At 35.5% G+C, this 72,089-nt stretch overlaps 1 protein-coding gene and 1 long non-coding RNA gene across 5 annotated transcripts; one reads left to right on the plus strand and one right to left on the minus strand.

Annotated features, from left to right (window-relative positions):
* Window positions 1-973: 973 nt before the first annotated feature.
* Window positions 974-17,797, minus strand: LOC140763742 (uncharacterized). Its single transcript, XR_012104879.1, has 3 exons — window positions 17,591-17,797; window positions 6,242-6,501; window positions 974-1,245 (listed from the first exon to the last, which is right to left on the minus strand). It is a non-coding gene; the product is annotated as an uncharacterized lncRNA (long non-coding RNA).
* Window positions 17,798-27,218: 9,421 nt separating this feature from the next.
* On the plus strand, window positions 27,219-54,117 carry LOC140762004 (ABC transporter G family member 3). 4 transcript variants are annotated; one of them, XM_073099592.1, is made up of 12 exons: window positions 27,219-27,350; window positions 28,232-28,887; window positions 29,277-29,356; window positions 36,445-36,731; window positions 36,833-37,004; window positions 44,825-44,938; window positions 45,058-45,186; window positions 49,305-49,496; window positions 50,096-50,182; window positions 53,068-53,340; window positions 53,490-53,597; window positions 53,680-54,117. In XM_073099592.1, the coding sequence occupies exons 2-12, from the start codon at window positions 28,401-28,403 to the stop codon at window positions 53,935-53,937; spliced, it is 2,187 nt and encodes a 728-aa protein (XP_072955693.1). In that variant the 5' UTR covers window positions 27,219-27,350; window positions 28,232-28,400; the 3' UTR covers window positions 53,938-54,117. The 4 variants fall into 4 exon arrangements, with proteins under 4 accessions (XP_072955693.1, XP_072955692.1, XP_072955694.1 ...); XM_073099591.1 differs by lacking the exon at window positions 27,219-27,350 and adding an exon at window positions 27,359-27,641; XM_073099593.1 differs by lacking the exon at window positions 27,219-27,350 and adding an exon at window positions 27,359-27,555.
* The last annotated feature ends 17,972 nt before the right edge of the window (window positions 54,118-72,089 follow it).

The raw sequence follows: 72,089 nt of genomic DNA on the forward strand, positions 1-72,089 counted from the left end.
TCACTCTCAAATAACTTCTTGCTAGAACTCACTCTCAAATAACTACTCCATAAATCTAGATTGTCTTTGTCTAATTCATATCTAAGCTATAGATCGCTCTCTTAAACAAGTGTCGTTGTCATAGATGTTCAATTCCTGGTTGTCCTCCATGTGCTTCGAGACATTAGTGTTTGATGAGCACTTGAAAAAAAAAAAATTTCTTTACACTTGATACAAAAATGAAAGTTTTAAATGATGGATCGTTAGATGGGATGGATGTCTTTAGTCTGCATCTGGATGAGTGTGGAGAATATCTGTAGTTCATACTAGGTGTATCCCAAAAGAAAATTTCTAAGTCTACAAGAGTATCTAAACTTTTCTTATCAGTTTTGTCCATTAATTTTCAAACCAATTTGAGCGTAGTTTGCACCTTACTTATTTTTCTTGAGCGTTCCATTGCTAAAATTATGTCACAGTTGGAGTTGTCTTTTTAGGAAGGTTAAATTTTGCTCTTTTATCTACGTTCTTTAGTATTTTTTTTTTTTTTGCATGCATAAGTCTTCCACAAATACTATATAAAACCTTAGATTGTACAATTAATAAAATTACTAGTCTTTTATGTCAACAAATTTTCCATTACGAAATATTACACTAATTTTTTGCTTTGGATATAGATTCAGATACATATATTAAATGGATAATAAAATTTAAAATCATATCTTAAATAAATGGATATGTATATAAATTGCAATGAATCATATTTTAAATATATATATAATATATATCAAAGACAAATCAGATTTTCAACAAATCACGTGTCCCTCATGCGAGGTTGCCTTTAAATAGGCTTAAAGAGCTCACAACATACATAAAATAATTAGATAAGATCAAAAAATAACAAAAATAATAATAAATTTCTTAAGCCACGATAAGTCCATTAACAGTACAGAAGTAAGTGGTGTCACGATCAGAAATCGGAATCATAACTGGCCATGCACCTCAATATACTTGAGAGTTAAGATACACGAAGTCTTATTAATACTTCCTAAGTGTACAATAGTAAGAATAAATAAACAGAGAGGATCTACTTTATTTAATTTAAACTAACCGGAATAAAACAATGTCATTACTACTATGTCTCCAAATGAAATTTAATTAACAATTAAATATAAAACATAAGATCAAAATAACTGAAAGGTAAATAAGAAGGCCTTAAGTGGAGGTAGGGTCCTGGTGCATCTCGCTAGTCGCCACATTGACAATTACCTGAGATAATAAAAGAGAGAGAAGAAGAAATCTATGAGCCAATAACTATAACTTAGTGAGTGGAATCCACTTGAAAATCAAATAAATTCTAAAATTTTATATTATTAAATAAAACCCAAGTTCAACAATATAAATAACAATTTTTCAACAGGCATGCTCTTAAAATAATGGCAATGATAACAATAGAAAGTCATAACTTGTAGCCTTACTCAGTTTTAACATATTAATATATTTTCAATGTTTATAATGTCATTTGTTTCAATGAGTCTATACCCTGTGAATCTACATCAACTAGAAGTCACCTTGGATGCTTGGGACTTTTTCTCATAGCTGATCCGGTCATCAGATGGTGTTACTATGTGATCAACACACCCTATTTTTTCCACTAACTGTTAAGAGATGTTAGAGTTACCCTTAGAAAATTTCTCATTCATCCTTAGACTATTCCCTAATCCCGCCAGAGTCACCTAAAAGAGTCATCGCACTAATTTGATATAGGACTTTTCCTTGGACTTCCTAATAGACTTGAGTCACCATGGAAAACTGCAAAGTGACCTATACTAGGACTGTCCTCTAAGTCATACTAATACTAGTTTTGTTTTTCTTTTCATGAAAATTTAAAATTTGCACATAAGAATGAAATAAATAAATTTGCACACAGCAAAATTACATGATCTAATAAAGAAATAAAGTAAAATATAAATAAATATGTGAGTGAACCCACTCACCTGAGTTTAGGCAAGACAACTGAAATCTCTAACCTCTAGCTTACGTGCTAAAAATCACCATCTTTAATAATAAATAATAATAAATTTTTAAATTGAATAATATCAAAATTTCTAAAATTTAAAACTAAAAAAACTAAAATAGGTTAAATTACCCATTGGATTGGACTAGGTTGCTGCTGGCCCGCATCCCACTCTAATAAATTAATCGGGCTAGGCTTTGAATGGATTGGGCTGTGAGCTAATTCGCAGCCCACCCTTCATTTAAGTGGTTCGGGTCGGGTTTTTGGATCTGAAATCAAGACACAAACCTGAACTCGCAATCATAAGAAAATGGATGGCTCGAGTTAAACCCGAGCCCAATCAAATTCCTCCCTCGCGATCAACGCGAGGAAGAGAAGATATAGGGAGAGAGGGACTGTCCGCCAGTGACCACTGCCAGTGACGGTTCAACGGCCACACCTCAAGCTCCTCGATGCTCTCACAGCGCCATCATCCTCATGAGGTGGAGGAGAAACCATAGAAGACGATCGACTCCATGACCAACGGTAAATGGAGCCACGAGGGCTCCAAAGGTAAACACTTACAGCACGAGGCCAACGGCAAGATGCTTCCAGTGGTGGAGCGACAGCAACCTGAAACGGCGTGATTCGCTAACAAAGCCAAAATCTCACGAATTAGGTATTTCTATTTTAACCTATTAAACTGAAATTAAACTTGAGGAGTCAGAGAGGAGTTACCAAGGAGTCACGTGGTGGTCTCCGATGGCTCCGGTGGCACTTCGACAGGCTGATTCCATGGTATGACTCCAACGGTGGGAAAGAAGAAAACGAACGAGAAGAAAAAGAAGAAAAGGGAAAGGAGGCTAGGGGGTTAAGGAAAGAGAGAACTAGGGTTTAATTTATAAAGTAAACATTGAAATCTAAATTAGATTTGGATTTGGCGAGATTTCTGGGGCTGCCTCGTTGCGTGCCGGAGAGGGAAAGGTGAGGGGGCAAACATGGAGCGCACATGCACCCTCTTCTCTTTTATTTATTTTTTTTCAGTTCTCACAACTATTCCCAATAAAAAGAAATTTCATCATCGAAATTAAAATTAGTGTAATAAAAGGATAAAGTAATACCTTAATTGTCTCTATGAAGACTAAGGAAAAAGCTCTAGATGCTTCTCTCTCATTTTATCTTCACGCTCCCAAATTGCTTCTTTTGGCTTATGGTTTTATCATAAAATCTTCACGAAAGATATTACCCTTTTATAAAGAGTTCTTTGCTGAGTCTCTCGAATTTCTATAAGTTGCTCCTCATAAGATAGATTTTCTCAGATCTCCAAAGGTTCAAAATCAATCACATGGTCTGCACTAGGCATATACTTTCTCAACATAGACACGTAGAATACATTGTGTACCTTAGCTAACCTAGGTGGCAATGCTATTCATAATGCTACCTCTCCAATGCTCTCTAACACTTCAAAAGGCCCAATAAAGTGAGGACTCAATTTACCTTTCTTACCAAACCTGTCATTTCTAAGGTGACACCTTTAGAAAAACCATGTCACCCACTTAAAACTCAAGGTTTCCTTTTCGATTATCAGCATAACTCTTTTGATGGCTTTGAGCTGTAAGAAGCTTTTTCCTTTATTTTAAAAATTTCCTGTGTGGCATCTTGTATAATATCTGGTCCCAATAACTGTCTTTCACCAACCTCAAACCAACAAAGCGGAGATCTGCATTTTCTACCATAGCTTTGTAAGGTGCTAGTCCCAAATTTGAATGGTAGCTATTATTGTAAGAGAACTCCATGAGTGGAAAATGATCATCCCAATTTCCTTTCCACTCTAAAGAACACGCTCGCAACATATCCTCAAGGGTTTGGATAGTCCTCTCGGATTGTCCATTAGTTTTTGGGTGATAAACTGAGCTGAATCTCAATTGTGTCCCCGTAGCTGAATAAAGACTCTGCCAGAATTTAGAAATAAAATGAAGATTTTGATTAGACATGATAGGCAAAGGTGCGCCATGGAGTCGAACAATCTCCATAATATAAAGTTGTGTAAGACGATCAAGCGAGTAAGTCATAAGAATAGTCAAAAAGTCAATCTGTCCACGATCACCCAAATTACATCATGATTTGATCTGGTGTGAGGAAGTCCCTAAAACAAAGTCCATAGTCACGTCCTCCTACTTCCATTTCAATAAAGGCAAAGGCTATAACATTTCTGCAGGTTTTTGGTGCTCAACCTTGATTTGTTGATAGATAAGACATCTGACCACAAAGTTAGCTATGTCCTTCTTCATACCATTCCACCATAAATTTTCTCACAAATCTTTATATATTTTCGTGCTGCCTGGGTGGATACCGAATCTTGAACTATGAACCTCTAACATAATTTCATTCTTTAACACTTCATTGGCTGGGATGCAAACTCGATTCTGGTACTTGACTAGTCCTTCATCTGATCTCATATAACCGGGAGCTTCTTCTTTCTCTAATCCTTCCAAGAATAATTGAGTAGTCTGGATGCAATCTAAAAGTGTAGGTTTGACCACTAGCCGGCTGCAAATGGCTGCTCTCTCTGGATTTAATGTTACTTCAACCGTCAAGCGTTTGAATTCTTCAATAAGTGCCCCTTTGATGATTTCCTGCTCAAGGCATCAGCTACGATATTTGCCTTCCTAGGATGGTAATTGATGCTAACATCATAATCCTTAATTAATTCTAGCCACCGGTGCTGCCTCAAGTTAAGTTCTTTCTAAGTGAAGATATACTTGAGGCTCTTGTGATTAGTGAAAATTTCACAAGATTCTCCATAAAGGTAGTGACGCCAAATTTTTAGTGCAAAATCCACCGCAACTTAAGGTCGTGAGTAGGATAGTTCTTTTCATGAATCTTAAGCTGTCTTGATGCATAAGCTTTGACCTTTCCTTACTACATCAAAACGCAACCAAGACCTTGTCAGGTTGCATCACTATAAATTACAAAGTTACTGCCTTCTATCGGAAGTGAAAGGATAGGAGCTGAGATCAATCTCTGCTTGAGCTCTTGGAAGCTATTTTCACAATCATCTAACCACTCAAATCCCACCCCTTTCTTAGTGAGATGAGTAAGTGGCAAGGCAATTCATGAAAATCCATCCACAGACCTTTTATAGTAGCCTACGAATCCAACAAAACTACGTACCTTAGATACTGAAGTAGGCCTTGGCCATTTGCTAACAACCTCGATCTTATTTTGATCTACCTTGACTCCATCTTTGTTGATTATATGTCCTAAAAAGCTACCTCATCTAACCAAAACTCACACTTCTTAAACTTTGCATAAAACTTTTCCTCACGAAGAGTTTGAAGTATTGTCCTCAGATGTTCCTCATGCTTTTCTCTGCTCTTGGAATAGATTAATATATCATCAATGAATATCACAACAAACTGGTCCAAGAAGGTTTTGAAGACCCGGTTCATTAAGTCCATAAAAGCTGCAGGTGTATTTGTGAGGCTAAAAGGCATCACTAAGAACTCATAATAGCTATAGCGAGTCCTAAATACTGTCTTTGCAATTTTTTTTCATTTTTTATCTTCAATTACTGATAACCAGATCTCAAATTGATCTTAGAAAAAACCTAAGAGCCTTGCAGTTGATCAAAAAGATCATCTATCTAGGGTAATGGATACCTGTTCTTCATTGTGACTTTATTTAACTCCCAATAATCAATACAAAGACGCATCGATCCATCTGTCTTCTTTACAAATAAAGCTGGTACTCCCTAAGGTGATACACTTGAATGAATAAAACCCAAATCCAGTAACTCTTAAAGTTGGGTCTGCAACTCTCTAAGTTCTGTTGGTGCCATCCTGTAGGGTGCCTTCAATATTGGTTTAGTGCTAGGTAGCAGGTCTATGGTGAAGTCTATCTCTCTATCAAGTAGAAGACTAAGTAAATCTTCAGGAAAAACATCTGAAAATTCATTCACTAACCGGTTTGCTTGAAGTGCTGAGATAATACAAGTTGTAGGAATCTTTTGCTCACCCTAGAAGAAAAATTATGCATGTCTAGACAAATAAGATCTATTAGGAGTTTTTGATCATCTATCTCTACTGAACAAGATCTACAAATAAGATTTAAAATTATGGTCCTCCCTATGAGTGTGGTCACTACTAAATATGATTCCATGGTCTCAAGTGCGATAGGTAATAAGGATATAAAATCATGAACCAAAAGAGTGTGAGGCTCCAGAGACTATAAAGACTTTAGTTGGTATAGAAGAAATAGGTAACGTACCTTGCACCACAGATGGTGAGTGCTTAGCCTATTTCTGTGTCAAAGTATAAAGTCTTCCTTTATTCTCTGGCCTCGTTCCTTGACTTCCTCTACTTGTTGGAGGTCTATTATTAGCTGCTCCAGACTGGGACGGTCGATGCTGCCAATCCTGTTGAGAGGCTGGATGCCATCTCCCACAAGATGCTCTACTAAAACACCCACCTTCAAATACACGTGTATACTACTTGGGTAAATTCTCCCCATGCAGTGCATCACATGACCTGTCAATAATAGGTTTCCATAAGACACATAAAAATATAGGTTTATATTATAAATAATCTCAAGCAAATATGAGTCCGGATACAAGTTCCACAAGCCACAACAAGCCTTCAAAGATACATATGCAAAATACAACTCTAATATCCAAAATTCAACGCTAATCATAATACCCTCGTAGGGGCTCAATACAACTAATAGATATAGTCATAACTGAAATAAAGGCAGCTATTCCTTGCTACCTGCACCTGCTCCCCCTAGCTCTGAAATGATGCCACCAAGAGATGATCCTAACAATGTTGATCCTAACAATTCACGTAAGTAAAGCCATACGTAAGATTAGCGAATTAATATAATTAATTACCTTATTAGAGAATTTAGGGTTAGGCATATACATGAGTCAAGGGTCCCCTAGGGTGAGTTCCATGTCATCCTAAAATTCACACCATTTAGATGATAATAATTTATTTTTAGGAGAGTGGTTAAGCTAATTAATCAGGTGGAATAGAGAAATGGGCTATAGGGTCCAAATGACCTCAAATGGGTCTACGTTGGCATGTTGGATTAGGCTCGAGCCTAACCCAATAGGCAAGGGAGGACTTAGTGGGCTGTAGTCCAACTACAACCCACAAGGTTAGCTGTAGGCTGCAGTCCAACCCGCAGCCCACCAAGGGCCTTGGAAGTTGGGTGGGGGGGGGGGAGGGGTTTTCTTAACCCCGCTCCTCCACCATCTCCCTCCAAGCAAGGGAGGAGACAGAGGAGGGAGACGCGAACACCACGAGGCTGCGGTGCCAGCAGCGCAGCCACGAGGCCGAGTAAGTGTATGGCGATCAGGGGTAGTAAGAGAAAAAGGAAATAAAAGATGGGAGAAAACCCGACGTTGTCGGTGGCTCGCCCTCGAAGTCGTCGACCGCCAAGGACTCCGGTGATGGCGAAGGGAGGGATAAATTATTGAAATTAACAGCGAGGTAGAGACTTACCAAGGGGGGGTCGTATGATTGGCTTCGTTGACTCCAAGGCTTCGTCGGCTCTATTGTTGGCAATCTAAGAGAGAGGAGAAGGAGAGAGAGATGGTGCGATGGGGAGGAAAATAAAGGAGGGCAGGGTGCATGGCAAGAGAAGAAGAAGAAGAAGGAGAGGAGGATGGGCTAGACGGGGTGGCAGGGGGACTGGGACACACGTGCTCAACGCATGTGTTAGGTTTTTTTTTTAATTTCAGGGTGTTACATTGCAATCTCTCGCCAAATGGCCGGGTCTTCCACAGTTGTAGCAGCTTTTGTGGTACTCCAGTGAACCCCACACTACACAAATGGGAGCGTCTACACCTCGTACAATTTCTGAGCTGACTCTATTTGGGACCTCTCCCAGAAGGGTTTGGTCTGCTCCCAGCCCTCAAAGGCTGTTCAAACGATTGACCACATCCTCTGTTTTGCTCTTGGTATCTCCTCTACTTCTTCTATGGATGCTGCTGTTCTCATTCTTGGTGATGCTCCTCAATGTTTCTCTCAATAAGGACTGCCTTAGAAGTCATTTTTGGAAGTGTCTGGCACTGAAAAAGTGATATCCTATCTTTGATGGCTGGCCACAACTTACCCTCGATGAAGCTAACGTTCTCATCTTCGCTCGCTACTATATGTGTAACAAATCATAACAACTCAGTGAACCTCGCCTCAAATGATATGATCCAAGTGAGCTGGGTCGGTCTAGAAGATGGGCCTTAGGCCAAGTTGGTCCACTCAAAGGGTATTGCGCTGGACTCAATATAGTTATCCACTCTATTTGCTTATTTATTTATTGCATTTGCTTTAGTTTAGCCCCGGGTAATGAGCTAAGCTCACTTGTATCTCTCCCCTATAAATAGAAGGGTTGGTCTTCACTTGAGGATTATGGATAAATTATTATGAAACTTCACGCTTGAACCCACTTCTCCCCTTTCTATCAGTTTAGGACTTAAATCATCATGGTTATATCCCTTTTCCTCATATTCAACTAGTCGTTCCCTCTCGACCTTGAGAGCCTCTTCCCTCCTCCCTCATCTTCTCTACCTTACACAGCGCCCCAATCTAGCCCACACCATCTCATTCACCTCCTCCACCTCCTAAGGTCTTCCCCACACCCATAAGCATTCCACTATCCGTCAATATCCACCTCTAGATCTATTCCAATCCAGCACCAATATTTGGTAAGACTTTAATATCTGGAAATTCACATATCGTCCTAGATCACACAACCCCATTCCCGAAAGCTGACTCAGAGATCTATCTTCCATCCAAATCTGATAAGTATCCAATGGTCGGATCATCGGTAAATTAGCCCAGAAGGTAAGACTATATTTAGATCCAAATCAGATCTTAATCATCATCTATTTTGAATTCTTTCATAGATTTCCTTAATTATCCTTCCATATCTTCCCTATTCCCTTCCATCAGATTTCATCTACCACCCATAGCTATTCCATCTCCACCATTCATCCCTAATTATCCATAATCATCCTCCATCTAACCACTCATCCATAATATCCAAGATCTGACGGTTGGATTCGATATGTTTTACAAACACCTTAAATCGTGATCATAACATCAAAGTCCACCACAGACATACCTCCCTATCTCAGCTCAAAGAACTCATCATGTTTCTTCTTCTTTAAGGCCCAAGGATAGTACTTCTCGAAGAAAATCCTCTTAAAGTTTTTCCAAGTCAGCTCCTTCTTCCGTCCAATGTACTGGCACTCAATCATTTGCCACCAATGCTCTACCCGATCCTCAAACATATAAGTTGTCAAAGCAACCCTATGATCCTCTGAACAGTCCAATACTCACAATATCTTCTCAATTCGTAGCAACCATGCCTCTACTTCGATCATATCAATAGTCCACCTTAAGGCGGGTGTAGATGCCTTCAAAAATTTCTCAAACACTGTAGCCCTATCTAGACTAAGGGGCCTTGACTCTGATGTAGCCGGAGTCTGTAGTGACTGTTCTCGAATAGCCTGAAGAAGGGTCTATAGCACTGATATCACTATATTAGTAATAGGAACTAGGGCAGGAGTGGGAATCTAAGTAGGGGTAGGAGTGAGGATCTAGGCAGAGGTAGGATTCTGGGTAAGAGTAGAATTCTGCGTAGGAGCAGGAGTCTAGGTAGAAGTAGGATTCTAGGTAGGAGCACTTTCTGATCCCAACCCGGCAATAGCAGTTGGTGCAAAAGCTAGCACTTGAGCAGGAGTCGGCTCTTGCTCCCTACTCTTGTTAGGAGATAAACTCTGGGCCATAGCTCCTCGTCGACGACGATGCGTATACATATTGCCCCTTCAAAATTTATAAACGAGATAAAAATAATTTTACTAAATATAACAAATAATTTTGTAACGAACCTAAGCTTATGCAACCGGACCTCCATATAACTCTAAGGGTGATTTAGGATGACTAAAATTTAGGCTTTGATACCTACATTGCCACGAGCCGAAATCAAAATCATGATCGGCCATGCATCTCAATATGCTTGAGATATACGAAGTCTTACTAATACTTTTTAAGTGTACAATGATAAGAATAAATAAATGGAGAGGATCTATTTTATTTAATTTAAACTAATTGCAATAAAATAATGTCATTATTACTATGTCTCCAAATGAAATTTAATTAACAATTAAATCTAAAACATAAGACCAAAATAACTGAAAGATAAATAGGAAAGTCTTAAGTAAAGGTAGGGTCCTAGTGTATCTCGCTAAGTCGCCACGCTGATCATTACCTGAGATAATAAAAGAGAGAGATAAAGAAATCCATGAGCTAAACTATAGCTCATTGAGTGGAATCTACTCAAAAACCAAATAAATTCTAAAATTTTATAGTATTAAATAAAACCAAAGTTTAATAATATAAATAACAATTTTCCAATAGGCATGCTCTTAAAATAGTGATAATGATAACAATAGAGAGTCATAACTTGTAGCCTTGCTCAGTTTCAACATATTAATATCTTTCCAATGTTTATAATGTCATTTGTCTCAATGGGTCGATACTCTGTGAATCCATATCAATTAAAAGTCATCTCAAGATGACGTTCGAGACTTTTCATTATAGTTGATCTAGTTAGGTCCATCAGATGGTATCACTATATGATTAAAACAATCTTTTTTTTTTACTAACCGTTGAGAGAGGTTAGAGTCACCTTAGGAAATTTATTATTCATCCTAGGAATATTTTATAATCCCGCTAGAGTCACTTAAGAAAGTCACCGTAGTGATTTGATATAGGACTTTTTCTTGGACTTCCTAATAGATTTGACTCACCACAGAAAGCCGTAAAGTGACCTATACCAAGACTATTCTCTAAGTCATACCAATACTAGTTTCATTTTGGATTCGATGAGATTTTTGTGACCGCCTCATCACGTGCCAGAGAGGAAGAGGGGAGGGGGTTGCACGTGCACCCTCTTCTCTCTCAATTTTTTTTTTCAGTTCTCACAAGTGTAGTCCTCGTATAAAAAAGTATATGCTAAATTTAAGCTACAATAAGGAGAACATATATCCTTTATAATGCTACAATAAAAATAAATGATAAAGGAGGCCTCACAAAATGGATTGGTACAAAAGCTTCTACCACGACTACGATCAATATGCATTATATATCAAATATGGATAAGCTTGATTGTAATAACCTAGTATACCAAAAAGAAACATGTATTATTGGGCACGACGTCGCCTTGTGCCTCACCTGCATGGGCAGAGACGATTGGGGTGCCATGCACCCCCTCCCCTCCAATGCTACTAGCAATGATCAATTGGTCGTGACCAACTGGAGGTGGGACCTAGACCACCTCCTACTCCATCGCTGCCATGTTGCCTTCTCCACTACCTCTCTCTCTCTTATTTCTCTCATTTTTTTCTCTCTCTCAGCTTTTCTCTCGATTTGTCTCTTTCTCTCCCTCAATTTCTCTCTTTCTCTTTTTAGCTATTCCAACGATAACCCACCTTGGATCCCCGTTGAGAAGCACAATCACTAATCCTCACTCGCTAGTTAGCTCTCCCTCTTTCTTTCTTCCCCATCTATTTTCTCCTCTCCTCTCTCTCTCTCTCTCTCTCTCTCTCTCTCTCTCTCTCTCTTGTGCTCAAGTTTGCCTGAGAATCGAATCACCTATAAGAGGCCAACCGCTAAGCGGCTATAGTGATAGGACTCCTCCTTTATGGCCAAGCTCCCATCCTTGTCTTCTTCTTCCATTATTCTTCTTCTCTTTTCTTCTTCTTCTTTCCTTCTTCTTCTTCCTCTCTCTTCCTTGGCTAAAGTGCTAGGCCAGAGACAAGAGAGAGAGGTATCAAGTATTATAGTATAATTCTTTCGCTCTTTACCTTGGCGTTGGGAAGGTGTCGATAGCGTTAAGACAAATAAATCATACCCATCAAGGTAATGCACATGTGCTAGTGACAATTTATCATGTAAATCGAATATCAACATGATAGTTGAGAAGCATAATCAAGAAAGAATGCCTCCCTTGGCTTAGTTTCATTCTATAATATAAATATTGAAAATCAATTAAAAAACACTTGTAAAATAAGGCTCAAGTTAGAACAATATCATTAAAATGTCCAAATATTTCTTATGACTTAATAATTAAAGTAGTAAAAGTAGTATTCTAAAGTGCACTTATCAATACTAAGCTTCATGCATTTCTTGTATCTCTTCGTACAAATTATGAGCTCAATTTTCATTAGGAGGTTGCAACCTGAATAGTAGCATGTTATGGCTAAGGAGTTTCAGGATTTAATATTTTTCGCTCTCTAGTGGCATTCAACCTATTAGTTGCAAATGGGTATATAAATTAAGAGACAAGCTGATGGATTCATTGATAGATATGAAGATCACCTTTTTGCTAGAGCTTTTACATTAGGAGCATGGATTATAAGGAGACTATTGCTGTAGTGATTCTAATAATAACTAATATTCATATTCTTCTTGTGGGCCCTCCAATGACACTTGTTTCTAATATGATTCGGACTTCACCGATAACGTCTAAAGCATGGATATACTTTAGGGGTATCTTTTATTCTTATTTTAATATTTATTTTATAGAAAATAAGTTTTATGTATGTCGCGTTTGAACGCGGAACGCGCTTGTGAATGACTGCATCAAGTTCGCAAAAACAGAAAACGCAAAATGTGCGTTCGAATACGATCTAGCACGTTCGAACACCAATAGAGTGCGTTCGAACGTGCTTGTGAACACCTGCATCAGGTTCGCAAATACAGATAACGCAAAATATGTGTTCGAACACAATTGATGAAAATTTACTGTTTTAAGGTTAATAATTATCATTTTTGAATTATTTGGTTAGCCTCTAAAGGTGTGGATGGCAACCATGGAATTATTATTGAATGAATTGAGTTTTTGCCTTGTCTTCTTCGTCTTTTTCTCTCTCGTTCTCTCATTCCCAGCGTCGCCACTTCTAGCCTCCCTCGACCAGCCAATCATCGTAGTCCCATAGGGGCGGTCCACTCCTCCCCTTTCTTCCAATCTCTCTATCACTTTGCTCTAATCCTACCATCACCCATAACCCTTCCATCTCCACGTGCTCACCAGTGCCACCCACCCCATTAATGCTGGTCCACCAACCTTCACCATCACCAAGGATCTTGTGCCTCCATCCATGGATCCTAAGATAGACTCCATGACGTTTGTCCACTAATTTGGACCATATCTCGAGATCTCACCGCTCGATTCGTCTGAAACTTGATTTCTTGGAAAGCACTTTTCTGGGGCTACAACATATCAAAATATCACATCGATCCAACGGCAGTATATTTCGAGATCTATTTTTAAAGTTCCGTGTTGAATCCTGTTCAAATCTGAAAATCGGAATAAATCAAGCTTTAGCCAAAAGGGGAGATCGTATCAGTTTCAGATGGATGTGATAAATGCTTTTATTCATGATAATTTGACTAAAGCAATTTATATATAGTCTCAGCCTAAACTTTCTATTTCTTCATCTCATGTTTGCTGATTTTGTCATGCCATTTATGGGCTCAAACAAGCATCTCATGCTTGGTTCGAGTGGTTTCATTGCACTGTGATAGAGGCTAGTTATGTTAAAAGTGCTCATACTAGTTATGTTAAAAGTGCTCATACTACTCTACGTAGATGATTACTATCTATGATAATTTAGATGTAACCAAGTTTCTAAAAGCACTTGTTATTAAATGTAAGATTTGGGTCTTCTACACTATTTTCTCGGTCTTGAGATTACCAATAGTGAGAGAGACATCCTTGTAACTCAACAGAAGAATGCTCCTGAGCTAATTAATCGAGCTGCAATATTTGATAATAGGACTATTGATACAACCCCTTGAGGTCCATGTAAAGTTTCATCTTACAGATGGTGTTCCACTAGCAGATTTGACTATATATAAATGACTTGTTGGTCTGCTTGTGTATTTATATATCACTAGACAAGATATTTCTCATGTCGTGAGTATTGTTAATCAATTTGTAGCGGCCCCTCAATCTATTCATTATGCAGTGCTTCTTCGGATTCTTAGTTATGTGTAGGGAGGTTATTACTCGCTCTCATTCGATGTTCACACTTCACATATTCATCTCTTGTACTTCACGTTTATTTTGATGTTAATTGGATTGGAGATACTATCACTTCTTATTTCACTATTGAATTTTGTTTACTTATCAGTGACTCTTATCTCTCAACGAAGCACAAAAAAATAAAAAGATGCTCTCTCTCTCTCTCTCTCTCTCTCTCTCTCTCTCTCTCTCTCTCTCTCTCTCTCTCTCTCTCTCTCTCTCTCTCTCTCTCTCTCTCTCTCTCACTAAAGCAAAATCTAGAGCATGTTCACTATCGGTAAAGAGATCATTCTCTCCATCTTCTATTGGATAACATGGATGTGTCAATTTTTATGCCCACTGCTTTTTATTGTGATAATATAACTGTTATACAAATTACAAAAAGTTATGTATTTCATAAGTGAATAACTTTATTAAGGTATTATCATTTTATTCAATATCAGTTTTTAACTTGTATTATCTGAAACACCCACCCAAATATACGTGCCCCTCACATAGGTAGTTTCTATGTGGTTTCCACCTTACCTGTTAGTCAATCTTTGTACATAATATATAGAATAAAACTTAGTATATTCACAAATAAAATAAGCTAAATAGAGTCTAAATTACCACAAACCGCAACAAGCCCTAAAATACATATTCATATACCTCATCAAGACATATTCGCATAAGGGCTACAATTCATATAACTTGTTTTATAATACTAAGACAAATAAATCAGATTTTCACCGGCTCCTCCATAGACTTGGGGTCATCTATTAATCTGAAAAATATTTTTATCAAAAGGTGATGACCATAAAGCTCAGTGAGTATATATTTCTATAGTTTAAAAATAGGATAACGAAAGATATTACATAGTACATATGTATGCCAATATGATTATAATAATGTGTCCATGCAATATATTCATATCAATAGCTCACATATATTTATAAAAGAACACATGATATATATCATTTAAACTACCAAATTATTTATATAAAGCTCACACTAAACCATAGCCATAATTATTATAAAATTCTCAAAGAGCTATCCACCATATTATAAACATAGGCTCACACATTATCTCAAACATTGATGAGAGATAGACATCTAGCGGCATTGTATATGACCGATTGCTAGGGGTGAAAACGGATCGGATACGGATCGGATAGTGCTCAACCCATATCCGGATCCGTATTTTTAGTTCGGATACGGATTCGGATACGGATATTAGACGGATAGAAAAATTTAAAACCATATCCTAACTAAACGGATACGGATAATTTTCGGATAAAGGATCGGATCTTAAACGGATATTAATTAAATTTAAAATAATTATAATATTTTATTTAAATATAATTAATACAAAATTATTAAGAGTTTTACAACAAAATTTTTTTTTGTATGTCAAATATATAAAATTAGAGAAATTAATCTATATAAATAATATATAACGTATTATTAGTAATAATATTAATACTTACTATTTAAATAAGCAAACTAAAAACTGTAAATCATTTAAAAAAATATGCGGGTAAACGGATATCCGATATCCGTATCCGAATCCGAAAAATTTATCCGACCCGTATCCGAATCCGTATCCGAATTTTTTTCAAAAATTCTATCCGTATTTGAATCCGAATCCGAGTCGGATAGAATTTTTTTATCCGAATCCGATCCGAGTTGGGTCGGATAGCGGGTCGGGTCGGAGTTAATCCGACCCGTTTTCACCCCTACCGATTGCCTATAACCACTAGACTAAGGACTCTAATCGTAACCTCATATCATTCCACGTAACAAAATCATCGCAATAGTAGAATCGTCGCTCATAGCAGAATCGTCGCTCATAGCAAAAATAAGAGCACACTGCTCATAGATGCCCTAACCCTAAGTCATCGAGTACCGTTAGGTCTACAATCCCCTACTTCTTAATCATAATGTCATATCATCTAGTGTCTAGTCTTCATACTCAGCAGTATTATGCCTACTCAAATCGGCACATACAGTTCTTGATAGTCCCTTCCTGACCTCACGACTTCAAGCATTAGCCAATATAAATATAGGTAATAAATATACACATTACCCCCTAACCCTAGATTGAACGAATAAATAGGCACTATCAAGATGAAACTTAACTATATGGTGATACTTGCAAGTGGTGCAATAGTTAAAATCATCAATCATAAGATATGCACATCGAAGGTATCATAATCAGAAATGCTTCGATAATCTATAAATTACTATGAAGTAGTAAATTAAATATAATTATGCCGAATAGTGAATAAATATCTACCTATGTATAATATGAATGTGATAAACTCATAAAGTAAAACATCATTTCAATATTATACTACTCATAGACTATAGAGAATTCACTTGCCTAATATCATTTTCTAGTTAATCAACTCCAACTCCGTCACGAACCATCCTTGCATAATAAGGAATCTACTTCAATAATAAAAATAATATAGATAAGCACAAGCCTACCTAAATTAACTAATTAATTAATCAACGATTAGCTATTATTATTATGGGTTTGGGTACGTCTACCTAAGAATCCTTAAATTTATTAACCAGATAGAGTTGGTAAATTAATTATGACGGTCTGATGCACTATTAAGAATTATTAATGCAATTATCGTTATGATCACTATTCCCCTAATAATTGTTGATTGAAAGTAAATTTAAATATAACATATTACTTAACTTACTTATTGAATATTAAAGCACATTTAATATGATTATCAAAACTTAATATTTATTTATAAAATTATTAAAACTAACCAAATACCATCGAAAGATGATTAATAATTGAGGCTCAAGTTGACAAGAATAAATAAATTAAATGATTAAGGTAAACTGAAATATATTAGAGGGTAATTAATCTACTTGAGCTAGTTTAAAGTCCAAAGACCCCAATGCAATTAAGCCTAAAAGCCACTTGGACTCAGCCGATGGGCGTGGGTAAGTTCAATTATTTGTCTAATCAAAATAACTATTAAGAATACTAAACCTAATACTTATTATAAATAATTAATTTCAATAAAACAGTATTCACAATTACTATAGTTCATAGCCTCTGATATTCTAAACAAATGAATTACCATTGCTTGAACATTAAATTTATATGACTCAATATAATAAAGTCAAGTTTAACAAATAAGTAAGAAAATTGAAAACTAAACTCGGCTAATTGGGTTGGCCCAAAGCCCAAATAAAGGAATAGATTATGGGCTGCGCACAACCCACCACCAACTTCGGGTTGGGCTATGCTCAAAAGGAGAGGGTTTGGCCCAGCCCAAACCCCACCTCCTTTACCTTCTTTCCAACTTATCCAAATGAATCATAGAGAAAAGACAAACCTTCCCAATCCTCCACTCATGGCTAAGTAAATGCGACTCAAAAACCCCACAATAAGATAGAAGATGGCAAGGAAGATAATTTGGAACTAGTGCGGAGAGGCACATGGCCGCCGACCGATTAAATTTTTGGCGTAACTGAGAGATAATATTAAATACTTTATTAAACCCAAATTATTCATGCCTGGTTGAAGAGGACGCTCTGACGAGTCATTCCACAAGATCAGCATCCACAGTTCCCACACCAAATCAAGTTGCGCTTTAGCATGATGGGAATCAAAAGGGGTAGTTGGTAGTCATAGGAGAGAAAGGGAAGAAAAAAAATAAAAAATAAAAGAGAGAAGAAGAGAGAGAGGGAGAAGGTCCAGGAGTGGGGAAGTGGGGGCTCCTCAGATGCACAACTTTTTTTTTTTTAATTTTGGTACCGGATGCTACATTATCAGTCTTCCTTGTATATTTTTCTACGAAGCAAATAAGAGGTCTTTTCACCAAGTCATATCCTACTTTCCATGTCACTACTTTTTAATTTGCAAACTATGTGTATTTGATCCGTTACATACACATATACGTGAGTATAGATATGTCTTCTTAATGAGAAATTAATAGATCAAATTTTGTTCTGTCACTAAGTCTCAACAGTGCCAATTGAAATATCCTTTCTAAGGAGGACACTTAGAAAAGATGTCATACAATAGTACTTAGTTGCTTTTGCAGATATCACAATTATAACTTCAAAAGTAAAGTAAGATGAAAAAGGGTTTAAATTGGTTGTGAAAGGAGGGGTATTCAAAAGTAATCACAGCAAGCAGTACCACAACTGTATTAAACTCTTTAACGAGTGGTTGCAAGTAATAACCTAAGCAAGTGCAATCATTCCTCCAACTCAAGGATGCTTTTAATATTTGATTGTTAAACTAATAATCCCTAGCCCATGGCTGCTAATAAAAATGAAGAGGAATCACGAGCTGACCCAAAAAATAAGGCCACTATCAACTTTGCGTGCACCAAAATGTGCTATTTATTATGCCCAATTGTATCATTACCTTTTGTTCATATTGCAAATAAATCCTTCCACACTTCCCAAAAGTTGATCTATTTTGGTTTCTTAAGTGCTCCTTTACCAACATGATTAGATTCCAAGAGCAAGGAATCATTACTTTAATGCATCTTAGAGGGCTTTGTTTTATTTATTCAAGAAGCTTGTTAGATGTGAAAATTAACCCCAATTTTCTTTTTTCTTTTTTTTTATTGAGTCGGGGGGTTTAATAAGATTGAAATTAGATTATAATACATATTGTATTGATTTCATATTCCTCGCAAGGATTAAAAACATATTACTTTACCCTTAAAAGATTAATGGGTAATCTATGGTACTTCATGTCAGAATAATCGGTACTTCTAGTAACGTTTAAAGAGTCTTACACAATCTTAAATGGAGAAAAATTTGAGGTAGGTATTGAATTGTATGTCTATTAGCTTACTTTTCTAGTGAAAATTGTAAGCTCATAAAGTAGAAGATTCTGACTTCATATATCTAATAATTAGAATATAAGATCCCTATCCATTTATAATAAGCATTCACTTCGACGTCACAAGAAATACCGAGATAACTTTGTGAATTAACTGTCTATTATTTCTAAATTATAGTTAAACACATATTTTATATGTTTCTCTCTCTATAATGGAGATGACAGTCAATTAATGCACATGATTCACAAAAGGAAGCTATGGTAACAGATGCATGTTGGTATAGCTGGGTTACGGGGTGTATTGAATCACCCAAGTTTTTTCTTTTAATTAATGGAACTATAGAAGCCCTCAGAATGGTTCTCGCGCACTTGTGGCATTTGTTAGGGAGACCCTCTGTCTCTTTACCTTTTTATTATCCGCTCCTAGTTCCTTACCACTCTTCTTAATAATAAAATGGATAGGGGCGCTCTTAGAGGTTTCAAGATTGGAAATGACACCCTCATTTGTCGATAACATCCTCATTTTGGCTGAAGCCACTTTGCTTCTGCTTAGGGTGTTAAGTCTGTTCTTAACACTTATTATAGCTTAACCAACCAAAAGGTTAATGTGGACAAGTCTAGTATCTATTTTGTCTCTGCTTTGGCTAATAGTACTATGAACACCATGAGTAACTCCCTTAACGTCAAGGTGAGTCAATCCTCTCTTGTTTATCTAGTCCCCAAGATCTTCCCTAGACGGATTCTTATAGCTAATCAGTAGGAGCTGGTTAGTCGTGTGGCTAGCAAGTTAGCTGAGTGGAAGAGAGACACTGTCTTTCCCGAGTAGGCTGGTCCTAATCAATTTGGCCCCTAACTCTATTCCTAACTATTACCTCGAGTCTACTTGGGTGCTTGACAATACCCTTGATCGGATTACTAAGCTTGCCACAGGTTTTTTAATAGAAGAGGGCTTCATCTTATCAACTAGGCCACCATCACTAAACATAAAACTGAGGATGGTCTAGATGTGAGGGAATTTTAGTTAGCTAAATCTGCTCTTTTTGGTAAAAATATTTTTAAATTCTTACACAATGGCCCTTCTTTCTGTGTTGCTTATAAAGAGTAAGTATGGTATGCTTGATTTCTCAACCCACATGCCTGGGATTGACTCCTCCTAGGCCTAGAAGACTTTGTGGTCTATTGTTAATAAAATCAAAGAGGGGATTAGACATCTTGAGGGAATGGTAATTTCACTAACATCTTCCTCGACCCATGGATCATGATGTCTCTTTGGCTTATGTGTCAAACTTGGTTAACTATACTAATATTCCTCCTGAGATTATGGTTAGAGATTTGTTGGAAAATAGGCACCGAACAAACCTTATCTCGAGGAGAATTTTAGCTCATATATCAGTAACTCCATTGCTACTATGAGGATAGGGTCCTTGGATGATTAGTGGATTTGGTGGCTTGACAGTAAGGGCAAATTTATTATTAAAGCTATCTATTCCTTCTTGTGTAAAAGCACTAACTAGCTAGGGCCTAAGTGGATGACCTTGTGGAAATTTAGGGTTAATCCTTAAGTCAAGGCTCTTTTCTAAGGTGTTTCTCCATAGCCTTCACATTAGGTTGGCTTACATGTACCCAATGTGTGGTCTATGAGAGGAAAATATTGATCGCCTCTTCTTTCATTATCGATATGCCCTTGAGGTATGTGGTCATTGTCCACAATCTCAAAGTCCCGTTCACCCTTAGTTGTAACTAGTTATACTATGATTGGACTCACCTAGGGGGTGAACTAGAGAAATTCAAAGCTATTGTGGCCTCTACTATTTGGATGATCTAGAAAGCCTGTAATAAGCAATGTTTTGATGCTACAATAACTAAGGCAGATCATACTGCTCAGATGGCCCCTTACATGGCTATGGAGTCGGGGTTGAGGAACTAGCTATCAGACCAATGGAAAGGATGGAAAGCTGGACTCCTCCAACATTTGGTTACACCAAGATCAATTTAGACGGGTCCTGGGACCAAGAGAAGGTGACTTATTGGGTGTCCAGTCCGATTACTATAGGCTCTACTTTTGAAGCTGAGGCCCAAGCTCTCCTCGCTGCCATCTCTGTTGTTATTCAACTCAGCCTCAACAATATTATTTTTGAATGGGACTCTACTGTTGTAATAAATACTGCCAAAAATGATGATGTTGTTCCTAGTGCATCCACCAAATAATATGCTATGTCTTTCTCTGCATTCCTTCTCTTTAGTGCATGCTTATAGGCTTTATAACAAGGTAACCAATTGAGCTGCCCATTTCAGTAGGCATCACTCTTTTGAAGTCCAAGAAAGTGTCCATAACACTCTTCACTTGGAGCTGTCTGTTATCATCTTTATTGACACCCCATGTCACTTGACCCCTAGGATCCCGTTATTTTCTAATACATAGTTGATCTCACAGTTCTCTTTTAATAATAAAAACATGTAAATGCATGTTCCTTATCACACCTCTCCCTTGCTTGGTATTATGTGTAATTCTTTAAATATGTCTTTTATGCTTATAATACAATAAAATATTTGCAATATTGAACAGATGTATGTACACATTGCTCATATTATATAATTAGCAAATGTATATAAAATAATTTAAATGTGTTCATGTATCTAAATTTTGTAAAATGAGTATATATATATATATATATATATATATATATATATATATATATATACAAGTTGGATGAAGATTTGAAGCGAAAATTTGGATGACACTTTAAATGTTCAAAATTACAAAGAAGAACATTTCTATAATTATGGTCATTCGAATATCACTTTGAACGTTCGCATTTATAGAGAAGATATTTTCCGAAGCCATAGTCATTCGAACATCACTTCGAACATTCAAATATATAGCAAGAATTTTAGAGCATTCGAACACCCAAATCAGTGCGTTTTAGATTGGAATATTTTGTGGAATCATTTTAGAGAATGCTTTACCTTATTTGAAAGGATATTTGAAAATTATTAAAATCTAACCCTACTAGTCGTCTTTGATCATCTTTGAGGAGTGCAATTTAAAATCTTTCAAACGGAACGTGCTTCAATCTTCAATCTACACAATTTCAATTCTTTAGATTGTAGATGACAACATCTCAAGGGTTACTAGGGCAGCTATCTCAATCTTGAGAGTCACATAGATTGAGAATCAATCACGATAAGTAGTGAGTCATGAGATCTAACGAGCAAGATAGTTTTCTAATAGAGTCCTAAGGATTGACGAGTGTCCTGTAAATACATCTTGTAAATTGCTACATTTAATTAATAATTGATTTTAATCCGAGTTTGAATTAGTAATTTTTTTCTTTACTTTGATTTGGAGTTTTTTCATGTCAAAACCTTAGTGTTCACTTCTACTTATTTATCTATTATTTATTCAACATAAATATTTTTAATAAGCAAGATATTAGGAAATCATACCTGGGGTTTTTATATTTTTCATAAACTTTATGCATAAAGAGTCAGTGTTGCACACATTTTTCCAAGTACAATATCTCCTCATAATAAGACTAACAAAAGACCTAAGTAATTAATAATTAGAGTTAATTTTATTTTACCCTCTTATGATTTGGCTCAATTTCACAAAATCCTAATGTATTTTCAACTTAAGTACTTAATTCTTATATAGTCTTAAAGAAAGTGCAATCATTATTATTTTTTTTTGAATTTGACTATACTAAAGGTCAAATTTAAAGATTCTTATTAGAGGAAAGTTGTAGAAGATTAGATAGGTTGTCCAACGGATTTAAAAGAATATTGATAGGATTTTAGATGATAAAAATATAATGAAAATATACATATCTTTATTATACCTTTATCATTTAAAATCTAATATGTATTATTTTAGATATGTTGAAAACTTATCTATCTATAATTTTAGAGTCGTCACTCCTGTGGCTGAAGCCATTAACCCTTCCTTTTTGTCGATGACTTTTCTTCTTTCCTCCCACTCGTTTTGGTGTTTCGAGTAGTCGTCATCAACGGAAGAGTGGAGGGCTGCTTGGACAGCCGTCTTTGGCTAGTTTGTCAACCTTTGTCGCTGGTAAGCTCGACACCTCACCTCTTGGTAAGACTTAGAGGTACCCTGTGGTTGTTGCCCTACTTGGCATTTGCTGAACTACCTGAAATTTCACCATAGGTCGTAGCTCTGCTAGCCGCGGTAACTGATCACACGTCTTCCCTGACCTCCATTGCACCTGCTCGGCACCTCACCATGGCAAACAACACCTCCCCAATGTCAAAGCTATCTCAGTCATGCTTGTCTTTTTACTCGAGTCATTATTCGTTAGCCAATGCCCGTGAGTGGTCATCAGGGTTGAGGACCATTCGTAGTGACCCCCTCAGCCGTCTTTGCCCCCTAAGACGAGTTGACGTTAGCTGGCCACCGATGAGGTGTTTCCCTAGCGGGGTGCTCGCGAAAAGGAAAGGGATGAACCCCTCTCCTAGGTCTAAGCTGAGCCTAATCAATCTAGTTAGGCTCCAACCCAATCAAATTGGCTTAGCCCAACTCAATCAGGTTGGGTTGGAAGCTTTTTGGGTCGGGCAAGGTTGGCCCAACCCGAGCCCATTTGGGCCGCTAGTTGGAAGCCTTTTGGGTCGGGCTAGGTTGGCCCAACCTGACCCCACTTGGGCTAGCCAGCTGGGCCTAATCCCAAGCCTCTCGTAAACCTTTTCTTTTAGTTTATTTCTTTTATATATGAAAATATAGACTTTTGACTTAGCTTTTTTTTTTTTTTTCTTACAGCTCTCTGAAACTAGTGCCCTTCTTAGAGTGGACCAGGATTAGTGTATTTAGGCAAGCAGACTATTAATCTGATGTGATCTAGGTCTAATAGGGTCACTTCATAGGAGGCATTGGGTTTGCTAGGATGATCTAGGTTTTCATCGAGATTTTTATTTAGTAGTATCTCAGGCTATGGTGCTTGAACGACACTAGATGATGTTCGAATGCTAAAGCCCCATCAAAGAATAAGGCTCTTAAATTCTAGTATTCGAACAGCCACAACCCAATGTTTGAATGCCACAGCCCTGTCGAAGAATAAGTACTCTCGGGTTTTGGCGTTTGAATGGCCATAGCCCAACATTCAAACATCTCAACCCAAAAGAAGTCTTTATTCAATGGTGTTTGAACGCCGTCCAAATGGCATTCCAACGCTCAAAGTTGAGGTCATCTTGTATTAGAGTTATTTTAAAATTTAGTTAGTCTCAAATATGTGGAAGGCAACTATTTGGGATTGTGAAAGAATATTTACATTTCTATCTTCTCCTACCTTATCTCTCTCAACCTTCTCTTTCGATTCAAGGCCAACGTAGTCAAGTCGTCATCATTCTTTCCTTCTCAATCGTTGATCCCCTAATCTAGTAAGGCCGAGCATCTTCTCATTCCTTCCTCAAACCATAGTCATCGGCTAGCTCCTTTCTCCTCATCCGTCGATTCCCCTTCCTTTTTAAGGCTATCTTCTCTCCCTTCTTTCTTTTTACATCACTGATCTAACCTACGCCATCATCATCTTTATTATCCCTTCTCACCAACTCCATTAATTTCACCACCAAATTGCCCCCACCATTATATCAAATAAACCACCTTAGCCTGCTACACAACATAACCCTGGCTTTTACTACTTGATGTGATGTGTTACGTTATAGTATAAAATAACTGCCTATGACATAATAGCCTAAATATTATAGTAATACATATTAATTTAACTTGTTGTTAGACATAATTACTCTTAGGATTAAATGCATTTTACCTTTCTGTATTTATGCTCAAAATTACTTTGCCCCCTTATACTTTAAAAAGTCTTAAATCAGTCCCTATACTTATAACTAAAGTGAAATCGTTAGTTTTTTCGTTAAACTTAACTGAATGACATCAAAATAACCAAAATACCCCAATTATTAGAGAAGACATACAAATTTTGATATAATGTAGCAAAATTACTACAATAGTTATGGTACTTAGTTAAATTTAATAGAAAAACTAACGGTCTCACTTTAGTTATAAATACAAGGACTAGTTTGAAACTTTTTGAAGTACATGGGGTAAAATAATTTTAGGCGTAAGTACATAGAAGTAAAATCTTTTTAACTCTTACTTTTATTATGATTGCTATGCATATCCATTAACATGCTTAGGTATGATATCACATACTATTCCATGTTAATGGTGCTTATTTTATTTTGGTTATTTGTGATGATTAATATCACATTACTAGCATATGTGCACTATTATAAATGTAATACCTCTACATCTCAACAATAATCAACACTTTTGCAATCAAGGTAAGAAAAGGAGAATTATATTATTACATAGTAGGGCCCATATTTGAGGTCTTAGTCTTATAGATCTCAAACAATCAAGCATGTTGTTTTGTTGGGCAATGGAAGATTTACTATCGATTGACGAAAGTCAAACTTTTTCGGGTATCTAAGTTAAAGAGCAAAGTATATGATAACGTAAACCTAACGATACCTAATGATGCTCTTAAACAATGATTCATGAGTTCGGCATAGTGGTGTGATGATGTTGAGTCAAGGGCTTGAATGAGTAGTATTGACGTGTGATATTAACACATAATGATGAGTTTATAACTAAGGTTCTTAGTCTATGGTGGCAAACTATGTCATACTATTCGCCGGGCGAGAGACCATCAAATTTACTACTAGGGTCTATCCTTCCTTGAGGGTATTTGCATTGTTTGGTATTATGTATGGCTAGTGAGCCTAGTGGTAGATGTATTAAGTAGTCATAATAAGAGTGGATAGAGTTAGCCTATGTTGGGTCAGACCATAGTAACCAAATGCATGTGTATACTTGATTATATTGCTTATCATGATATTTAGCTATTTATATGTTCATACACTTTTCTATGATGACATGCTTATACTTATGTTATTTTGCTAGTATTAGTACCACTTGCTAAGCGTTAGGCTCATCCATATTTGATATGTGATGCAAATTGATTGCTATTGTGGCAGGAGCTCGGTAATAACTTCACATAGTAGGGCATTGGGCTATCTTTTCCTTTTGCTTATGTTCTACTTTTTACGAGCGTATATGCTACTACTCGTATCTAATTTTTTTTAACATAAACTCTTATATTTAAGAACCCTATCATTATTATTTCAATCTCATTAGATTTGCTTCCATTATCTTAGTACTATTTTAGTATTGTTGGTATATTATTAGACCCCTTAGACTCTACATGAACCTTACAAGAAATCTTACGTGAGAGGCACACGATAGTTTAAGTTGTTTTAATTTTCTAGCCAAGAATTTATAAAAATAATTATTAGAAGATAAGATAATAATTATATTAAATTAGAAAGAGGGCAATAATATCTTAGACTATCATCCATTCTTATATTTTTATTTCCGCACTTATAAATCTGGTTATAACCAAACACCAAGTTATCCATTTTTTTAAAATATTTCTGGATAAATTTTTATCTTAGTTTTTTCATATTCCGCAAACAAACTGTCCTTAGTTATTCTTATCCAAGATAATAATTGTACGTATACATTATTCGAACATAAAAAAAGTACAAGTAGCGTTATTCTTGAGTATCTTGTGCACCAACCAAAGGACATCTAGAATTGTACAATTGTTCTCTTATTATTGCCTTAAAAGGTTTGCAGACGATGTCATAATTTTCCTAGTGAAATTTGAAGAAGGACCAATTAATCATCCCCACATTAATTTCCAGGCATAATGATCTCCCAAGTTAAAAATACACCAACCCTCACCAACATCCAACTGCACTAAGTAATCCCATCTACGACCATAATCAATCTATTTAATTTTTTATTTATAATCTAATATATACCATATATATATATATATAAATTATATACACTCAATTATAACAAAATATATATCAACTATAAAAAAATTACATGTTATATCACCAATTACTACCTAGAGTAATCGGTGATGTGAAGTGACCTAAAGCCATGCACTGTTCATTCACATGCCAAAGAGGGTACAAGGGTCATTTGGGTCATTGCAGACCCCTCCTCCCCTGTGAAGCTTCCATTCCCTACCCTCATCCTTTACCCTCCTCCCCCTTACCCCCACTTGCTACTAGAAACAAAAGAACACACCTCCTCATAAAGAAGTGTTGCAGTGTAATTTTCAAACAGCTAAAGCTAGTCAAAAGCTTTAAAAAGGCTCCACTTTTAAGTACTTCCTTCAAGCTCTCCTTATTAAAATGGTCTGACCACTGCTCAGATGTAGTATTCTTTTCTTGCTTCTCTTGATCTACTGTCCTTTTCGCAGGTGCCCTTTAAGTTACAATGTGCCTAAGGAACACATAGAGGTGAGAGAAATAATAGAAAAAAGGAAAGAAATAAGAGAAAGAAGTGTACTCTTGCGCGCTCTCTCTCTCTCTCTAGCTGGACACTGGTCTGTGTTGAAGTCGCTCCATTTTTTACCCACTGGATTCGAGGTGAGTTTGGAATTTGCGAAATGGGTTCCTCTGCATTCTTCTTTTGTTACTTTGTAGCTTTGGAAAAGAGGGGGCTTTTGCTCGGCAGCTCATGTGACGCTGAGATCTCGCTTCCCTGGTAGCTTTAGCGTGATTCTTAGTTCTTTCCCCCAAATTGGAGTTCCGGATTTGGTTCTTTGAAGGCCGAGAAGAAATGTTGATGGGTGTGAGTTTCTAGTTGTGATCTTTTTTTTGGTTGTTGTTGTTGTGGTGGTTGGTTGTTGCCTGATGTCGGTGGAATGTCTAAAGTTGGTAAGTTTGTTTTGCTATTGCCAATTTTGCTTTTTAGATGTAAGAGTTTAAGGATTTGCCTAGTTGGTGCCGTCAGATAGATGCTACTTGCACAATTGACATGCGACCCAGTCTATAAGTAGATACTTTTCCTGTAGTTCCGCTTTCTTTGTCTTGTTCTTGAAGTGGGGTCCTGGAGCAGGGGGTTATTTATATGGATCAGCTTGCTTTAGTGATCTTAAAGGATATAGATCTTAGTAAATAGTTATCAATTATATACTTTCTTTAAATATATTAGGCTCTATATATATAAAGAAGAAGTGTTGGTTGGCTTATGCAAATTATAGTGACATTTTCTTCTCCCTGACCGGTCTGTTAATATGAAATTTTATTGTACTGTATGGCAGAAATCTTCTTTATTTTTCTTTTATTGAATCACATTTTCTTTCCACCAGAATGCACTAGTTTGCCGCAAGTTGTCCTTTTACTGCATAAGTTGTTTTTAACATTTAATTTGCATATCTTATAACAATGGTACTGGCCTCTGACATTAAGGACAAATATATGCTTGTTCCTTTTAGCTAGATTGGTAAAAATCTAAATTTTTGCAGGTTAGATAATTCTTCATGTTCTAGTGCAAATCTGAGATCCACAAGGCAGTCAGGAATTCTCTGCTGATCAGTGCATCAATTATGCCCACAAGAGCATCATTTTAGTTGAAAAATGAGCGATTTCTTTCTGTGCGCAGCAATGTGACTGTATAATTGTTTTGAGATCTGAATGAACGATACAATGGATGAGATACAGGCATATTCAGAAAATTATAGATCTTCATCTTCTTCAGCAAGTAGTCCTACAGGCAGAGCACCTGGTGGTGCTTTCTTCTACCTGAGAAAACCGGGTATGCTGAGGCAGACCATTTCGTTTGAGGATTCACCTGAATGGGATGACACAGAGATTGATGCACAACTAGATGTTGGGGGTGACTCAATTCATGTTGCTACTACGACGGTGTCACCATCCTTGTCAAAGGTTAACAGTGGTTCGTTGCCATCTCCATCATTTGCAGATGTTTCCTCAGTTCCTGCAAGGAAGGTTGCTGGGGCTTCAATTGTGTGGAAGGACCTTACTGTTACAGTTAAAGAGAAGGGGAAGTATGCTGACAAGGTTGTGAAGAGTTCAAATGGGTATGCATTGCCAGGCACGCTTACAGTTATCATGGGTCCTGCACGATCTGGAAAATCAACATTGCTTAGGGCAATTGCAGGTTTGTGTCCAAACTAAGACTGGAAGTTGTATCTGTATATGCTCCTAAAAGTGGGTTTAATCTTTCTGTGGTAGTATTCTCCTCAATTTATTATATAATCCCAAAAACTTGAAAAGCAACTTTGCAAACATAAATATGAACTGCTATATATTAGAAAGGAAACTTTTAACTTGTTGAAAAATAAAAATTTAGAGGCAGATTAGTTTTGATAAAAACAGTGATATGGATTATTATTAGTTCAGTTTCCGCTGGGGCCTGATTTTCTAACTCTAAATGTGGAAAACAAATAAGCACATCCTCGCCAGACATTCTTGCATTGGAGATTTTTAACTCAGCCTTTGTGCTTGTGAGAGTTTACAAATGCTAATCTTAGTTGTATTGTATCATAGGAAGACTGCATGGCCCTGCAAGAATGTATGGTGAAGTTTTTGTAAATGGTGTGAAAACCCTCATGCCATATGGTTCCTATGTAAGTGCACTACTTTTTTTTATTTAATTTTCTTTCCTCAGATTCATTCTCAGGTTATATCTCAAACTGCTGTATAAATATGCATGTTTCCTTTCTGCCTCATTGGGGATTAACAATTTCAGAAGTCTTTTGATGTTGGATCTTGCTAAAGAATCATGGACATTTCCTGTTTCGTTATGTAACTCTTTGTGCCTTGAATAGTTGAATACTGTTTGACGCAAAAAAGTTCATCTGTGACTGAAGGAAATGGATATATTTTCAGTGAATGGTTGGTTCTGCAATAATGATGGCCCATAGAACATGGTGCTCTAAAGAAATGGATCAAAATAAAGTCCTTTATTTTAGATGTCACTTAGCATTTGTGTATAATGTTACATAGATAGTATTCACTTTATATTACAAATAGAAGACATGCTACTCTAATAACTTTAATTGCCCATCTATGAAGCATGGATATAGATAGGAGATACAAGGATATGACAAATTCATAAAAATAGGATATGGATACGGTATGGATACACCAATAAATAAAAATAATATATATTCAATATGTTGTCAACCAATATAACATATGGTAAAAAATTATTATCCCATAAATGATAAGATAAAAGGAAAGAAAGCTACAAATTTAGTAACTACATGTCTAAAACTTTAGAATAATATTGTAATAGAAATTGATATGAAACTCAAAATGGCAGTGAAACATTAAAGCATTATTCAACTATTAATGTATAATTAATTTGAATTTTTACCTTCAAGTTATATGTTTAATTTTATCATCAATTAAACAGAGCTTAAAGTATCATAAAGGATTAGATAATAGTATACATATAAAGTATATATTTTATATCATCTTTTAGCCAGGAAAAAAAATGATTGGATGATCAAGAAATATATTGGAGTTGTATCCCGTTGTATCGAGGCCGTATTAGAGCTGTATATTGAAAAATTAAAATTAATATTTTTCATTAGGATACTCCTCCAGTTGTATCGGTATCTGATATGAAGAGGCAAACAAAGTATCCATGCTTTTGCCCATTTGCCTTGAGAGAGAACTTTATTTAGATGTACATATGTCATTGGTATGTAATTTTAGACTAGTAACTTAGATGACACATAGAAGCATGAGTTCTTATAACTTTCATTGCCCTTAAATAACTAGTTAGCATTTTGGTTGCTGCTTAAGGGGGCTTACTTGTGAATTAGCCTTCCCTCATGCAAGGTTTATGACTAAAACCACTTTATACAAATTCTAGTCAAATTTTGCAGTAGTGATATGGCGTGAGCACTTATGAACAAAACTATTTTGCAAGTTGGAGGTGTGATAAGTGATGATGAACAAGGATGAATGGATCTAGTTATTAATTACCCTTTTATACGTTCAAAATATATAGTATCCTTATAAATATATACCACATCGTAATGAATCCTGCTAGAAGGAATATACAATTAAATGCTATTATAAAATATGAAATAAAAATTAAGGAAATCTATTAAAACACCAACCAAATAAATATTAACTATCAATTACCATATAGATGAGTTTTAGGTGCAAAATGACTATAATGCCCTTGAATAAATTTTTTTCAAGTTAAGATAAAAATAAATAGAGAACTAGATTTTAAAGTTATATGAAGGGTATTTTAATTTTTTATTTTCAAAAATAAAAAATATCCTTTAATCTGTTAACTACTGTTAGAATAAATTAACGTAGGGTGTTTTTGAGGCATTAACATTTACATTTGAAAATAGAGTTATTTTAATGTTTAATTATTATTTTAGAATAAGCAGTTCACAAAATAAGAAAAAACTTATGCATGAAGTGAATGGAGGCTTAGAGTTGACTGTAGAACAATAAATTTGTACAATTGAAAACAAACTATTTTCTTTGGTTAAAAGTTTTCAGAAGAAATAGCTCTTTACATTGCTATTATCCTGTACACTACCAATTAATTTAAATCCCCTTGGTCAATTTCCCATGTTTTATGAAGTATATATGTGGATAATAAGAATAAGGTATTGAGATAGCTAGTAACTATATCCAAGGTACCAGATTAATAGTAAATCAAGGCTAATAATGTAGGGCAGTCTATTGGTAGGCTATTGAATTGCTTTGGGCAATTTGAAGTTTTGAAGTTTAACCTGGTTAGGGAGAGGTATTGATACATTTAATTAGGATATTTTCTTATTGCATTAGTTGATTATTTTTATTAAAATAGAATTTCTGTAGGTCGCATTCGAATGCATGTGGGATTGCGTTCGAATGCCCTTGCGAATACCTGCATCAAGTTCGCAAATACAGAGGACGTGAAAAGTACGTTTGAATGCGGTCGGGCGAGTTCGAACGCTTGTATCGTGTTCGCATATATAGAGAACGTCTTTTGTGCGTTCGAATACGATCGGGCATGTTCGAACGCGATCGACGGGATTGCACTAGGATTAGGGTTACTTATTGTTATTAGGGCTTTTGGCTAGCCTCTATAAATGTGTGGATGACAGCCAAATTCATAATGCTATTGGATTATTGATTTCTTGCCTTCTATATTCTCTTTAATCTCTCTCTCCTCCCTCTTCACCATCTTTCCACCTCTATCGTTGGCAAGATCTCTCCTAACTTCTAATCTTCTTCGTCTATCGAGTCCTCCATCTTTTTTGGGATCTTGACCACTTTTTCCCCTTCGTCTACATTCTTTACCCATATCCACCATCCACCTTTATCTCCATACTCATCTATAATCCTAACATCCACTCCACTTGTCACCACCACCATCACCCACGATATTTTGTGTTTTCATCCCAATTGCCGTTCAACTCTGCGAAGGGTTTAAATACGAAAATTGTAGATCAAGGAGTTATGAATCTAATCCACTTGGTTTCGTAATTTTCTGATTACAGGAGAATATTTGACGAATATTTTTCCCCGGTTGCGTGGATTGCTTTCTGCAATAAATTTAGATATTAAAGGAATTGTTTCATAACCTATCTTGTGGTACTGTAACCCATCAGGTATCTACGGATTTTTCAGAACCAAATGTTTACTATTATCTTATCCTAATAGATTGACTCAAGTTGGCTATACATGAATATCTGGGCTAAAAGTAATTGAGTACCAAATCTATTAACTTATCAGTAAGTGAAAATAATTAGGGGAAATTTGTACTATGATTTCTTGTAAGAGTAAGAACTTGATCCTAGCGAATTATGCTTTGGTTCTTGATATATATGATTTCAAACAATGCGAGAAACCTATAACTGTTAAGCTACAAGCCTATTAATCCAAGCTAAACTGTTATTTGTTTGAGCCAATCAAATCTAGGTATCAATTACAAACTCCATCTCAAAGAACAATAGAGAAGTAGTAGATGGATACATTAAAAGCATGATATGCATTGTTGGTCCGTTATCTAACAACTTAAGCTTTTAGATCAATTTATCCTTTAACAAGGTATCAGATCTAATTTTCTTAGAGGTCATGAATTCAAATCTCGTCAACCTATTTTTATTCCTTATTATCGAATAGTATGATACGGTGGATCATACATCTGGTCATCTATTATCTGTCCACGTGTAGTTATGTTAGAGGCATGATATATATTGTTGGTCCGCTATTTAACGACTTAAATTTTTGAGTCAACTAGGTTATCTAACATAATTAACACTCGCACTTACATATATATATATTTGTTTTTTCTTTGCCTATATTAACTCTATAGCTTGTTTATGATGTTGAAATTATGCTTTTGTGGTTTCTTGAGCAACTTTATTCCATTTCCTTTAAAATTCTTGCCATTCTTTTATTAGAAAGGAGATATTTCTCCTGTTCATGATAGGCTCTGATACCAAATTGATAAGATCTGGAACCCAAAGATCGGCTACGGAACAATTCCTTAATATCTGAATTTATTATTGGAAGCAGTCCGCGTAACCGTGGAAAAATATTTGTCAGATATTCTACGGTAGTTAGAAAATACGAAACCAATTGGGTTGGATCCGTAACTTCCTGATCTACAACTTTCGTATTTACGCCCTTCGCAGATTCAAACTATAGCAGGGATGAAAACACGGAATAACGTGGGTGAGGGTGGTGGTGACGGGTGAAGTGGATGTTAGGGTTATGGATGAGTATAGAGATGAGGGTGGATTGTGGAAGTGATTAAGGGAAGTAGACGAAAGGAACGAAGTGGTCAAGATCCCAAAGAAGAGGGTGGCTCGACAATTGAGAGAGATCAGAAGCGAGGATAAACCTTGCCAACGGTAGATGTGGAAGGATGGTGAAGAGGGAGGAGGGAGGAGTCTAGAGAGAAGATAGGAGGAAAAAAAATCAAGAATCTAATAGCATAATGAAGTTAGCTGCTTTCCACATATTTATAGAGGCTAGTCAACAAGTCCTAAAACAATATGAAACCCTAATTCTAGAGGAACGCGTTCGAATATACTCAAAAAGCCCCTTCTCTGGATGTACGAATGCGATACAGGCGTTCGAACTCGCTCGACCGCGTTCGAATGTACAATATGCGTTTTCTGTATTTGTGAATCTGATGCAAGCGTTCATAAGGCATTCACAAGGGCGTTCGAATGTGACTCCACCTGTTCAAACGCGATCTACAGGAATTTTATTTTAATGAAAATAAACACCTAATGCAATAAGAAAAGATCCTAACTAAGTGTATCAGTTCATCCCTGTCTTAGTCCCTTATTACTTTTTTGCTAGTCTATTTTCTAGTAGACTAGTACTTTTCTTTTTATGGATGCTTAAAGTATATCCTTATACCATGTGGAGAAAGTTTTGTATATCAGAACTGAGTTTTGATTTACATAATCAGCTTTTGACCAAATGCTTCTTGAAATATTGGACAAAGATTTATTCTATTAGGCTTTGTTTGGTCTGAGGCTAAGGTTTGAACTTGATTAACTAGCCTAATTTCTTAGTCTTGATTTAAGTATCTTGAATCAGGCTAAGAAAATACGATGTTTGATTGTGAACTAAGCTAAAGTATAATTATTACTTTTGATGTGATGTGAAAAAGTTAAAAAGTATTACTTTTGGATGGAAATAAATGATATATAAAATTAATGAACCCAAATGCCCTTCTACTTTGATGATAAAGTTTAAAATTATTATTTTATTAAGAAAAATGTTTTAAATTATTAATTTGCGGGGTTGTGCATGTAAGCTCGCAAATAGGCTTCATACATGCATATAAGCTTGCAAACTAGCTTAGCATGTAAGTCTACAACCGTCGCTACATACATGCATGTAAACCTGCAAATAGGTTTACAAGCATGCATATATCTAAATATATTATTATTTTTTTAAATATATATTTTTTCGAATATAATATAAGGTTAATATTGTTTTAAAATAATTACATAATGTTACTGTTTCTTGTTTTTCTTATAAGTTCACGTGTAAGGCTATATTATTTTTTAATATTTTTAAAAGTTTTTCATATTGCAAACTTTATTAAAAAAGAAAGTGAGCAACTACATGTTTAAAAGTTCAAAAGCTCGCAACCACTATAATTCTCTCCAAAATTTTATTTTGGAGGGAAATTAGAGATAAATGATAGAAGATTTGAAATAGGGATGTAATTATTACTTTGATGTGACATAAAAAAGTGAAAAATATTTACTTATTTAGGAAAATTGAGTACGTATCATGCAAATAATACCAAAATATTATTATTAAATTTATAAAATATAAATGTGATCAGCTATTTTAAATTCATATTTAACCTATCAGTAAATTATATTAAATTATAAAATTTTTAAAATTTTCACTAGTGTGTATGAATATATATATATATTTTTGAGTTATTTTTTTGTGAGTCATAGTGAAAGATGAGCTCTTTTAAAATAAAAAAATGCTTTTCTTAGAAGAGAGGAAAAAAGAGGAGAGAGGAAAAAAGAGAAGAGAGGAGAGAACATTGGCAAGACATGAAATTGATAGATTTAAGTAGGGCTGTCAAAAAAGCCCATGGGCTTGGCTCATTAAGAGCTTGGCTTGAATTCTAAATGAGCCGAGCTGAGTCAGGATTTCAGGCTCGAAAGTATTATTGAGCCGAGTCGAGCCAGCACTAGTTTGCTAAGGCTTGGCTCGAATAGGCTCGATTAGGCTCGAATATATATATATAAATACCAACTGTTCGATCTAGATCTAATTGTTGGTATGATCTCTATAAATAAAAGAAAAAACCTCAATAACTCTTATCTCCCCAAACCCATTGGTGCTATCTCATGACACCCCAAACTCTCTCCATCGAAACCCAAAAACCCCAAACCCTCTTCATCGCCTCACCTGTCACCACTCACCATGGAATCCCATCTCCATTGCTCAAGCATCCTCATCAGTGCCGCACTGAGCATCCTCATCGGAGTTGCGGTAGGGCGTGATCAGTGCGCTCGAAGATGGTGGTGTGAGAGCTCTACTCTGGCCATCGCGGAAGCCTTTGCGGGGCTGCGACGCAATCTCTCCCGGCCACCGGTGAGGGCTTCTTTCATTGAGGCCGCGGTGATGACGTTGAGTCCCTCTCCCTACTCCACCGCCTTATCGATGCCCAGCCCCAAATCCTCCCTGGTGAGTCGAGCTGTCAAGCCGAGCTTGAGCCTCATCGAGCTCGAGCTCGAGTCGAGTTGAGATTTTCCACCTCTTGGTTTGAGCCGAGCTAGGCCCAACTAGCTCAAGCTCGGCTTGTTTACACCCGTAGATTAAAGTAGTGTCAAGATTAAAAATGGAATCAATTTGATTTTATATATTATTTATTTATTTAGGATTGAATTTTGTTAGGAAAAAAAGATTAAAAATGTATTTGGTTACTGAACTAGGCTAAGGGTCTATTACCAAGTTTAGGGACCCCTCTTGAACTCAAAACAAAGAGGGGCTTAGCATTTAGAAACAAGAAATATCATTGTAGTGTGATGTATTGACAATTTATAATGCATAATGCCTTCTACCAATTTGTTAAGTGCTCTCTGTGTATTTTTGCTACCACATTTAATCATGTAATCATAAATTTTTTAAAATATGTTGGCCTATGCTCCTGATATACACTTTCTAGCAGTTGCACTACTTAATTAAAAACTTGCAGGGATTTGTTGATCGGCATGATGTGCTCATTGAATCACTCACAGTTCGAGAGATGCTATACTACTCAGCACTTTTGCAGCTTCCTGGTTTCTTCTCTCAAAAGAAGTCTGTTGTGGAAGATGCTATAGTAGCTATGTCTTTAGGTGATTATGCAGACAAGCTCATTGGTGGCCACTGTTGTATGAAGAGTCTTCCTAATGGAGAGAGAAGGCGTGTCAGCATTGCTAGGGAGCTTGTGACAAGGCCACATGTTCTATTTATAGATGAGCCGCTCTACCATCTTGACAGGTTCCCTCTAGTTCTCTTCAAAGAGAGATACTTTATGTTGTTCGGAATAAAAATAAGATGTTAGTTGCCTCCATTGATTTAGTGGCTAACTTTCCTTCCAGTGTATCTGCCCTTCTATTGATGGTGACACTGAAGAAACTTGCAAGCACAGGCTGCACACTCATTTTCACGATGTACCAAAGCAGCACAGAGGTTTTTGGTCTCTTTGATAGAATCTGTTTACTTTCAAATGGGAATACACTATTTTTTGGAGAAACATTGGCTTGTTTGCAGGTAATTAATTATGCTTGATGCATTTAACCATTTATCTTTTCAAAAATATTGGTTTGTTTATGCTTGAATTTTTGTTTGAGAAAATCATAATTTTTTTATTAATCCAACAAGCCAATTAGAGGAGTAAGATTTAGTATAAATGCAGCGCTTGAAGAAGATTGCCTAATTGCGTAATCATATTCTGCAACCAATTTATTTATATATTGAAAGGTGAATAATGGGTGAGCTTGGGAAACTTGACTACTAGAAGACAGGTCGCTTGCTAGTATTTGATACAAATCGGACATGGCAATTTCCATATAAAAAAAAGTAAAATTATAATCGGCCACAGTTTGGATATGCCAAGTTATAAGAAGGATATGTTGAGGATACACTAGGATATGGGAAGGATATGTCAAGGGAGACACTAGGATACATTGAAGATAAGAGGCTAGGCAACAACAAGAATATGATTGGATATTGGAGGAGAGATTTTTAAGTTTAATAGTTTATAAGAAACCGGGTCTCTGGTTGGATTTCTACTGACCTAGCCCACAAGACTTTTTCATTTATCTCTACACTATCCCAGTATGTGCCCTATGAATATCTTTTCGGATTGTTCCCCAGTAATCATTGATTGCAGGTACTTAACTCTTTGCTAGAGAATATTTCTCTCTTTCTCTATCTATATCTTCCAAATAATGATCATTGATTGCCACTACTTGACCTTCTATTTAGTTAAGACTCACAACTAAAGCTTCTCGTATTGAGTCTCGTCTTTTTGTCTAATCACAACTCTTAATGATGTCATCAACTTGTGAAGCTAGTATAACCTTAGTTTGGACGTATATTTTTATCCATATTTATGTAGAGCAAGAACAAAGAACAAAGAACAAAGTAAATGATTAACATTTTCTTTCCCTTATGGACATCAAGCATATTGATTTCCTTTTCCGCAGCCTCATTTTTGTAAATTGTCTCTAGTTAAGGCTAAATTGTGCCACTATGTCAATAATTTTATCTCTTCCTCTACTCCAGTTCTTGGTGACAATGATGGTCGTGCCGATAGTGGCATGGTTTGCATAGGGGTGTGTCAATGTGTGCTGACCTAGTAGGGGTTAGTGCCGACTTGTGCCGGACTAGCACAGGTCACGTGAGGTCGGAAATGAATTTTAATTGATCTGAAATGGATCTATTAGTAGTAAACCCAAAATATTCTATGAGGTCTTTTTTTATCATGCGACAAACATGGTATGTCATGTGAAGCCCATTTTCTTTTTGAAAACATTTTCCTATTATAATCATATTATAGAGTATTTAATTATATTATGGAGTGTTCAATTATTAATATTAGTTTTAATAAATATATTCAGTTGTATTATGTGTTGATTAATGTTTCTATTTGATTATTATTTTATCTTTAATAAAATATGTCATTTATAAATATAATGTAAAGATAAATGACTAATGCAGTCTTCAATACATATATTCAAATAAAAAACCAATAATTGATATGCCGAATATCCAAAAATATTTTTCAATATCTTAAAAATTATATTAAAAATGTACCACAGGCGTGCCTGTGGCATGCAGGGGAGTGTCGTCTGACACAATCATCGTTGCTCCATGACTTGTGTTAAATCACTTTCTCGTATGAAGTTTCTCTGGATTGTAACTATCCAATATTTAAGAAAGTTGATGTTAGTTGCAAGTGATTGTGAAGACTTAAAAGGCTTGATATTTATTGATGGCCTTTTATCAAACAATTTAAGCTTTTGCATTGATTAGTCATCTAACATGATATCAGAAAAGGAGGTCTTGGGTTCAGTCCCACTAGATGTACTTGTAAATTAAATTAAAAGAAAGACCCTTCAACCATTTAAGTCAACTCCACTTCTTGGGCTTACAAAAAGTGTCTCAAATCTGAAAGTGAAGGAAGTGCTAGACTATAAAAGAAAAATCATTGTTCTCTAATAGCTTTAGCTTTTGGAAGCATTTTTCAGAACATATTTTGCTGGACATATTGTCGTGGAGAAAATTTTAAGTTGGATGTGCATTGTGAACATTGCAGTTACAATTATGATGTTATGTCACATTTTTGTTGCTGTACCTATTTCCTCTTTATTTGTTGTATATCAATCTCCCACCCCATATCTCCAAATTAAGCTAACACCGGACAAAGTAGAATGTACTTAGTAACAATCAAATTGATTAAGTTTTGTTAATTTGATTGCATAGACTAGTATTTAGATTTTAGATAATAATTATTGGGAAGCCTTGACGTTGATGGTAAGGGATCGTTGAACGATTTGCTTCATGAGTAAGATAAGATAAATAGATGCCATCTCACTGATCCAAGAGTTTGGCATTTTACCAAAACTCACTCTTAGAATAACTCCAAGCAAGGCGTTTCACCTTTAATCTCATACAATATGTGGAAGAAAGCAACTTCATTGAAAATACATAGCATTGTTACTAACACAAGATCCTAATACATATTCATAGACTCTCCAACATGCTAAGAGTTAGAGTTAGTGAAATCAAACCCCTATTCTACGACAAACTCTGAAAAATAAAACTCTTGTTCTATAACAAACTTTAAAATTTGAAAAAAAAACAAACTTATGTGAATCCTTAGGCAAGGATGACCGTGCCAGTAGTGACATGGCACTTGGCATGGGGTGTATCAGTGGTACACTCCTGTGCTTAGCCATGTTGGTCCGGCACGGCCGCGTGTCGTCCATTATGCTGATGTGGAGCCCTTTTTAAAGTTTTTTTTTCTATTTCTATCAAATCATCATCAAATCAATTTTAGTTATTTTCTTAATAATCATGATATGACATGTGAAGCCAATTTTTTTAAAACTTTTTCTTATTTTCATCAATCATCATCAATTAACTACTATCAAACTGGATCTTCATGATCGATTACTAATCAAGTTAGATCATCTTAATGATCAATTGGTCCCTTAGAATGCTTAGATAAAATTGATGATGATGGTGATCGATACTGATGGTAATGGTGATGGTGATAATAACGAGACTCAGTTTGGTGACAGTGATGATAGAGATGAGATATGTATCTTTGCTACACAACCTTCTTAGAGGTATTTTTTTATAGAGGAAGAAACTTTATACATGCCACCTAAGATTAATACCACGAGGCCAAATTTAAACAACCACAAGGTAGAATTTATTAGAGACAAAAAGAAAGAAAATGGACCATTTCAAGCTCAACATGATTATAACCATATGAGGAATGGACTTGAGTCTATATGTAGTAGGATATTAAGAGAGGTATGGTCACATGATGATATGAGTTCATCATTGTCACGACCCAAAATAGGAATCATGACCGGACATGCATCTCAATATGCTTGAGATGCACGAAGCCTTAATAATACTCTCTACATATACGATGACAAGATAAATAAATAAAATGAGAATGTGCTTTATTAAAATTTTATTACTAAATGCAATTGAAATAAAATAAACAATGTTAATGTTTATGAGTCTCTAAACTAAAATAAAATAAAATAAAATCTTCTAATCAAAAGCACAAAATCTAAAAGAGCGGAAAGGTAAATAGGTGAATCCTAAGTGGAGGTGGAATCCGGGTACATCACGCTCAGTCGCCCCGCTGACTATTACCTGAAATAAATAAACAAATACAAAAAAAAAATAATAGAACTCGTGAGCCAACAACTATAGCTCAGTGAGTGGAATCCACTCGAACCAAATAAATTTTAAAACATATTAATGCTGAATAAATTAACTAAAAGCAACAATATCCATGATAGTATGCAATAGGTATGCTCTCTACATAATAACAATGGTAACAATAGAGAAATGTCACAACTTGTAACCTTGCACGTTTTCCAACATATTACATCTTTTTGATATTTATACTGTCATATGTCTCAATGGGTCTAAACCCTGTCGATCCACATCAACTAGAAGTCACCTCGAGATGACGTTCGAGACTTTTCTTCATAGCTGATCCGGTTAGGGTTATCAGAGGGTATCACCCTGTGATCAACACACTCTGTCTTTTCCTCTAACCGTTGAGAGAAGTTAGAGTCACCTAGGAAGTTTTTCTCATTTTTCCTAGGACTGTTCCCTAACCCCGCCAGAGTCACCTAAGAAAGTCACCGTAGTGATCTAACTTAGGACTTTCCCCTGGACTTCCAGATAGACATGAGTCACCACGAAAAATCACAACGATTTATACCGGGACTGTTCTCTAAGTCATATTAATACTAATCTCATTTTTTTTTTCACAAATTTTAATATTAGCACGAAGTATAGTGATGCACTGAAATATAATAATAAAATGCATACAGAAAATAAAACAATTAAATTTTCGCACGTACGGATGAAATAAATAGACTTGCACACAGAAATTGCAATAATTTAATTTTTACACATGAGAGTGAAATAAATAATTTGCATATAGAAAATTTACATGGTCTGACAATAATACGAAATACAATAAAATAAACACGTGAGTGAACTCACTCACCTGAGTCTAGGCAAGACAACCAAAATCTCTAATCTCTAGCTCACGTACTGAAATTCACCACCTTAAATAATTAAAAAAAATATTCAAATTTTTAATTTGAATAATAACAATATTTTTAAAATTTAAAAACAAAAAATAACTAAAATGGGTTTAAAATTACCCATTAGATTGGGCTGGGCTGCTGGCCCGGCCCAATCCAAGAGAAATCAACTAAATCGGATTGGGCCGAGGCCCAGCCGAATTAATTGAATTGGGCTCGGGCTAACCCGCAGCCCACCAACTTAAGTGGTTCGGTTCGGGTTTGTGGATCTGAAATCCAAACCCGAATCGGACCCGACTTAAAAGGAAAAGGTGGTTGGCTCGGGTTTCACCCGAGCCCAGCCAACCCTTTTTCTTCCCCCCCCTCGCGACCGACGCGAGAGATGGCTGAGGGAGAGGGTGACCGCCGGCGACCTCTCGCCGGCGACCCCTTCACGACCACCTTCAACCTCTCCTCTCCCTCTCACCCTTCCTCTGTCGTCCATCACGAGGTGGAGGAGGACTCATCACCGACGGCCGACGCGAAATCCAACGCCGATTAGAGCCACGAGGACCTCATAGAAGACATCTCCGACGCCAGGCTCGAAGCACGAAGCCTCCGGTGATGATGCGGTTGCGACTCGAAGCCGCCGGTCGGCCAGATTTACCGATGAGGCCGAAAACTCCCAAAATTAGGTATTTCTAATCTATCTCTTTGAATTTAAATTAAACTAGAGGGATGAGAGAGGGCTCACTGGGGAGGAGTGTGGTGGCCCCAATTTACTCCGGCGACGCTCCGGCAGGCCGATTCCACGGCGTGACTCCGACGGTGAGGAAGAAGCGAAAGAAGGGAGGAAGAAGAGAGAGAGAGAGAGAGAGAGAAAAGGGCTAAGATGGTTAAACAGAGATTAGGGTTTTTAATTTATAGATTAGAAAATGATTAAATCTAATTTGATTCGGATTAGGTGAAATCCCTTCTCTCCCGCTGCGTACCGGAGAGGGAGAGGGAAGGGGCTGCACGTGCAGAGCACGTGCACCTTCCTCTCTCAACCCAAATATTTTATTTTATTTTATTTTATTTTTTTTTGGTCCTAACAATCATCATTACCATCATATCAATCTCTCACGAAAGCTATATCTTTAATATACTCCATATTTCCGTGAATATTCATTAATATCATATTATTAAAGAATTGTAAAATTTCTATTTGTATGAAGGCTGAGTGAGATGTTACAACGGGCAATATTATCAGTGGATAAGTTTTAAAGATTATCAATAATATTTAATGCAATATTTTTGTGTCGGCAAATGAAGTCTTTAATCCTTTTTGTTATTCTACGTTCAACTAGATATTAGTTTTAATTATTGAACTATTATCACTTAATATTATGTGTTATATGTTATTATGCATTTAATAATATTATAAACTATTCAATATATTATGGAGTGTTCAATCATTTATATTAGTTTTAATGAATATATTCAATCATATCATGTGTTGATTATTATTTATATTTTACTGTTGCTTTATCTTTAATAAAATAGGTCATTTACCAAAATAATCTAAAAATATTATAATATAGATTTTAATACATATATTTAAACCAAAAATAAAAAATTGACATGTCAAAAATCTAAAAACATTTCTAAGTATTCTAAAAAGTTTATTAAAAATATATTATAAATACGTGCCAGTGGCACGTAGTGGCGTGTTGAAGGTGTGCTAGTCAGCACTTCCCGTGCCGATGGTGGCATAGCTAGACACACTGTTTTGTGTGATAGGTTTCCAAATATTAGTGACCCCGCAAAGTTGATTCTTTTGTCTCAATGAACCTCAAAACGTAGTTTTTTCGTATTCAATGTAGATACGTAGAGTTAAGAACGATTTAGCACATTCTGTTTAAAGCTAAGAAATGATCTCTATAGGCCTCCAAAAGATGATCTCTAGATAATGATTTACGGCTTTTTTAGTGTTAGATTAAACTCCTTTATATGACTCTTAGAGATAAGATAAAATATTCCTTTATTTATTCTCTTAGAAATAAGATAAATATTTTTTAGAGATAAAATAAGTATCTCTTAGAGATAAAGTAATATCTTTTGAAGATAAGATAAATATTTTTTAGAGATGAGGCAAAAAGATCTCCAACGGATTTCACGAAATAGCAAATTTTATGAAGATTTTGCAGTCCAATTTGAACGCAAGTTCACCCCATTTGAATGGCCTGACTTGAGTCTTTGTATTTTCGAACAACTGCCTGAGTGAGTTCGAACATCCAAAAATGCTTTTTTATATTTTTCAACGTTTTTCAAGGTGCATTCAAATGACAGAGTGAACAGTTTAATGTAGAGTGGTTGTTGCTATGCCTTTGGGTATTTTTTCATACTACTTCAACCATCATGACAACATTTGAGCACTTTATTGACGATTTTAAAATCGTTCGAACACTTTAACTTCAAAATCAATCTTCCACTTTAATATTATTCATCAAACATCTCATAACTTGTCATAATTTATGCATATACTCTTATATAAATTTTGATACTTATATAAACAAAAATTATATTTTGAAACATAATTTGCCAATTACATAGATACAGATAAAACCTAACAAAATTAAACCCAGCTTGGATTCTAAAAAATAAATCCGAAACTTATTCGGACATAATCTGCGATGGATGTTCAAATGGCTAGGAGGGTGTTTGAACAAAGTAAACAGCCATTTAAACCAATATTCTAGAGAATTACTGTTTGGAAATTGTTCGAAACTTGTTCAAAGGAATCAAACCTATTCTGAGATCTCAGTATGTATTGCCTCATGGAATATGGTGCATGTTCCCTTTCCCTTGCATTCTTGGTAAACTTCTCCTTAAGGTGAACCTACAAGTAATATGTAATTCTTTTTTACTTCTGAATCTTTGTGTTAAGTTTCTCATAACTTCAACCTTCTAAGTTCCATCCTACCATCCAGTCGCATTTGCTTTTTATCCATCAAAACATGAAATATCTTATTATAATACAGAGCTCTGGTTTTTATGACATTAAGGCAACTCAGGCTAATAGAAACAGCTTTATATTGTCTATAACTGCTTCCTTTTGCAAACTTAGGCATGAGACCTGGGGAATACCTCACCATGGTGTTCATAATCCGTCAGTTTTATTGATTCAGCATCATTTAATTTTTCAGAAGTTGATAATAGTTGTGCTTGCCTGGCAGCGTCATTTACTCTTTTCTCTTTATTTCCTAAAGGTTTTCCTCACATTTCTTTCGGATGTTTAACTTTTCTTTTCTATTGCAGCACTTCTCCAATGCTGGATTTCCCTGCCCAATCATGCAAAGTCCATCGGATCACTTTTTACGTGCAATTAATACTGATTTTGATAGAATTATTGCCATGTGCAAAAATTTGCAGGTATCATTTGCTAAGGTTATTTTATGTGGACAGGGTATAGGTTTTCTGGACATAATTAATAAATTTCTTTTACTATGCTAAAGTTTTAAGACATATGTTTAAGACATGGATTTTAACAGGATGATCATGGGGATTTCTCATCAGTGAACATGGACACAGCTGTTGCAATCCGAACCCTTGAAGCTACTTTTAAGTCATCCTCTGATGCTGCAACTGTTGAATCTATTATTTCAAAACTGACTGAAAAGGTGAAGCATCATTCTTGCTAATTAATTTTTTTAAAGGGTTTGCTGTTTTTCTAATCTTAAAAAGAGAGAACAATTGATCTAAATATGTCAATTTATTGAATTCTACTTAATATGAAACAATACAGTGTTGGATCTTCTCCCTTCTTTTTTGACTGCACACATGATGCACAAACACATCTTATTAACAAATATAAGTTGACATATGCCCACATTGTTGCATGTATGACTTGAATGCACTCTCTTCTCTTACCTGGGAGGCTGAGATTTTTGGACATATACTCTGTTTAACTGCTGACACAATTATTAAACTTCTAGCTGTATCCTTTAGACAATACTTATATTCTGACATCACTCTAAGCTTTTACTAAGCCTAGGATTTTCTAATGGAAGGATGATGTCACGACTCAAAATAGGAATTATGACTGACCATATATCCTAATAGGTTTGAGATATATGAAGCCTTAACTAATTATCCATTATATAATAAAACTTAAAATTTATTTAACTAACTCAAACTCAAACTCAAAAACCTTCTAAGATATAAATACCCAAATCATACAACCATGTCTTCCAAATATCACTAAATCATCATTTAGTTTTTTAACTCGAAACTAAAAACCACTACTATAACTAATAATGTAAAGGCCCAAAATCCTAAGTGGAGGCAGAGTTCTAGTGCTTACGATCATTCATCACATTGACTAGGATCTGAAATATTAAAAAAGTTTAATGAACTACCAATTTAGCCTCAGTGAGTGAATCCACTCAAAAGCTAGAGAAATCATACTTTATCCAATATAAAATTTTCGCCAAAGCTTAATAATTAATAACAATAGCCAATATGTTCATAATATGGATAATAAACATAAGTAATAATAGTATGATTAATAAGCTAATAACATGCTCAATTTTATTATGCAAGTTTTCTTAGTATTAATATTGCCAACTCAATTTGGAATTGTGCCGGTGGATTTAGACCAATTAGAAATCATCTCGAGATGGCTCTCAAATTTTTCTTCGTAACTGATTCGGTTAAGATCAATAGGAGGTGTTACTATGTGATAAATGCAATTACTTTTTCACTAATCATAGAGAGGGATTAGAGTCACCTTAGGGAGATTTCTAATCTAGCTAGAGACTGCTCTCTAACCACGTTAGAGTCACTTAAACGGATCATGTACTAATCAGGAATATGTTTGTCCCTTTGAGTGTTCTCTGTTACAAACTAGATCTAGATCGATTTGGATGTAAAAAAATTATAAAAACTTAGCTGGTGGTAGCCTCGTGAGTTAGGATTCTAATGACTCTGGCTTTACGTGAATCTGACGTCCGGATGAAAAGTTATAAATGAAACAGTAAAGGAAGGTCAAAATATGTGGAATTATAAATATTCGACGTTGCGGCAATCCTCAAAGGATGGTGGATGGTCGTAAGATAGGATGACTGCTAAAGGAGGAAAATTGTGGCTAGGGTTTGAAAGATTGGAAGGCTTCTATGGTTACGATCTACTCCTAGAAAAATAAGAACGATTTAACATCTATATAAAAACATAAAGACAAAAAGAAATATTTGGCTAAACTTAGATTTATTCTATGATTATTATCAATACATGTCCGTTTCTATTTATAGGAGTAAAAATCCTAGTGAATCAGATTCATATGCAGATTATTCGATCTATTTAAAATTCAAAACAATAAGATAAAACTAACTCAATTTGACTTGACTTGATTAAACCGATTTGACTGACTTAACCCACGTGATTGGATCATAACAATCCACCACGCTTTCGACCATCTTGTCCCTTAGGTGTCTATGGTGATTTTCATACATTTGATTGCTCTTAAAATGCATGTCCTTGATGTTCATGTGGATCTCGTTTGCCACATGGAAGAGGTTCCCACGGTGGGTTTTGCTCTATGACCCATTTGTTCGGGCCCTAGCTTCCACCACGACTAGGGAAGACGGTATCACGGCCGCCGCTAGAGGCTTCTTTGATGCGAAAGATGCGGTTGGGAGGGTTTGCATTGCCGGAGGGGTCTCCACCACTACTAGAGGAGGGGTCGAAGCCGCAATTTCGCCTGGTTGGTTCCCTCCCTCACGGCTTGGGTTTGCCTCATTGTGAGGCACTAGTTTCAATGTGGTCGGTAGCGTTTGCTGTGCAGGTGGGTGCTAATGCGCTCAGATAGCTGTTGTCAAGGCTTGGATCGCCTTCTTGATTCTCTCAGTGCTCTCCGTGGTGAATTTAGCAACCTTGCTGATAAATCTGCCTTCGCCATGTTGGTGGCGATGATGACACTAGGGAAACACTCACAGGAATAGAGATGAGTTTCTGGTCCTCCATAATTGCTCCCTTCCTCGTTTGTCATGGATTGTGTTAACTATCGTCCGAGGAGCAGTGACTCTAATACCACACGAACTAGATCTGAACCGATTTGGAAGTAAGATAATTATAACAATTTAGTTCGTTGTAGCCTCGCGAGTTAGGATTCTAATAGCTCATGTTTTATGTGAATTCGACATTGAGATGAAAAGCTATAAATGAAACAATGGAGGAAGGTCAAAATGGACAGAATAGTAAATATTCGATGTTGCGGTAGTTATTGGAGGGTGGTGGATGGTCAAGAATAGTGGTGAACGACCGTAATGTAGAATGACTGCTAGAGGAAAATGGTGGTTAGGGTTTGAAAAATTAAAAGGCTTTTATGGTTACGATCTACTCGTAGAAAGATAAGGACGATTTAACTGCTATATGAAAAAAAATATTTGGCTAAACTTAGACTCATTCCATGATTGTTATCAACACATGTTTACTCCTATTTATAAGATTAAAAATTTTAGAAGATCAGATCTACATGCGAATTATTCAATTTATTTGAAATTCAAAACAATAAGATAAAGCTAACTAACTTAATTTGACTTGACTCAACCAACTCGACTAACTTAACCCACGTGATCGGATGATCAACATTTTCTGACCGCACCAATCATCTAATTTGATCTTGTTTTCTAACCGCATTAGAGTTACTTAAATGAACGGATTATGTATAGATTAGGAATATACTTTAGGGTAGACTTGAGTCACCATAAGGAGATGCATGAAAAATATCTCGCCTGTGTCTATTCTCAAAGTCCTACCAACTCTAGCAAATATTTTACTATTTGCACGAAGAATAGTAATGCATGAAGATCGTCGTTTCATGAACTGAAGTATTGCACGAAGTAGAGTTTGGCACGAAATACAACCTAACATAAAGAGATGATAATGCACGGAGAATAATACTACACGAATAATAATACAAAGGAATCATAGTATGGAATATAAGATGATAATTATTTGAGTAAATTCACTCATCTAAGATCCATGTGGAATAGCTCAACTCAATAATCAGGCAAAAACTCTTCACATATGATTTGTTTGATATTATTCGCTTACTCGGCAACTCCGATAATGGTAGCTCTGACGAGGTAAGGATGTAACAAAATAAATTTAGATAAGTAGGAGATGACTACAGTACCGAGGTGACGACCTTCTTATCTCGGTACTGTAGCACTACTGCAATACTGCCACTACAGTGCCGCTAATAAAACTTTGTTTTCTTTCGTCGGCACAGTAGCACTACAGTACTATCGCCTAAAAACTTTCTTTTAGGGTTTCTCTTTTCTTTTTTCTAAGCCTCCCGATCTTTCAAAATATATGAGTCTAGGATAAGGATTCTAATCTATTTTCTTACTTAAAATATACCTAAAAAAATATTAATTCGATTTAATCTAAATCCTAAATTATAAAGGATAAAACTAAATTCATCTTTAAGGCAACTAAGACTTTGGTCTTAATGGCTTTCCTGCACATAAGCATGAATCAATTAAAAGATAAATGGACTCGACTCAATCGATTTGACTAATATAACCCACGTGGTCGATTCGTAACAAGATAAGTAACTGAAAGTATAATTGAGATGAATAGGCTAAATTTTTGCTTATACCAGTATGATTTAGTGTCTCCCAACTATTAAGAAAATAATCTTTCTTATGCATACCATGATAGACTGCTTTACTGCTCTCACAATTGTCATCCTTCATATGGTTATTTATCAATTATGGCAACTAATATACTGCAGGAAGGTCCTCGTCTAAAAAGTAAGGGCAGGGCTGGTGATGCAACTCGAGTAGCAGTACTCACATGGAGGTCATTGTTGATTATGTCAAGGGAATGGGCATACTTCTGGATTCGGCTTGTTTTGTATATGCTTCTTGCACTTTCTGTTGGCACAATATTTATCAACATTGGGCATTCTTTATCGTCTGTCATGGTAATTATGAATCTGTTATGTTATGCATAAATGAACTATCATGCACCAGTATGATCACTGGCCATAGATCTTGTCAACACTCATAGTTGATAGATTTGACTTGAAGTATGTAATGCTGATTTACAATATTTGTGTACCTAAGCTTTAATCCCAAAGAACTACATCCTGTTGTCCATGGAAACAATGCATTATGATCAAGGAACAATTGGCTGCAACGATATAATTGATAACCAACTATGTGAGCAGTTGGTTTATTCATGCTTTCTTTTGGTTATGGGAAACATAAATTGAGTTCACAAATCATCTGGCTATGATTTTGGATAGTGGAATATAATACTAATGCTTGAGACTGAAACTTATGTTCTTTAAAACACTAACATATGCCTGTACTTTGTAATGGCCACTTTAATGTTTCTACATCCATTGGTACACCTGCATTTAGGTTTGCATAGTAGTATCAAGCTGAGAAGATACTGCCATGAGCTAATTTTAGTAAATTCTACAGCAAGGGTCAATTTAACTTCTGCATACAAATGAGTAGGTTATCAGAGTGCTGACATATGGACATGATCTTTTGCTTATTATACCTTCTTTTGCAGGTCAGAGTTGCTGCAATATTTGTCTTCGTATCATTTGTCTTACTTCTAAGTGTTTCTGGAGTACCTGCTCATATAAATGAAATCAAGGTAACTAGTCACTTCCTACTAAGCAGTTGGTCTAAGACTATGATGAAAATGCCATTTTAAGGAACTAATCTGCTCCTATAATGTTATGACCATAAAGATAATAATGCTTCTGATGTGGTATAATTCCAAGTTCATTGTCAGTGATTCCTATAGTTCAGTCACAAACAAATCGATAAGTTTAGTTTAAGTTGATAAAGAACGATAGTTTGCTATTCTATAATCTAAAACTTCTCAGTTCTGGGCTTGAGATATTTTAGTAAGCCCAAGAAATAGATTTAAATTAAGTGAGTTCAATGGGTGGACATTTTACATATTAAATGATAGATAAATCTGGCTTTGGTATCATGCTAACTCACCAATTAATTTAAAAGCTTAAAATGATAGAGACCGGTGATTTTATTCTTAATCTAAGACTTATCATATGATAGTTTGTAATATCTCTTGCTACATATAATTTATATTGGAAATTGTAGATGTATTATTTGCTTATAGTTCTTTCTCCTGTTCTATTTATGATTCATCCGCTAGGATTTTTCATATTTCAAACAAATGTCGTGTTATCAAGTCACCAATTCTGTTTGCAGGTATTGAGGTATAACTTTGGTTTGTAGCTAATTGAATCTGATGATAAGGTGCATATATTACCTATTAATGTACTAGAAACAATGAAAAACTACATTCTAGTCTGGAGGTTGTAATCACTAGTCTGTTTCTTTGATGACAATTAAGAGGCTCTTTGGACTTCTTAAATAGGAAAAGGAAAGAAACATGTCCAATTTAGTGGTTTGAAGTAAGTTTCAGTTTGACACAGAAGAGTTCTGGTTAAAACCTACTAAAAAACAAAGACCAAGACTCATTGTTCAAGGTCAATAGTCCAAAACAGAAAGATTGCTGGTTCTGACCTTGGCTTGAAGTGCTATAGGCCAAAAAACATATCCTTTTCGGCCCAAATACTTCATTTTGTACATCTGTCAATTCTTATTGTTTTCCTTTTCTTTTTCTGTTTAATACTTTAACCAGTAGTAGCAATTAGGAGGTTATCAGAAAGCAAAATCAGCACAATAATTCATCATAGGCATGCTTTAGTTTCACCTTGTGCCCATTGCAGTTTAAACTCCAAGTAAACCAATTCAATGGAATGCTTAGTAGAATAGACTAAAGGAAAAGATTTTCTATGCTATAGCTGAAGTTCAAGTAGTAGTGGTTTTGAAGAGGAATCAGTTGAAATTTTCTGCGAGGACTGAAGTTCAGTTTTGATTTGTTTTAATCAGAATTCTGATGTGTAAACTTAAAAGAAACTATGCTTGGTAATTCACAAACTACTCTAAAAGCTTAAGCTATTAGAAAACAATAGTTTTTATATTTTATATTCTAACACTTTCCTCATTTCTAGGCTGAGACATTTTAATAGGTCCTAAAAGTAATCTTGACTTATATATGCAGAGGTTTTATATTTTAAATGACAAAATGACAGATGTGTCCGATAGGATTCAAATTCAAGACATCTACTTTGATGTCATAACTCACTAGCTACTTTAGAAATTTAAGTTATTAGAGAATAGTAGTTTTATATTTTATATTCTAACAATTTTGAAGAAGGTAGTATTCAAATTTGCATCATAGGAATCTAGGATTTGAATGAATGTGAACATAAAACATAATTTTTATTGTTGGTAACTTTGGGAATATGATATTAGGGACCCAGTGAGGCAGTGACATAGTTGCAGAGTAGAAGACAAGAAATTAAGTTTTGAGTAAGTAATCAATTCATAAAAACAATACCAAAAAGAGACCGCTGGGCTCATTTGAGTCCATGAATCACTTTTAGGGATAAAGGTTTGTAGGGAGAGTAATACAAAATTCTTTTTATTTCATTTCATCTTGCATCCACAATTACATAGGAAGGCAAGCCTTTAAATAGATCTCTTAGGAGTTCCAAAATCTGAAAATGCCTAACAAACTAATGATTTGATTGTAAAGTTAAAAAGTTAAAGCTCTTGTGTCATACAAAGATTGTCCTTCCATCGGCCTTTCATGACATACCTGTACATACCTATTATGAAATACTAGACGGGGTCTTTCAAGGATTGTTGTGCCTATAGCACAGCATGTGTCGCGACACTTGCCAACCATGTTGCAAGAGTATAGGCTCCACTGTCGGCCCCATGCAAGAGAGAAATAGAAGAGAAAGAGAGAGGGAAGCTATTTACAGTGTCACCGTCATCATTTGCTATTGTCGTTGCCCTGCGATCTCTCATCCACCCTTGCCCTAGGTGATTAGAGAAGATGATGGGATTGGAGAAAATGGAAATGGGTCGAGAAAGTGGAAAAGAATCCTTCTAATTCTGACCTGTTTGCCATCATCTCCTTCATTGTCACCTAGGCACGTGAGTGATGATGGATAGGAATGCCATGGTAAGGCCAATGATGATGGTGACAACTAAGTCTTTGCAGCGATGCTCTCCACATGAGAGGAGGGGTGCGTGCCGCACTGTCCTGCCGCATGCCGGCACTGCACCGGCGTTGGAATCCTCAGGGTTTTCAGTGGAGTGGACAAGTGGTCCAAGCAGTGATAGACCCAACAACAATGGTCTTCTCCTCTTTCAGTATGGTAATGCAATTTTTCGTAAGTAACTGCGAAGGTTAAATAAACTGAAGACCTTTTGCACTAAATCTAGAGGTTGACAGTGTGACTTTGTAATATCATTAAATTTATAATCATCTCTCCGATTATCCCATCTTTCCAAGTAGCATGGTACCTATAAACCCAACGAACTTTATGCTACTACCTTCCCAAAATGTGAAGCATTCAATAATTTACTGCAAGATATTGCCTGATTCTGTTGAATGTTCTACCGAATAACACATTGGCCTTTTTTTTGCAGATATATACCCATGAGGAATCAAACCAACACTCAGGGGCGGCAGTTTTCCTACTAGGGCAACTCTTATCCAGCATCCCGTTCCTATTCCTCATTTCCATCTCATCGACTCTGGTCTTCTATTTCCTAGTTGGGCTCAGGGACGAGTTCAGCTTGTTGATGTACTTTGTTCTGAATATCTTTATGTGCCTATTAGCAAACGAAGCACTTATGATGATCGTTGCTTACATCTGGCTTGAAACTTTTAAGTGCACTGTGACATTGATCTTTTTACAGGTAAGTGCCACATAATTTATTGGATGTTCTTGCCATGATAGTATGATGTCAGTTTGGTAGCTGGAGACTACTTGGAATAAAAACAATGACCATCTCATATTAGCACATAGGAATGTTAGACTGAGTGAATCCTCATGCTTTGTTCCCAGGTTATGATGATGCTTGTGGCGGGATATTTCAGGATTAGAGTTGGCTTGCCAGAACCAGTGTGGAAATACCCATTGTCCTATTTTGCATTCCACACTTATTCTATCCAGGCAAGTTTACTCCATTGCTTCCATCAGTGCAGCTTGTGATATCCAGTCGCCAATTTGAAGGATATGTTTGCTAATTTTGCAGGGCCTTTTGGAAAATGAATATATTGGTACTTCCTTTGCAGTTGGACAGGTTAGGGCCATATCCGGCGTCCAAGCTGTTCGTGGTTCCTACCAAATTTCTTCTTCGACAAATTCTAAGTGGGCCAATCTACTGGTATTGTTCCTAATGGCAGTTGGATATCGTATCCTCTTGTTTGTGTTACTTCGGTTTAGCATAAGAAAGCGCATTACTCAGTGTAATATCTGCTGGTATACAATGTACAAAAGAACTGCAAAATAAACCCATCTTTAGATACCATTTCTGCAGTCCACAATTTTTTTTTTTTAAAATTCTTTTGATATTTTTCAGAGTTGTAAATCTTTCCTTGTAAGGGATCATTTCAATTTGATACAAAAAATCCATGCTTGTATTCTGAAGACAGTGCAACTGTCAGATATCACATTGTTATAGATTAGGTTGTTCAGCATCTGCTTTGATCTATATGTTGAAATAATCTATTTGGTTACCCTTTTCTTCTTTAGTGGTGGTCTCTTTCTAAACATTAGCGAGATTTCCACAGTGCAAGCTTTGGGATCTCTCTTCGTAGTCTAATGACTGCGATAAGTTCCTCTTTCTGCAAAGTTTCCTATTGAGTCATCTACCTCCAAGTCACTTGTGTAACTAGACTTTTGCTAGAACCATACTAGGTGTTTCAAACTCTACCTGTACACCTTAACTTGTGTTAATTTTCAGAGAGCTATCTATGCTTATGATTCAAATTCAAACTAATCATATTTCACATCTTGTTGGGGATCACCTTTTCAAATAAGGTCACTAAAGCCCATGTCCCTTTATATAATGTAACAGTACTAGCTTGAAAGAAAGTATTAAGTTATCTGAGCGCCGGGTTAGAGGGATCAATCTTGTGCCTACAACGGAGATGACTACGAAGTATGAGATTGAGAAGTTCAATGGGAAGAAGAACTTCTCACTTTGGCAGAGAAGGATGAAGGATCTGATGGTCCAACAATAAATTCATAAGGCAGTGAATGGAAAAGATAAAAAAGTCTTAGATGTCTGGATGAAACTTGAAAGCTTGTATATGAGTAAGAACATTACAAATATGTATGCCAAGAAACAACTCTATGGTATGCAGATGAAGGATAACTCAGATCTGTTGCAGCATGTAAACGCTCATGGCATGCTTATCTCACAGGGGTATTAAGCCTTGGTGGTAATTTAGAGGAGGAAGATAAAGCAATACTGTTGTTAGCATCGCTTCCATCATCCTATGACCATCAGGTAGCAACTATTTTATGAACTAGATCTGGATATAAAGAAATTATAATATTTATAAAAGAAAATCTCAGAAGTTAGGGATCTAATGGTTTTAGTTTCATGTGATTCCGAATTCGAAGTGAAAAGATAAAATTAAAAAATGGATAGATTGGTAAGTCTTTAAGGCAAGTCTAGTTATGTTATGTAAACACTTAAAGTATGTCTAGTTAAGTCATATAAGTCACTAAGACAAGTCCAATTAAGTCTTATAAGTCTCTAATACAAGTTCTAATTCGAGTTGTATAAGCCTTTAAAGCTAATCTGAGTATGACTCATTGTACCTAACCTCTATATATAGGAGCTAGGTACAATGGGTTAATCCAAGTATTTAGAAATTATTTTAGTCTTGAGTTTGTCTTAGGAATAAGAATAAGATAATTTAGGAGTAGAAGTAAATTAATTATAGCCGTTTATTTTCCTAAAAAGTAGATATATTATAATCTTAATTCTACCTCTAAATCATAGCCACTATTACCTCTACGAGCCACTCTACATTACAGTCGTCCACCACGATCCTTGGCCATCTGCCACCCTCCGATGATCGCCCCAATATTGGATAATTATTAATATATCCAATTTTGACTTTCCTCCATTTTTTTTTATTTTAGCATTTCAGTCCGACCTCAGAATCATGTGAAACCAAAGTCTCTAGATTTGTTACTAAGGCTTCCTTCTATAAAAATATCATAATTTAATTATGTCTAAATCTTTCCAGATTTGGTTCGTAACAAACTCTAATGTATGGGAATGATACATTGAAACTTGAAGAAGTTAACTAATACACTTATCTCTCATGAAAAGATGAGGAAAGATGCTAACATCTTCCAAGCTGATAGACTTGTTGCAAAGGCAGAATCAAGAAGAAGGCGAAAAGGAAAGTTGAGAGGTGAAAACCAAATAGAAAGAGAACTCAGTCCAGGCCACAAGCTAGGAAGGATGTAGAGTGTCACTTTTGTCATAAGATAGGTTACTATAGAAATTAGTGTGAGGAGTTCAAAAAGCTTCTCACGTAGAAGAAGAAAGAGGGGAAAAAATCCCAAGATTCAGCTAGTATTGTTGAAGGAAGGTCATATGAGAGTGATGTAGATGCAGACTTGCTTACAGTCAGTTCTAGCACAAACTTCTTAGCAAAATCATGGATCTTAGATTTCGACTCTTCTTATCATATGTGTCCAAATAAGGAGTTGTTTGACTCTTGTAGATCCCATGATGGAGGTACAACTCTAATGGGGAATGATGCAATTTGCAAGGCCATTGGAACTAGGACTATCAAAATCGTTTGATGGGATTGAAAGGGTTCTTACTGAAGAAGTCAGGCGCATCCCTAATCTTAGAAAAAAATTTAATATCACTTGACACCCTAAATACTTGAGGCTTTGACTATATAGTAAAGGATGGAGTGATGAAGATAATCGAGGGGGTATGGTGGTAGCTATCTCCATACCTACAAAGTCAAGCATAGATGACACCAAGCTCTGGCATATGCGACTCAGTCACATTGGTGAGCATGGTATATATGTTTGGACTTTATATGAAGAACTTGCTTAAGAGTGTCAAGTCTTGCAAGATGAACTTCTGTAAATTTTGCATGTATAGTGAGTTGCATAGAGTTCATTTTTTAAACAGGGTCTTATACTACCACCGGTGTTCTCAATTATATCCACTCAAATGTTTGGGGACCAGTGATGATAGCATCTCATAGTGGCGCCCACTACTTCATAACTTTCATTGATGACTTCTCTAAAAAGTTATTGGTTTTCTTGAAGAAGCACAAATAAGAAGTTTTTAGTATCTTTAGAAAATGGAAGGCATAGGTTGAAAAACTAGACGGAGAGGAAGATTAGGTACCTAAGGACAGATAGTAGTACTGAATACAAGCAGAAGAAGTTCATAGATTGCAGAAGGCAGTATTTGTCATTTTACAATGAAAGGCATTTCACAACAGAACAGAGTTGCGGAAATAATGAACCAAAACTCAATAGAAAGTGTAAGATGCATATGGCTTCATGCAAATTTACCAAAGACATTTTGGACGAAGGCTATTAACATAGCCAGCTTCATTATATATCGATCTCCATCATCAACTATCGATTTTAAGATCCCAGAGGAGGTTTGGTCAAGTAAAACTATAGAGTTATCAAATCTTAAAAAATTTTGGTTGTCCTACTTATGTTCATATTCAGAGTGGAAAACTTTCCAAATTGGATACAAAATCTAAGAAATCCATCTTCTTGGGTTTGGAGAAAGGAGTGAAATGCCACAAATTATGGAATCAAGTTTCACAAAAGAAGGTGGTCAGTAGAGATGTCACCTTTGATAAAGCCTACATGTTGAATCAGAATAATTCAGATGCTACAAAAGAAAGCTCAAAACTATCAATCAAGGTGGAGCTTGATGATGAGAGGTCACCTAGTGAAGAGGATGATATTTTAGCACATCCACAGCAGCAAGAAGACCAACAAATAGTTGCTAGAGGTAGAGAAAACAAAGTCATAAGGCATCAGTTTGATTTGGCTTGGAAGATATGGTGAGTTTTGCCTTAGTAACTAGCAGTGGATATCCAATATCTTATAGAGATGCCATAGCCAGTCCCAAAAAGAAAAAAATGGCTAGTGGCAATGATAGAGGAAGTTGAGTCTCCCAAGAAGAACAACACCTAGGATGGGTGAAATTGCCTAAGGGCAAGAAGACAATTGGATGTAAGTGGATTTACAAAAAAGAGAGGCATTGTTTGAAAAAGAGAAGTGCAAAGGGTGATTAGTGGCAAAGGGTTACTCACAAAAAGAGGGTATCGACTACAATGAAATTTTATCACCAATTGTGAAACACTCCTCTATTCGGATAATCCTTGCCATGGTTACAATGCAGAACAAGGAATTGGAACAACTAGATGTGAAGACAACATTCCTTCACAATGATTTGGAAGAGTAAATTTATATGGACCAACGAGAAGGTTTCAAGGAACTAGGAAAGGACTATGTTTGCCTATTGAAGAAATTATTATATGGCTTAAAGCAATCTCTTAGACAGTGGTATGAGAGATTTGACACTTTCATGGTGACGCATATGTATACTTGCTACGAGTATGATTATTGTGTCTATTTGGAGTTCTACCTAATGGTTCACATTCCTTGTTTTATTTTGATATATTAGTTGTTACAAAGAGTAAACAAAAGATTATGAAATTGAAATCGATGTTAAGTAGCCAGTTCGATATGAAGGATCTTGATGTTGCAAAGAAGATCCTAGGCATAGAAATTCACGGTGACATAAGAGCCAAAAAACTGAGGTTAACTTAGACATGTTATTTTGAGAATCTGTTAGAAAGGTTTGAAGGTAGCATCAAGTTGCATCTTTTCATTTTACCTAATCATCAACGGTCTTCTTATTATCTCTAGTATTTTAATAATTGATTTATTCATACAATCCTTCAAGTATCTATTAACTGCTTCACTCATGTTGTTTACAATTCTATCACACTTAGTTTTAGAATTTTGTCAACTCCTAGCCAATAAGCAAGATTCTCCTTCACATGGAGTGTAAATATATACTACATATATTATTGATCCATATTTGATATCATTAGTTTTGAGAGGATTTCGTCTACTCCTAGCTAATAAGCAAGATTCTCCTTCATGTGGAGTGTAAATATATACTATATATATTATTGATCCATATTTGATGTCATTAGTTTCGAGAGGACAATTAGTGAAACACCCACGCTTAAGTACATGTCCTTCACATTGGTAGAACTCATATGTTTCTCACATGATTTGTTGGTCAATTCTACCACAATACATCCAAAGAAGAAGTTTAAATGCCATAAATAATCCAAGCGAAAAATGCAATCCAAATTATGCAATACCACATATAACAACAAGCCTTAGAGATACGTGTCCAGAAATAATAACCAAAAGAACAAAGCCCACGCATAGGCTACAACCCAACTAGTTCACAAACAAATAACTAGAAGATTATAAAAATAGCTACTCCTTAATATCAGTGTCGCGCTCCCTTAAATCTGTGAATATTTTGTTAAAAGGTAATGAACACATAATACGACAAGTGTAATCCAAGACAATCTAAAAGTAAGTATAAATACATGATGAACATTATAATAAAGTATCACAATAATTAGATAAATATAATTGATATGATCATCAATAAATTCTTACTTAGTCACTACTCATATCTCAAGTTTAATAAGAAACTCTATCTACATGACATGCTCACATAGAGCCACAAATCTACATGAAGTCATAAATTTAACAATAAAATGAGAAAGAATATACATCTAGCGGTAATGTCATTGGTATATATCTAGTGATGCTGCATATGACTTATTCTCTATAGTTATTAGACTAAGGACCCCGATTGTAAACTCATACCTCTTATATCCATCATCACCACTTATAATAGAATTATCGCATATAGTGGAATCATTATATATAGTAGAAGAATTGCTAATAGTAAATCATCACACGTAGTAGAATCGTTGCTTATAGTAGAGTTATTACACACAATAGAATCATCACTCATAACAGAACTATTATATACAATAGAATTATTACACATCGTGGGATCATGAGCACACTATCTAATGGATACCTTAGCTTTTCATCACATACTACTAGAACTATAACATATGCCTCATTATCATCTTTTTACTGTAATTAAGTGTTTATCTCTATAAAAGGTAGTGTGGATGCTTAAATACTACACATGCTATATGACCTAAGATGTGGACCTCTAATAATATAAATTATTAAATAATATGGTATGCCCTTAATTTTGAGTTGAATGAGTAGAGGGTATTGCCTAGATAAGACTCGATTACTTAATAGTATATGTAAGTGGTGCAATATCTCCTATCACATTATTTATAATATGGGCATGAAAGTTAACATATACCACAACTATATGCATGCATGAAATCTATCATGAATAAAGTGAAACACAATAAATAACAAGCAATTAAAAAAGAAATGCACATGCATGTCATAGTATGACATAATGTAATTATCTTCATAATAATTACACTACAGTAGACTAATATAGGGTCTAACTCTCATAAAATGTATTCGGATTGATGCAAGCTCTTTTCGAATATCAACCTCCATTAGTGCCATTAGGTCTTTGAACAATAATAGATCTATAACATGGTAGATGAAATCAAATGTAAGTGTAACATTAATTGTTGATTAAATAATTAAATTAGACTACATGTTGGTATTTGAGTTTTTGGATCACTTTGCTAAGATTTGACACAATATTACAAAGACAACTGTAGTTTAATCTACTAGTGAAAACCTCTAAATAGAATAGAGAATAGAATATTAAGTAACTCATTACTAAAATATAATAATAATAACATAAAAAAATAAAAGAAAATATTTAATGTATAGGCTAGAATAGCATGATAACAAAATAACCTAATAAATTAAATATACAGATATCTACAATTAAGTAACCATTTAGTAACATCGATGGTAATAAGAATTAATTTACCAAATTAATTTGCCAAACCAAGAAAATTCACGTATGGAGGAAATATGAAAAGATCTAAAATTAAGAGTTGTTACAACTAAATAATTTAATTGATTATATTAATTCACTCGAACAGTATAGTAGATTAATATTAAGATAAGATAAATTTCCTACATTTATGCAAGCTAGATAATAAATAAATAAATAGATAAATTATATATATATATATATATAATTATTCAATTAAAAGATGATAATAGTGATAATGTAAATAAATAATGGTTTAACTTGATAATTATTAACAATAATAAATTAGGGGCACAATTAATACAATTATTTATCCTCACACACTAGTAACAAAATAGGGTATAAACAAATAATTAAATTAATTTAAAATATAGTAACATAACATCAAAAAGAAATCGGGCGCACATGCGAAATATGTGCGCGTCTTTAATTCCCTTCCCTCTTTCTCCTTTTCCTTTTTTCATCCTTTTCCCATCTCCTGCGTTCACCAATTTTCCCTTTTTCTTATCACTATGCCAATGCGTCGCCGGAGCAAGGCAATCTTGCAGAGCAATTTGTGGGTGAATTTTTATTTTTCTTCTTAAAATAATTTCAATTTAGTGGCTCAAATAGTCTTCTCCCTTCGCAATTTTTTGGCCTCATCAAAAAATTAGTAGATTGGTAACCTCGTGTCGATGCACGCTGTCAGAGGCTTGTGAAGCTCTTCCAATTGATGCCCTTTATAAATTCTTCCCATCCTTGGGAGAGGCTGTACTAAGTAGTCTACTTATATTGGCCATTTGGTGTAGATCCGACCATCACAGTGGTTGTTTCCACTCCCTATCTAGTTAAAAACTTTTCCCTCTACTAGATGAAATCGTAGGTGTATTTGGGTGGAACTCTCATGGCTCCGATGACCTTATTAGATTTCTCTATAGCCGCCGGCCATGGAGTAACTATCTTTCACTACCAACCACTTGTTATGAACCAAATCTGGCCTTATCTGGATGTAAAAAAATCATAAATATTTATGTAGTGGTAGCCTCATAAGTTACAAATCTAATCATTTTAGTTTTACATAAATCGGAGGTCGGGATAAAAAAAATAAAAATAAAATAGTGAACATAGGTTATAAAGGGATAAATCAATAAATATCTGACGTTGCAACGGTCGTTAGAGGGTGACAGACGGCCAAGGGTGGTAGTGGATGGCCTAGGCTGGCTCGTGGAGGAAGATGGTGGCTAAGATTTGGAAGCTCGGAAGGATTCTATGGTTACGATATACTCCTAAAAAGATAAGAATGATTTAACAACTATATTAAAAGATAAAGACGAAAAGAATAATTTATGCTTCTATGGTTACGATATACTCCTAAAAAGATAAAAATGATCTAACAACTATATTAAAAGATACAGACGAAAAGAATAATTTATCTAAATTCATATTTATGCAATAATTATTATTAACACATGCCCACTCCTATTCATAGGAGTAAAACTCCTAGTGGATTGGATCTACATGTAGATTATTTGATTTATTTGAAATTCAAAATAATAAGATAAAGGTAACTAAGTAACTCAATTTGACTTGACTTAACTCAATCGATTTAACTAACTTTACCTACGTGATCGGATCATAACAATCTACCACACTTTCGACCACCTTGTCCTCAAAGTGTCCATAGTAATTTTCATACCTTATGTTGCTCTTTAAATGCATGTCCTTGATCTTTGTGTGGGTCTTACCTACCACGTGGATGAGAGCCCCACGATGAATTTTGCTTTATGACTCACTTATTTGAGTTATAGGTTACCCTAACCACGGGTTGCTCAGGCTAAATCCTAGCCATGAGTGGTTCAAGCCAAGGTTTTTGTGTATGTGGTTTAGGCCATGGCTCAGGTGCGAAAGATCGAAGGAAGCGACTAGTCAAAATAGTTTGGGCCAATGGGGCTTGGATTGCCACTAGTGGAAAATTAAAGTTTTGGCCGTAACTTTCACCACCGAAGGGGAAGATGGCGTTGCGATTGGGGACTACTCTAGTGTTGCTACAACAGAGAACTTGATCTGCAAGGATAGAGGGTGCTCCACTACAACTGGAGGAGGGATGGTTGCTGCGCGGTTTGGATGGTCTCCACTATTTCACTATTATTAGTGCTTGAAGGTGGAGGTGGCGCCTGTTCCACCATGGTTGGCGACGCTGACTGTGCAAGGTGGCTGTGCTATGTTAGGAGGGCTACCACCAAGGCTTGAATAGCCTTTCCATCCACTCGGAACTCTTCTTGATGGATCTAGCGACCTCGTTAGAAAATTCTTTAAAAAATGCCTTTGCCCTTGTCATCGACGGTTGTTGATGATGATGGTATTAGAGAAGACCCAATTGGTAGGGAGAAGAGTTCTTGCTCCTCATTGGATCACGTTCCTCATTGGATCACGTGTTTACTAACGATTGATGAATGGTGGCTCTGATATTAATATTATGAATTAGATTTAGACCTATTTGGATGTAAAAAAATTATAAATATTTATATAGTGGTAGTCTCACGAGTTATGGATCTGATAATTTTAGTTTCACATAAATCAGAGGTCAGAATGGAAAGATAAAAATAAGACAGTGAACATAGGTCATAAAGGGACAGATTGATAAATATCTGACATTGCGGCGGTTGTTGGAGGGTGGCAGACGGCCAAGGGTAATAGGTGGATGGTCGTAGAGTAAGGTGGCTTTGGAGAAAAATGGTGACTAGGGCTTGAAAGCTTAAAAGAGTTATATAGTTATGATTTACTCCTAAAAAGATAAGATTAATTTAACGACTATATGAAAAGATAAAGACGAAAATAATAATTTGGCTAAATTTAGATTCATTTAATGATTCTTATCAACACATATCCACTCATATTTATAGAAGTAAAAATCCTAGCAAATTAGATCTACATGCGAATTATCTAATTTATTTTAAGTTTAAAATAATAAGATAAAACTAACTAACTAACTCAATTTGACTTAACTTGACTCAACTGACTCAACTGACTTAACCCACGTGATTAGATCATAACACTACCTTAGCTAGCAAACTCTTTAATGGTGTGTACTCCACTTGAACTTCCCTTCATTTTGGCATAGTTCTTCAATCGATTGCATCCTTGATTCTTTGGCTTGCATCTCCCCTGGCTGTTGAGCCTATATTCTCCATGGTGAATCCTCGCTTCACCTTCAATCAGGTTCCCACCTCATGCATTATTCCTTGGCCTTTTGTGAGTTTGTCGGCTTGACTGGACTTGGTTGTCGACAATGATGATAGTTAGCAACCATCTTCACCTCCTCCCTCGGCTTGTCTCGTGTTGAGCGAGAGGAAGGGGGAATGGGAGGGCTGGGTTGCTGGGCACAAAACATTTTAGTCTTAATGACAAATTTATGGGCACAAAACATTTTAAAATATGATACACAATTTAGTCTTAATGTTAGATCAAGACATATGACTTGTAGAAGAATGCTCGTGTGAGGAAGATTAGAGAACGAAAGTGAAATCAAGTTAAAACAGCAAGTGTTTAATTTCTGCAGACTAGAAGCACTCATAGGTGCCCCTATGTAATTCGGAGATGGGTGCACACTGAGTAAGTCGGGTGCAGACCCTAAGAGAAAATCAGAAATAGAAAGTTCTGAATCTATTTGAAACTTAGTATTTCCTTTTGGCATTTTCCTAGTACGAATTGTAGAGGTCTCTATACACTTATTTAAAGGATTCAAAGATAGAGCAAAGCCCTTCCGTCTTAATCCCCTTTGTCAAAAAGGTATATCCATCTCTTTTAGGATCCCTCACCTAAAAAAGTTTCAAATTTCTACCATTGTGTGAACAACAATTTGAGTCTTAATGCTAGTCAAAGATTGTCTATAACTTAAGGAGTTTCAAGCTCATTATCTACGAGTTATTAGTTCGCTCACAAAGTTGGCATACTTTCTATCAAAGTATGGGAGAGCTATCTACACATGTTCATATGCTAGACTACCTTAAAGTTTAATCATTAAACACCGAATGAGTTGAATCGAGTTATCTACATTGACATGTACACCAGAAGATCACCGGCCGACAAATTTAGCCGAGAAAGGCAAACACAAGTTTGAAGGCATAAGGTTAAAGATATGGTAAGAATGAAATTAATTAACAGAGAGAGAACGCTGACCTAACAGCGAAATTAATGGTGAGGTTGGCTTGCTCTAGTGAGGCTTAGACATTGCATGCACCATGTTGAGCATCTTCGTATGAGAAGAAATTGTGATGAGAGATTACAGTGAGAAGGAGATAGAGAAGAAAAAATATGAAAGCCGAGAGAAGAGGAGGGTCGGCAGATCTTAGTTTGGGCTTGGCTAGTAAAGTTTTTGAAGGTGATTTCATTGAGATCGATAATATGCATCAACCAAGCTGACACTGTAATCGTGGGATGAAGATGAGGGGGATGCATTAGAATTGCTTCTCTAGGAGAGTGTGTGATGTTATACTATCTTGAGTCTCTAGAAGAGCATATAATTTTATATTTATTTTGTGACTTTAGAAGTGCATGTGATGTGGTAAATGCATGATTTACTTTGTGTTATTATTATGAGCAAGTTGTAAAAGTGTATATTATTTGAGCATGATATATTCCCTTGTATTCTTTAATATGTTACTTTTAAACTATACAAGTAAAGACTTGCTCGTTAGAACTTGTTCAAATTTGTAGAGGACATTGAGATCGTTGAGGAGTTGGCGAGACTTACTTTTACCCCCCCGCATGAGCATTTCACCTTTAGTTTTGTTACGATATGTCCTCCTTTTCTTATAAAAACATAAAAATTTATATCATGATTACAAAATGCACCGTTGAGATATAGTCTAGCAAAGTTTGGGAGTCAATCAGCAGACTTATTGAAGAAAGATACGGGAGATTCAATCAGACTTGTATTTGGAGCAGAGAAAGCTATACAGTTCGCTAAAAGGACAGAGATCGGACACGGATGGTTCAAGGCATTCACAAGGATTAAGGAGCCAGACTCGATGAGGAGGTTGGGGTAATCAAAAGTGACAAATGAGGAGAAAGACCTGATGAGTATGGTGATGGCTTCAGCGAGAAGGAGATGATTTGTATATAAAGTATATAAAGACAAAGCTGTTGTCTTCCTAGAAGGACGGAGGATGAGTAGTCCAATAAAGTACATAAAGACAAAGTTGTATATATCCACAACAAATTGCACTCTCACTCGATCCCATTTGTTGAATCTTGTGTTGTGTTATACACCAGGTAAAAAGAATCTCTAAGTGATAATAGACGACTCAAGTTGCATTATTTGTAACAAGTGGTTGTGATTACTGGGTGACATCAATCTCATGAGAAAGTGACATATTCCAATCTAAATTTGCAGATACTTTGTTTTTATTTTTAAGGAGTTCAACTCTAAGTAGGAGAGACTCTAGGAGTTGAATTCTTATTTGAAAAGATAGAAGATTTGGAATCTATATATAACAAATGAGTGCCTGTAAGATAAATGGTTCGGATGCTTGCTTTACAGATTTGCATTATAATTGAGAGTGAGTTGCATTTAAAATAAATCACAGGATAATTAATATTTTTCTTTGTATTGACCATTCTTCCAGCAAGTAGTCACATACCTTTCAAATTCAAAATTTGAATATCAAATTGTTTATTGAATATGAATGTATCATGTTAATTGTGCTAGTGAAAAATCATTTGGTTAATTAGTAGCTTAGTGTTAACCTCACTAAACTATCATTCCGATCCTAAGGTTGCATATCAATGATAACATAAAAATAATTCTATAATAATGATGCAACTTTGTCGTCGTAGGAGTTTTATGTGTTGAACGATCTGGAGGAACAAATGTATCTTTCATGTTAGGTATCGAGATATCTTGTCTAGCACAATTAAAATGATACAACATGGTTCACACGACTATCTCAATTATTATCTCCCACTTGGTCTCGGCTAAAAATTAATTTTAAGTCTATTTTTGAGTTTCAGACTCGGCTCATCTCAACTCGAGCCGAACTTGAGCCGAGTCAGATCAAGTATGAGCCGAGCTCAAGTCTGAATTGAATCTATTATTAAGCCATACTCAAACCAAGCCGAGCTAAAAATTATTTAAGCTTAATTAATTTTTAATAGTTAAACTAAATAAAAATTTACTAAACCTAGAATTTTAAAATTTAACTAGTAAATATAATGACAATACAACTCTAATAATAAAAAATAATATCAAACTATCAAATAAAAAAACCTCACAATCCATTTCAATTTCTTTTGAGAGAGAGAGAGACCGTAGTCATAGGATTCATTCAATCAAGAATCATTACATGATGCACCCAACTCAAGTAGAGAAGTGTGGGTGGAGAGAACCGAACAAGCAAGATTATGGACATAAGAATTATTAACCCTGCTAGTATACAAAACAGTAGTAAAAGAGAGGGCAGGATGTAAGCTACGACACACTCTCATCCAAGACCTAATGACCCACGGAATATCATCAGGTGAGTTAGAGGAAAAAGCATCGCTAAGCGAGCTTATTAACATGAACAAAGCTGAATTAAATAAAAATAAAAATTCAAGCTGCCTTTGACTCAGAATTACCTATTCGCCCTCATCGCCGTCGAGAATAGGGCCTTCCGATCTCTTCTCCTTCTCCTTCATTGCCACCGCCAAGGCTAGCGGCTCGTTTATCTTTACACCGGTACTTACAACTAACGCTGAGATACATTTACTAGCTCCATAGCATTTATTATATGTTGCACTTCTGGCTGTAAGCTCGAGATAACTCATTAATAATTTCCAAAATTGATTCCATTAGATGAAGGCTTGACGTCAAATCAAAAGTTTGCATCGATTCTAATACTATTTTGTCCACAACTTGAGCTATCCTCGGTCACTATTTTGAAAACATTATCATGGATGAAAACATAATAATCAAATTGATCAAAGTATGATCACTGCATAAGGCTAACTTCCTAATCTTAAAAGCTCAAAGTTTTGACTGCTCCCACAACTTCAACAACTTATTTTTCACAAAGAAGATCATAACAGTTTCGCCCGCAATTTGTAGATAATTTGTAGATAATTTTTAGCAATAACAACTAGCGTTAATGCTAATCAATCTACGAAACAATGAACATAATATGTTGATTTATTTTCTGCTAAAATAAGTACAGCAAACCCCTTAATTATATCCATGTCAATAAATCCTTGCAATGTTCAATTAATTCATAATTCGCTAGTATTAATATTATACTGCTTCTTTAAATTAAAAACTATGGTTCTTTAGTAGTAATTATTGACACTATAATATAAATTTCAATATGGTTCAAATCTAACACAGATAATATTCAGACTGAAGACCTCCTGCTCTAAGGATAGATTAATATTCATAGAGGATATTAGTTATGATTTTTTACATTAGTAAGGAGAAAAGACTCAGAAAAAATAATTTCTTATTAACTATGTCAAATTGAAAATTTAGGATTTTCCTATATGAATACTTCTAAAGAAGCAGTCTAAGAATGGGAATTCAATATGGTTAGCAAAAGTCTGTAATAGCCATAATTTATGTATCAGAATTTCTATTATGATTAGTTTTGACAGAATATTCATAAAATATTAAAAACTATGGCTATTACAGTAAATAAATATACGTGAATGAATAAAATACCCTTTAAGTTTAGAGTGTAAATATTTTTTTTTATTGCATTATGATATTTGATAATATTAGATAGCTTTCAAATCAGTTTAAATAATTTATATATATATACAAAAGTCAACTATTTTTTTAATTTATATTTATTAAGGAGGCTAATGATTTGGATGATAACTATGATATTTCGATGAATACTAATCATTATGATATTTGAAAAAAAGAATTCAACGATAATTATATAAAAATCCTAAGTTTACTAAGTGCTTGCGTATATAAAAAAATGACATTATCATTTTCTTCCCGAGCTAAAATAGGATAAGGTCACAAAAAAAAATCTATCACAGCTTGGGTTAGTGTTTTACCCTTCCCCTTTTGATTGCATTGAGTCTTCCTTTTCATACGGATTGTAGTTAGTATTACACTTTCACTTAGCTCCATCACCAACCTTCCTTCTTCTTGAAGCCTACACACATAATCATTAACTCATTGATTGACCATTTGTCCTTATGTGTATTGTACGGGATCTTGAAAGGCATGTACTATTATAGGAGAGTATTCATGATATAGTGCACTAGATTCGGACATCTCAACCTCTAGCTTCTTGGGTTAAGCTGCAATGTCTTTCATTTGCATAATGTGCTTATGCACACGTTTAACATTAGTAAGCCTTAGAGAAAAAACAACTTCATAATTAGAGTGCTTGCTAAAACATATTCTGAAGTGACAAATTGGTCATCAATGGCCTTAGACAAATCTTAGGCATTTTCATGTTGATTCACTAAATCATAAATACCAGTAGAGATTTTGGTCTTTGATGTAAACCAAGTTAGGTCAGATCGCATCATAAGGATATTGGGCTCGAGGATCAAGTTTATTATGTTACGAATCAGACCTAAACAAATGTAGATGTAAGAAAATCGTGAAATTTCATATGGAGGTAGTCTTGTAAGTTAGGGTTCTAATGAATCTTATTTTATAAGAATTCGACGTTTGGATGAAAAGATATTAATAAAATAGTGGAGCAAGGTCTAATAGGGTAGAACAGTAATTAACCGACATTGCAGCCGACGACCAAGAGTGGTGGTAGATGGCCATAAGGTAAGGTGGCTACTGGTGGAGAAAGATGGCTAGGGTTTAAAAGATCGGAGTGCTTCTATGATTATGATCTACTCCTAGAAAGATAAAGACGATATAATGGCTACAGTAAAAGATAAGAACAAAAAATTGAAGCCTAAATGATATCATGTTATAGCAATGTAAATCATGCTTAAAATAAATAAATCAAATGTGAAAAAACCCCTAGACACACGTATGTATCTAACCTTTAGGCAATGATATCGCTCTTTCGTTTAAATAAAAATTAGAAGAAATATTAAAAACGAAAGTAGAGATGAACACCAAGATTTTAACGTGGAAAAACCTAAAACGGGATAAAACCACGAATCCAAACTCAGATCAAAACCAATCACTATGATAGTAGCAGTTATAAGACTGACTCACAAAACAACCCGTCGATCCAAACGACTTTATTCCTCTCAATCTTGATTGCTAGAACCCATGATTCACTGCTTCTTGTGATTGAAGTCCAATCTCAGTATCCCTCGAGATTGATCTTTCGTCTAGATAGCCCTTAAGACAAAAGATTAAATTCTTGTAGATGAGTAGAACCTTGTTCGTTGAAGAACCGATGTAGCCTCAAGAAGTCTCCTTCAATAATCTTCTTCTACCACCCTAGAGATAGGGTTTCATAATCCTTATATATGATCTTCAAGGTAGAGCCAAATCCGAGTCTTATCCGTACTCATGAAAGTCCAATAATTTCAAACTTCGTTGGTGCGTTCGAATGACATGATTTAATCTCATCAACTTTGCTCCAATAATTTTATAATTCTTCAAACCAGAGATTTTCTAGACTTGTGTAAAACTCATATACATGTAAAAAATACACTTAGAATATTTTGTACACAATTGCCAACAATTAAAAAACCTAACAATCTCGCCCTTTGGCAATTTGTGACAAAACATCTAGTTTACAAGATATTACAAAGAATTTAAAATGAGCATTCAACAAGTCTAGAAGATTTCGCACTTCAATCCCTGCAAATAATAAAAATATACCAATCCAAGATCAAGTGAAAATAACTTGAAATGAATAACAATCCAAACACAAGTTATCAAGTAAGCATAAGTTCAAAAGTACTTAAGCAAATTTATTATGCAGTCAACATAAACAAGTAAACTCTAATAAACTCCCCCAATGCCAACACTCCCCCCACACCAGTAAACTCCTAAACTCACCACACACCACACACTACATACTCTCCCCCATTTTTGACACAAATGCCAAAGACTAGGAACTCGGAGGGAACTAACGATGAAGAATCGTCAACACGGAGGTGAGGTAGGTGACGAAGGCGGCCTTGGTTTCTTGGTAACTGTAGCTTTTTTAGGCATTCTAGAAAAAAAAATCGCAAGATTCAACATATGCCCAAAGCATACAAAAAAAATAACAAGAAATCCAAAAATTCTAGAAACCATGAAGACCCTAAGTGAAATCCATCTCCACTTGAAAATGCTAAGTTATCACGTTCAATCGCACAAATCTGTGTTCGAACTCCTAATTCAGAAAAATCAGAAACTTGTTTGGCTTCCGAAAGAATTTATTGAACTTTTTGACAAACATAGTCAACATCTCAACATCTAAATTACCTTCATCATCAGACTCCTCTAAATTTTGTTCAACTGTGGATAGGGCCATCTCTTTGGACTTCCTCAGTTTTGAAAGACTGGACTCAAATGTTTGTAAATTTCCTACCAATTTTCAACTTTCATAGAATCGATGTTCTTACTTTCCTCAATAGCTATAACTTTTGCCTGAAACCTTTCTGGAAGAGACCTAAGGATCTTACGGACAATTCTGTTTTCAGGAATTTTCTCTCCTAGGTTGAAAGCAGAGTTGACTATATCACTTAGCTTTGCATAGAACTCATCAAATGTTTCATTCTCCTCTATACGTAGGGTTTCAAAACTAGTAGTCAACCTCTGAAGTTTTGAAAGTTTTACAGCCATAGTTACTTCATGAGTTGTTTCTAAGATCGTCCAGGCTTCTCTTGCTATTTCACAAGTAGAAATTCTTCTAAATTCTTCCGAGGAAACACAACTAAAAATTGCATTTATTGTTTTGCAATTCCAGCTAACTTTTTCATAATCTGTCTTATCCCATGACTCAATCGGTTTCTCAATAAACTCATCATTCACCATGTACATTGGTGGACTCCAACCGTTCACAATGACCATCCATACTAGCTCATCTATAGACTTCAAATAAGCTCTCATCCTAGCTTTCCAATATCCATAATTTGATCCATCTAGAATAGGAGGTCTAATAGATGATGGTCCATCTCTATGAAAATTCATGCCTATATGATCTCTCTCAAAGAGTGAGAGAACCTGCTCTGATACCAATTGAAAAAACCCCTAGACACACGTATGTATTTAACCTCTAGGCAATGATATCGCTCTTTCGTTTAAATAAAAATTAGAAGAAATATTAAAAACGAAAGTAGAGATGAACGCCAAGATTTTAACGTGGAAAAATCCAAAACGGGATAAAACCACGGATCCAAACTCGGATCAAAAGCAATCACTATGATAGTAGCAGTTACAAGACTGACTCACAAAACAACCCGTCGATCCAAACGACTTTGTTCCTCTCAGTCTTGATCGCTAGAACTCACGATTCACTGCTTCTTGTGATTGAAGTCTAATCTCACTATCCCTCAAGATTGATCTTTCGTCTAGATAGCCCTTAAGACGAAAGATTAAATTCTTGTAGATGAGTAGAACCTTGTTCGTTGAAGAACCGATGTAGCCTTAAGAAGTCTCCTTCAATAATCTTCTTCCACCACCCTAGAGATAGGGTTTCATAATCCTTATATATGATCTT

Source organism: Typha angustifolia, chromosome 7 (assembly GCF_048772165.1).
Source record: "Typha angustifolia cultivar Huaian chromosome 7, ASM4877216v1, whole genome shotgun sequence".
Classification (NCBI taxonomy): domain Eukaryota; kingdom Viridiplantae; phylum Streptophyta; class Magnoliopsida; order Poales; family Typhaceae; genus Typha; species Typha angustifolia.

What these genes read in the sequence shown, in the direction of transcription:
- LOC140762004 (XM_073099592.1), top strand. Translation starts at nt 28,401, where the DNA reads ATGAACGATACAATGGATGAGATACAGGCATATTCAGAAAATTATAGA. An exon ending in ATTGCTTAGGGCAATTGCAG is followed by an intron (nt 28,888 to 29,276) that starts GTTTGTGTCCAA and finishes ATTGTATCATAG; the next exon opens with GAAGACTGCATGGCCCTGCA. An exon ending in CCATGTGCAAAAATTTGCAG is followed by an intron (nt 44,939 to 45,057) that starts GTATCATTTGCT and finishes GGATTTTAACAG; the next exon opens with GATGATCATGGGGATTTCTC.